Source organism: Coregonus lavaretus (genome assembly GCF_964263955.1).
Source record: "Coregonus lavaretus genome assembly, contig: HAP1_SCAFFOLD_275, whole genome shotgun sequence".
Lineage (NCBI taxonomy): Eukaryota > Metazoa > Chordata > Actinopteri > Salmoniformes > Salmonidae > Coregonus > Coregonus lavaretus.
The window spans coordinates 15,695-87,783 of NW_028166965.1; the positions used below are offsets into that span (position 1 = coordinate 15,695).

The 72,089-nt window shown below is 42.6% G+C and overlaps 4 protein-coding genes across 4 annotated transcripts in view; 1 reads left to right on the plus strand and 3 right to left on the minus strand.

Moving 5' to 3' along the window:
- The first annotated feature begins 995 nt into the window (after positions 1–995).
- On the plus strand, positions 996–16,808 carry LOC311106350 (proline-serine-threonine phosphatase-interacting protein 1-like). Its single transcript, XM_084188433.1, has 14 exons — positions 996–1,083; positions 2,005–2,105; positions 2,684–2,758; positions 3,331–3,365; positions 3,445–3,551; positions 3,647–3,709; positions 6,690–6,788; positions 11,364–11,409; positions 11,630–11,709; positions 13,105–13,203; positions 13,430–13,526; positions 13,750–13,846; positions 14,161–14,392; positions 14,813–16,808. Exons 1-14 carry the CDS (start codon positions 1,051–1,053, stop codon positions 14,942–14,944), a joined length of 1,296 nt encoding a protein of 431 aa, XP_084044559.1. The 5' UTR covers positions 996–1,050; the 3' UTR covers positions 14,945–16,808.
- Positions 16,714–23,240, minus strand: LOC311106356 (tetraspanin-3-like). Its single transcript, XM_084188434.1, has 7 exons — positions 23,042–23,240; positions 21,201–21,392; positions 21,032–21,106; positions 20,350–20,451; positions 20,091–20,243; positions 18,932–19,015; positions 16,714–18,047 (listed from the first exon to the last, which is right to left on the minus strand). The coding sequence occupies exons 1-7, from the start codon at positions 23,102–23,104 to the stop codon at positions 17,955–17,957; spliced, it is 762 nt and encodes a 253-aa protein (XP_084044560.1). The 5' UTR covers positions 23,105–23,240; the 3' UTR covers positions 16,714–17,954.
- An 18,676-nt stretch (positions 23,241–41,916) lies between these two features.
- LOC311106342 (signal peptidase complex catalytic subunit SEC11A) lies at positions 41,917–46,808 on the minus strand. Its single transcript, XM_084188432.1, has 6 exons — positions 46,614–46,808; positions 45,907–46,016; positions 45,560–45,709; positions 45,132–45,251; positions 42,612–42,669; positions 41,917–42,361 (listed from the first exon to the last, which is right to left on the minus strand). Exons 1-6 carry the CDS (start codon positions 46,662–46,664, stop codon positions 42,311–42,313), a joined length of 540 nt encoding a protein of 179 aa, XP_084044558.1. The 5' UTR covers positions 46,665–46,808; the 3' UTR covers positions 41,917–42,310.
- A 14,633-nt stretch (positions 46,809–61,441) lies between these two features.
- The window catches only part of LOC311106322 (alpha-protein kinase 3-like), a gene marked incomplete at both ends in the record, with an annotated part of 18,643 nt that continues 7,995 nt past the window's right edge, over positions 61,442–72,089 (minus strand). Inside the window, 10 exons of the mRNA XM_084188429.1 lie at positions 61,442–61,559; positions 62,023–62,211; positions 62,390–62,438; positions 62,767–62,984; positions 63,082–63,170; positions 63,369–63,646; positions 65,346–65,381; positions 65,498–65,625; positions 65,860–66,007; positions 69,586–71,947. Of these exons, the coding sequence (XP_084044555.1) occupies positions 61,442–61,559; positions 62,023–62,211; positions 62,390–62,438; positions 62,767–62,984; positions 63,082–63,170; positions 63,369–63,646; positions 65,346–65,381; positions 65,498–65,625; positions 65,860–66,007; positions 69,586–71,947 (3,615 nt within the window). The remainder of the gene's footprint in view (positions 61,560–62,022; positions 62,212–62,389; positions 62,439–62,766; positions 62,985–63,081; positions 63,171–63,368; positions 63,647–65,345; positions 65,382–65,497; positions 65,626–65,859; positions 66,008–69,585; positions 71,948–72,089) is intronic.

Sequence of the window (72,089 nt, forward strand, 5' to 3'; positions counted from 1 at the left end):
TCGACATAAAACGGAGATTTAGGTTTTGGGTCGATTTTCGGTCTATTGGGATTTGGTGGACCCATACAGTATCTTATTGTCAGTTAAGCACATACATTGGGAGTGCAGAAGAGGTCTGTGTCTCCCTCTTGTGGTCATATTGTGAAACAGGAATTAATTGTAGCCCCAATCTGAATGAGGCATGTTTATTTGCAAGTATTTAGCAAATTGTTAAGAAAAAATATACATCAGATGATCAGAAAATAAATATCAACGCTCTCAATTCTTAGGTCGAACCTCGACATAATTGTGCCTCTTGGTTTACCTCCCGTCCCGTTGATGGCATTTTACCTTCATGGACATTTTCAAGAACTTGAATATTTAACCACAACATTAGGCCTAATGTTTATAGTTGTGCTGCTACATCGTTTCAACTTTCAAGGAGGCTGCGCGGGACTCATTGTAACATTCGAAAGTGATGGTTTATGTATTTCCCTGAGTAAACCACTAGAGGTCGGTATGTGTTAGCTGTTAAAGTTAATTTAGTTTAAATGAAAAACTATATTTATACAGAGATCATTTATCATCAAACTGATCTGTCCATAAAGGCGTTTAATAAAACATATAATCAATTCCCCCTATGGCTATTTTTCATGAACAAAGGCACAATCTGTGCCCAATATACATTTACATTTTAGTCATAGTCTATGAATCCGTTTTAGATCTGAAATTCTATATGATCTATTTTTCAAATGATTATTAAAACTGTAGTTATATACATATCTCAGCAAGAGGTGGTGTCTGTGGAAAGTGACATCATAGGGGACTTCTTCCTCATTCAAGTACAATTCAAAGTTGAACAGTGATATTGCTGTTATAACAGCTGAGGCATTCTGGAGTTGTCCTGCATATATATATATATATATATATATATATATATATATATATATAGATCTTTTTTTTATCTCAATAAGGAATCTGTTAAACTTAAGTGGTTTATGTTTTTTGTAAAAGTTGATAAAGAGGATATTAACATTGAACTTTGAGGAAGTACATGTATAACACAACAGAATGACTCCCTTGCTGTTTAAAGATGCCTTTTGGGTAAGTTACCATCTGCTACCATTGTCTGTTGATATGCTGCTTTGGTGTGTGTCTTGATCGAAATATATACAGTACATAACTACATAGGCTACTGATAACTCATTTAAAATCTCACTGTCCAGAAATATTTGTATTTTGTTGATTCTCAACCATTTACAGACAAGAAAGTGTAGTGAGCCTTTTAAAGCAAACATGTATTAGGTTTCTAAAATATGACAATTGTCTGACAGAATATGATGTCCACAGTAATAACATGCAAATGAAATTAGGAACTGAACTGAGTGCTGTGGGAAAGCTGGAAGGTCTGGGTTCAACTCTTACTGATAACCCCCTGGATATGCACTGTAGGTGATTGAACCATTTCACCACAATTTCCACATTTTTATCTGGTATTTTCTGTTGTATGTGAGGTATCATAGTATATTGGCACAGGTGTCCCCTGAGGCGTTGGTTGCTATGGCTCCCTTCCTGCTCATGGTGGTTACGGATTTAGCCCTCTCATTGTCCAGATAGATTTGCATCCAAGGCAACAGTTTATAATCTACCTGTCATCTTCACACATGAAAGAGAACACATTAAATGGATTTCTGTTATGCTGTGTGCAACTAAAAGTTGTTCAAAGTGAATATTCTATGGTCCTCTGGACAGTCCCCTGACTCTATTGTCTGTTATTGTTTGTATGTCCTGTAACAAGTTTTTATGATACTTTGTGAATTTCAGCAGGTTCATATACCATGTTGTAAAGACACTAGGTCCCATTTTATGGGAACCAATCCCTAAAATTCTGTGAAATTTAACTGTTCAGTATATGTCACTAAACACAGAGAAAAACCACTGGGCAGTTTGAGTCAAACGTTTATGTTGTAACTATTGTTGTGTAACTGTGGGTTACAACATATATCTCTCTTTCTCTCTCTATAGGGAGTAGATTTCACTAATCATCTGGGCTATGAGGTTCTGATACAGAGACTATGTGATGGCAGGCGGATGTGCAAAGATGTGGAGGAACTGCTGAAGATGAGGTAGGGTTTCTCTGACGTCATTAAAACTTCATACAAAACACATGCAGGGTTGGTCAGCAGTGATTGCATACTGAATCGGAATGTTCATATAACTCAAAGACTGGTCTACACTCTACAAGACACAGAGCTTTTAAGTCTGCCTGTCTGCCTGTCTGCCTGTCTGCCTGTCTGCCTGTCTGCCTGTCTGCCTGCCTGCCTGTCTGCCTGTCTGCCTGCCTGTCTGCCTGTCTGTCTGTCTGTCTGTCTGTCTGTCTGTCTGTCTGTCTGTCTGCCTGCCTGTCTGCCTGTCTGTCTGTCTGTCTGTCTGTCTGTCTGTCTGCCTGTCTGTCTGTCTGTCTGTCTGTCTGTCTGTCTGTCTGTCTGCCTGCCTGTCTGCCTGTCTGTCTGTCTGTCTGTCTGTCTGTCTGTCTGTCTGTCTGTCTGTCTGTCTGTCTGCCTGCCTGTCTGCCTGTCTGTCTGTCTGTCTGTCTGTCTGTCTGTCTGTCTGTCTGTCTGTCTGTCTGTCTGTCTGTCTGTCTGTCTGTCTGTCTGCCTGCCTGTCTGCCTGTCTGTCTGTCTGTCTGTCTGTCTGTCTACAGGGCCATGGCAGAGGAGAGATATGGGAAGGACCTGGTGACAATATCCCGTAAAGCTGGGGGGCAGACAGAGATCAGGTAAATGGCTGGTTACATACATATATAGAGCAACTCCATTAATACCTACTATGCATAAGTTAGCCAAAATGCAGTCATAACAGATCAAAATAACATTGGGGGGACGTTGGCCCAAATCAAATGTCAAATGTAATGTTCTTTTTTTTTCTTTACAAACATTACCATAACCTGGCATGGCGTGCTTGCCACTTGCTTATACCACAGCCACTTCACAGGCAATAGAATGGGTAGCCAATACAATAATATAGGGGTATTGTTAGAAGACAGAATGCTCAATCTTAACTCAATAGAGTCCAATGATAGCATAATAATGATAGAGTCAGGTTCAGTAGTGGCACACAATGCCATTGAGTCACGCATGCTAGCCCTCGGTGGAATCTGTGCCATCAGAGAGAGAGAGAGAGAGAGAGAGAGAGAGAGAGAGGAGAGAGAGAGAGAGAGAGAGAGAGAGAGAGAGAGAGAGAGAGAGAGAGAGAGAGAGAGAGAGAGAGAGCGAGAGAGAGAGACAGAGAGAGAGAGAGAGAGAGAGCAACTACCTGTTATTGATAAATGCATCATTCTTATTTTTTCAGCACTCTGAAAGCCTCCTTTGATCAACTTAAAACACGTAAGTTTGTCCTGTCTACTGCATCTCTCCAGAACAAAGCCCAATGACAATATACTAAAATAACTGTTTCCTTTGACAGAAATTGAAAACATCGGGAATCTGCATATCCAGCTATCCGGAATGTTACGGGAAGAGGTCAAGAAGATGGAAATATTCAGAGAGAGGCAGAAAGATCAGAGGAAAAAGGTTTGAAATGTGTCATTGAGTGCTTATTTCATTTAGAAAATACATTTAAAAAACCTCTATTTCTGAGTTGCTAGCTGTTGTTTGTCCTCGTTCAGTTTGAGGGGATTATGGAGAAAGTTCAGAAGATGAAGGTGTCCTTATACAAGAAGACCATGGAGGTAGGCATTCTATTTACTAAGTCCAGGGGTACATACACAGAGGGTAATATAACAGTCTGAAAGTTGAAAGTTGTAAGGGACTTTAGCCAAATGCTTAGAATAATGGTATCTAGAACTTAAGGGTGCTTCGGATGTCCCCGTAGGAGACAGGTGGCAGGTAGCCTAGCGGTTAAGAGTGTTGGGCCAGTAACCGAAAGGTCACTGGTTTGAACCTCAGAGCAGACGAGGTGAAAAATCTGTCTACGTGCCCTTGAGGCAAGGCACTTAACCAAAATTGCTCCTGTAAGTCGCTCTGAATAAGAGCGACTGTGAAATGAGAACCCTTTTGGGTTCAATGTAGAACCCTTTCCACAGAGTGTTCTCCATTGAACCCAAAAGGATTCTATCTGAAAACCAAGGTAAAAGGTTATCCTATGGGGACAGCCGAATAACCCTTTTTTCTAAGAGTGCAGTGTAAGAGTTCATACCCAGAAAAGAGGAAGGCTGGCATTACACACAGTAGACCTAGCTACCTCGAAGAGAGGGGTGAGCTACCCAAGAGAGAACACACATCACAGTGCAATTCTGCAAGAGGAAGAGGGTAGGAAACAGAATATAGACCCACACACCCACACACCAACCACAGACTTTGGCCCTGTTATGGTGGGGAACTGGTAGGATAGCACAGGCCTCAGAAATGAACATTTTGGTCTGCATCTATACTGATCTCACCTCTCATAGTCCCATGATCTATGCTCAATTATAAACCGGGTGATCCAAGCCCTGAAGGCTGGTATATCAAACCGTATACCACGGGTATGACAAAAACATATATTTTTACTGTTCTAATTATGTTGGTAAGCAGTTTATTATATATCAATAAGGCACCTCTGGGATTTGTGGTATATGTTAAGGGGCTATATTCAAGGCACTTCGCATTACTTTGTGCATAAGAACAGACCTTGGCTGTGGTATATTGGCCACATACCACATCCACTCGGGCCTTTTTGCTTAAATATACATAAACTTGGGCCTATTTCTGTGAGTATCATTACAGTATCATACTGAACATCCTGTGTAACACCATGTATATAACCCTATTCTCTATGAGAGCATTTACATACCGAATAGATGCGCTACATTAGTAGGCTACTCTGTAGTGAGACAAGTGGCAAGAGCCAATGGCAGAGTGAGAGAAATGGAGCGAAAGCGGTGAAGACTGATCATCCTGTACAAGAAAATACATCAACCAATCTGAAGCCAGCAATACAGTACCAGTCAAAGGTTTGGACACACCTACTCATTCCAGGGTTTTTCTTTATTTTTACTATTTTCTACATTGTAGAATAATAGTGAAGACATCAAAACTATGAAATAACACATATGGAATCATGTAGTAACCAAAAAAGTGTTAAACAATCTTCAAATAGCCACCCTTTGCCTTGATGACAGCTTTTCACACTCTTGGTATTCTCTCAACCAGTTTCACCTGGAATGCTTTTCCAACAGTCTTGAAGGAGTTCCCACATATGCTGAGCACATTTTGGCTGCTTTTCCTTCACTCTGCCGTCCAACTCATCCCAAACCACCTCAATTGAGGTCGGGGGATTGTGGAGGCCAGGTCATCTGATGCAGCACTCCATCACTCTCCTTCTTGGTAAAATAGCCCTTACACAGCCTGGAGGTGTGTTGTGTCATTGTCCTGTTGAAAAACAAATGATAGTCCCACTAAGCCCAAACCAGATGGGATGGCGTATCACTGCAGAATGCTCTGGTAGCCATGCTGGTTAAGTGTGCCTTGAATTCTAAATAAATCACAGACAGTGTCACCAGCAAAGCACCCCAACACCATAACACCTCCTCCTCCATGCTTTACGGTGAGAAATACACATGCGGAGATCATCCATTCACCAACACCGCATCTCACAAAGAAACGGCGGTTGGAACCAAAAATCTCAAATTTGGACTCCAGACCAAAGGACAAATTTCCACTGGTCTAATGTCCATTGCTATTATTTCTTGGCCCAAGCAGGTCTCTTCTTATTATTGGTGTCCTTTAGCAGTGGTTTCTTTGCAGCAATTCGACCATGAAAGCCTGATTCACACAGTCCCCTCTGAACAGTTGATGTTGAGATGTGTCTGTGACTTGAACTCTGTGAAGCATTTATTTGGGCTGCAATTTCTGAGGCTGGTAACTCTATTGAAGTTATCCTCTGCAGCAGAGGTAACTCTGGGTATTCCATTCCTGTGGTGGTCCTCATATGTTTCATCATAGCGCTTGATGGTTTTTGCAACTGCACTTGAAGAATCTTTCAATGTTCTTGAAAGTTTCTGGATTGACTGATCTTCATGTCTTAAAGTAATGATGGACTGTCATTTCTCTTTACTTATTTGAGCTGTTCTTGCCATAATATGGACTTGGTCTTTTACCAAATAGGGCTATCTTCTGTATACCCGCCCTACCTTGTCACAACACAACTGATTGGCTCAAACGCATTAAGAAGGAAAGAAACTCCACAAATTAACTTTTAAGAAGGCACACTTGTTAATTGAAATGCATTCCAGGTGACTACCTCACGAAGATGGTTGAGAGAATGCCAAGAGTGTGCAAAGCTGTCATCAAGGCAAAGGGTGGCTACTTTGAAGAATCTAAAATCTTAAATATGTTTTGATTTGTTTAACACTTTTTTGGTTACTACATGATTCCATATGTGTTATTTTGTCTTCACTATTATTCTACAATGTAGAAAATAGCAAAAATAACAACAAAACTTGAATGAGTAGATGTGTCCAAACTTTTAACTGGTAGTGTACATATGGACCTAAATGTTGAAGGATTGAACCATTCACCATGATGACATTGCATACAGTTGCATACAGTTTTACAGAGATACACCATTGCTAGAGGTTGTATTGATTGTTACATAAAACATATGACACAATAGACCACTGTGGCTGCTTCAATGATGATTCCCTGCATGTCTCTTCTGTCCATCTCCAGTCTAAGAAGTCCTATGAGCAGAAATGTAAAGAAGCAGACGAGGCAGAGCAGGTTGCTGACAGGAGCACCACAGCCACAGCCCCCAAGCAGTCTGAGAAGGTAACACCACCTCCCCAAACCCTGGAACTATACCCACACACACAGCCCCCAACCAGTCTGAGAAGGTAACACCACCTCCCCAAACCCTGGAACTATACCCACACACACAGCCCCCAACCAGTCTGAGAAGGTAACACCACCTCCCCAAACCCTGGAACTATACCCACACACACAGCCCCCAACCAGTCTGAGAAGGTAACACCACCTCCCCAAACCCTGGAACTATACCCACACACACAGCCCCCAACCAGTCTGAGAAGGTAACACCACCTCCCCAAACCCTGGAACTATACCCACACACACAGCCCCCAACCAGTCTGAGAAGGTAACACCACCTCCCCAAACCCTGGAACTATACCCACACACACAGCCCCCAACCAGTCTGAGAAGGTAACACCACCTCCCCAAACCCTGGAACTATACCCACACACACAGCCCCCAACCAGTCTGAGAAGGTAACACCACCTCCCCAAACCCTGGAACTATACCCACACACACAGCCCCCAACCAGTCTGAGAAGGTAACACCACCTCCCCAAACCCTGGAACTATACCCACACACACAGCCCCCAACCAGTCTGAGAAGGTAACACCACCTCCCCAAACCCTGGAACTATACCCACACACACAGCCCCCAACCAGTCTGAGAAGGTAACACCACCTCCCCAAACCCTGGAACTATACCCACACACACAGCCCCCAACCAGTCTGAGAAGGTAACACCACCTCCCCAAACCCTGGAACTATACCCACACACACAGCCCCCAACCAGTCTGAGAAGGTAACACCACCTCCCCAAACCCTGGAACTATACCCACACACACAGCCCCCAACCAGTCTGAGAAGGTAACACCACCTCCCCAAACCCTGGAACTATACCCACACACACAGCCCCCAACCAGTCTGAGAAGGTAACACCACCTCCCCAAACCCTGGAACTATACCCACACACACAGCCCCCAACCAGTCTGAGAAGGTAACACCACCTCCCCAAACCCTGGAACTATACCCACACACACAGCCCCCAACCAGTCTGAGAAGGTAACACCACCTCCCCAAACCCTGGAACTATACCCACACACACAGCCCCCAACCAGTCTGAGAAGGTAACACCACCTCCCCAAACCCTGGAACTATACCCACACACACAGCCCCCAACCAGTCTGAGAAGGTAACACCACCTCCCCAAACCCTGGAACTATACCCACACACACAGCCCCCAACCAGTCTGAGAAGGTAACACCACCTCCCCAAACCCTGGAACTATACCCACACACACAGCCCCCAACCAGTCTGAGAAGGTAACACCACCTCCCCAAACCCTGGAACTATACCCACACACACAGCCCCCAACCAGTCTGAGAAGGTAACACCACCTCCCCAAACCCTGGAACTATACCCACACACACAGCCCCCAACCAGTCTGAGAAGGTAACACCACCTCCCCAAACCCTGGAACTATACCCACACACACAGCCCCCAACCAGTCTGAGAAGGTAACACCACCTCCCCAAACCCTGGAACTATACCCACACACACAGCCCCCAACCAGTCTGAGAAGGTAACACCACCTCCCCAAACCCTGGAACTATACCCTCACACACAGCCCCCAACCAGTCTGAGAAGGTAACACCACCTCCCCAAACCCTGGAACTATACCCACACACACAGCCCCCAACCAGTCTGAGAAGGTAACACCACCTCCCCAAACCCTGGAACTATACCCACACACACAGCCCCCAACCAGTCTGAGAAGGTAACACCACCTCCCCAAACCCTGGAACTATACCCACACACACAGCCCCCAACCAGTCTGAGAAGGTAACACCACCTCCCCAAACCCTGGAACTATACCCACACACACAGCCCCCAACCAGTCTGAGAAGGTAACACCACCTCCCCAAACCCTGGAACTATACCCACACACACAGCCCCCAACCAGTCTGAGAAGGTAACACCACCTCCCCAAACCCTGGAACTATACCCACACACACAGCCCCCAACCAGTCTGAGAAGGTAACACCACCTCCCCAAACCCTGGAACTATACCCACACACACAGCCCCCAACCAGTCTGAGAAGGTAACACCACCTCCCCAAACCCTGGAACTATACCCACACACACAGCCCCCAACCAGTCTGAGAAGGTAACACCACCTCCCCAAACCCTGGAACTATACCCACACACACAGCCCCCAACCAGTCTGAGAAGGTAACACCACCTCCCCAAACCCTGGAACTATACCCACACACACAGCCCCCAACCAGTCTGAGAAGGTAACACCACCTCCCCAAACCCTGGAACTATACCCACACACACAGCCCCCAACCAGTCTGAGAAGGTAACACCACCTCCCCAAAAGGGACTGTATCACCATGCCATCCCTGGAACTACACACACACAGCCACAACACCAAACCAGTCAGAGAAGGTGACACCACTGCGAACCCTGCAATTATACACATGTAATACACCTAGTTATTCAGCGCATTTGGAAAGTATTCACACCCCTTCCCTTTTTCCACATTTTGTTACGTTACAGCCTTAATCTAAAATTGATTAAATTTGTTAAAATCCTCATCAGTCTCTACACATTACCCCATAATGACAAAGCGAAAACAGGTTTTTAGATAAAATAAAATAAAAAACAGAAATACCTTATTTACATAAGTATTCAGACCCTTTAATATGAGACTCGAAATTGATCTCAGGCGCATCCTGTTTCTATTGATTATCCTTGAGATGTTTCTACAACTTGATTGGAGTCCACCTGTGGTCAATTTAATTGATTGGACATGATTTGGAAAGGCACACACCTGTCTATATAAGGTCCCACAGTTGACAGTGCATGTCAGAGCAGAAACCAAGCCATGAGGTCAAAGGAATTGTCCGTAGCACTCTGAGACAGGATTGTGTCGAGGCACAGATCTGGGGAAGGGTACCAAAAAATGTCTGCAGCATTGAAGATCCCCAAGAACATAGTGGCCTCCATCATTCTTACATTTGTTTGGAACCACCAAGACTCTTCTTAGAGCTGGCCGCTCGGCCAAACTGAGCAATCGAGGGAGAAGGGCCTTGGTCAGGGAGATGACCAATAACCCAATGGTCACTCTGACAGAGCTCTAGAGTTCCTCTGTGGAGATGGGAGAACCTTTCAGAAGGACAACCATCTCTGCAGCACTCCACCAATCAGGCCTTTATGGTAGAGTGGCCAGACGGAGCCACTCCTCAGTAAAAGGCACATGACTGCCCGTTTGGAGTTTGCCGAAAGGCACGTAAAGACTCTCAGACTATGAGAAACAAGATTATCTGGTCTGATGAAACCAAGATTGAACTCTTTGGCCTGAATACCAAGTGTCACGTCTGGAGGAAACCTGGCACCATCCCTACGGTGAAGCATGGTGGTGGCACCATCATGCTGTGGGGATGTTTTTCAGCGGCAGGGACTAGGAGACTAGTCAGGATCGAGGGAAAGATTAACGGAACAAAGTACAGAGAGATCCTTGATGAAAACCTGCTCCAGAGCGCTCAGGACCTCAGACTGACACTAAGCACACAGCCAAGACAATGCATTAGTGGCTTCGGGACAAGTCTCTGAATGTCCTTGAGTGGCCCAGCCAGAGCCCGGACTTGAACCCGATCGAACATCTCTGGAGAGACCTGAAAATAACTTTGCAGCGACGCTCCCCATCCAACCTGACAGAGCTTGAGAGGATCTGCAGAGGAGAATGGGAGAAACTCCCCAAATACAGGTGTGCCACGCTTGTAGCGTCATACCCAAGAAGACTCGAGGCTGTAATCGCTGCCAAAGGTGCTATAACAAAATACTGAGTAAAGGGTCTGAATACTAATGTAAATGTAATATTTCAGTTTTGTTTTATTTGATACATTTGCAAGAATGTCTAACAACCTGTTTTTGTTTTGTCATTATGGGGTATTGTGTGTAGGTTGATGAAAAAATTATAATAATACGGCTGTAACGTAACAAAATGTGGACAAAGCCTGAATACTTTCCGAATGCACTGTTGTTCTACTGCAACTCAATTTGTCAGTATCAGAGAAGGCTATGAAACTGTTCCCTTTATTACTGTTTTCCTACTACAAGTAAACCAGCGGTATAGTGGAGGAAAACACAAGGAAACGCAGTCTACCCACTTTTTTATTTTGCCCAACAGTTCATCCACCTTTTGCAGAAATATGCATTGAAAAAATAGGAAGTGTTACTTTTTTCACCACGACCGGCGATCAGTTTACCCACCTCTTTTTTTTTTTTACTACATCACTGAAGTAAACTAGACTGGTTCTGTGAGTCTATGAGTTGGTTATAATGCAAGGCATTTACAATGTAATGCCCACTGAAATGATTGCAATTGCTGGAATTGACTTGTCTATTTCTTAGAAATGTTTGTTCCGTGTGCGTTCTGAAAATGGAGATCTGTAGAGGAACAGAGAGTCAGGAGCGTAAACGGAGCACATCCTGATATTTTCTTCTAAAGGAGAACTGTCTGTTTTATTGTTTTGTTTAGCAGTCACGTTTTGATTCAGAGCTTTAATCCTCTACTGCTCGTCTTCCTCAGGTACAACACAAGGCCAAGCAATGCAGGCAAGCCGCCACTGAAGCAGGTCTGAACCATACCATACAATATACTGTACTTTTCTTTGTTTGTGATGATATCAATGGATGAATGAATCAATGAATCTGTAAATCCATTATGGATTTATTATCATTGATCTGATTATTGAAAAAACATCAATTTATTATTGTAATCCAAGTAAAGAAGACTGCTTAGGATGCAATAAATGTAAAGTATTCCCTAACCTCTATTGTCCTCCACCTGTACAGAGAAACAATACATGTTGAACATAGAGCAGCTGGAGAGAGTTCGTCAGGACTGGGAGGGAACACACAAGAGCACATGTGAGGTTAGAGCTCTCTGTTACACAGCCACAACTTTTCACATTTCACCAACCCACTACTGTTAATAACCCAACTACGGCCTCACACCACAGCACACCACGCCCCCTTCTGCTGTATGTCTGAGTAGGCCTATATATTATACACACCACAGCCCCCCCCCCCCCCCCCCCCCCGTGGCTTCTGTACATACATCCACACCACACTCTTAGAAAGAAAGGTGCTATCTAGAACCTAAAAGGGTTCTTCGGCTCTCCCCATAGGAGAACCCTTTGAAGAACCCTTTTTTTGGAACCAAAAAGGGTTCTCCTATGGGGACAGCCGAAGAACCCTTTTGTAACCCTTTTTTCTAAGATTGTAGGTCAGAGTATGAAATTCACAATCAAGCGTAGTGCCTCTCAAAGCACAATATTGAACGTTACCGAGTGAGTACGTAAGCCTGATATGCCTTATGAATCAGCTATTACAGTAGCTTGTAAAGTTATTTAGAGCCTGGTTATGCCTGGTTAGCCACCTTAATGTGTGCAGTCACTTTTGAGCGAGATTGTATACTGAACAAAAATATAAACGCAACATGCAACAATTTCAGTGATTTTACGGAGTTACAGCTCATATTAGGAAATCAGTCAATTGAAATAAATAAATTAGGCCCAGATATCTTTTTTTAAAAAGGGCATCACAATGGGCCTGAGGATCTCGTCACGGTATATTTGTGCATTCAAATTGCCATCAATAAAATGCAATTGTGTTCGTTGTCCCTAGCTTATGCCTGCTCATACCATAACCCCACCGACACCATGAGGTACTCTACTCTTTTCACAACGTTGACATCAGAAAACTGCTCGCCCACACGACGCCATACACGTGGTCTGTTGTTTATGAGGCCGGTCGGACGTACTGCCAAATTCTCTAAAACAACGTTAGAGTTGGCTTATGGTTCTCTGGCAAGCATGCCAATTGCACGCTCCCTCAAAACTTGAGACAACTGTGGCATTGTGTTGTGTGACAAAACGACACGTTTTAGAGTGGCCTTTTATTGTCCCCAGCACAAGGTGCACCTGTGTCATGATCATGCTGTTTAATCATCTTCTTGATATGCCACACCTGGCAGGTGGATGGATTATCTTGGCAAAGGAGAAATGCTCACTAACAGGGATGTAAACAAATTTGTGCTCACAATTAGAGTGAAATACGCTTTTTGTGTGTATGGAAAATTTCTGGGATCTTTTATTGTAGCTCATGAAACATGGGACCAACACTTTACGTTGCGTTTATATTTTTGTTCAGTGTGTAACTCCGTAACATCAATGAAATTGTTGTATGTTGCGTTTATATTTTTGTTCAGTATATATAGGGATAGATGATGAAGGGTTTGTACTGAATGTGTGTCTCTGCTGTTCCAGGTGTTTCAGCAGCAGGAGGGGGACCGCATCACTATCCTGAGGTGTGCCCTCTGGGACCACTGTAATCACTTCTCTATGCAATGTGTCAAAGACGACGAGGTGAGCTCAACAATGACCACACTTCAGACAATAACCAAATGGTTTATGGATGGGTCCATGAACTACTGTCTACATGAAACTCTATTAGTACCACTTCTACACTGCCTAACATGCAATTTATCTGGTGATCAACCAAAATGGATCTTATTTGTCGACCCATTATCATTTTAAATCATTGAAGCCTCTTCGAAGACTGAGCATGAATATGAGAAACATTTTTTTGTAGTTTTACGAGGAGGTGAGGAATATTCTGGAGACGTGTGACATCACAGCAGATAACAACTGTTTCATAGAGTTGAAGACAACAGGTTCAAGTCCACCAGGTAAGAGCTCACTGAATACAGGAACAGAGCGTGAAGGGCCAGGGGTGCTGTCAACATTGGCACCAATGGCAAACACTTCTTAGAGTAACTGTAACGGGTTTGTACTCTATGTGTGTCTCTGCTGTTCTAGTGTAACAGTTCCTCTGAATAACATATTTTACGCTATACACCCTCTCTATTGGCTATCCTTAATTTCTGTGGACTTCCTTCCTCATCTCTCTAGACCCCGTTGTGTTTGAGAACTACTATGAGAGGGAGCCATCGCCAATGGGTGACAACAACGGCGGCGCTCACTGCGGAGGGGGAGGGGTCAGGAAAAGGTCAGTTAGCAGAACCTGGGACTCGTAGGGGCAGTTTCCTGAAGACAGATTAAGCCTAGTCCTGGACTACAAATCAAGCTCAATGGAGAATCTCCATTGACAGTGCTTTTTAATTGAGGACTAGGCTTCATTGTGTCCAGGAAACCACCACATAGTGTTTCTGCTAAACAAGCTCTAACACTTTGTAACACTGGAATAACAGTTGAATGCATAGGAATTCTAATATGCACATTGTATCACTATATTCACATAGCTATATGTCATCAACACATTCATATATATTTGAGAATGTGACATGAAATGTATTTTTGCAGGTTCTCCAATCTTCTGCCACGAAACTCTGGTTCAAAGATGAGTATCAGTGAGGCTTCAACTTCCCAGCCAGCAGTGCCACCTAGTGATCAAACAGTACCTGAGAGTTCAGATGGAGTGTATGCGTCCATACCTGGCTTCCAGTCTGCAGCTGCAGCGGCCCTGCCTGCAGTGACAACCGATGAGAATGATGATGATGATACCTTCATGGTGTTCTATGACTACTCTGCACAGGTGAAACCTGCACACATGGTTACAGATGTCAAGTTACAGGTGAAACCTGCACACATGGTTACAGGTGTGAAGTTACAGGTGTGAAGTTACAGGTGAAACCTGCACACACGGTTACAGGTGTCAAGTTACAAGTGTGAAGTTACAGGTGAAACCTGCACACACGGTTACAGGTGTCAAGTTACAGGTGAAACCTGCACAAACGGTTACAGGTGTCAAGTTACAGACGTCATTACAGAACTCTGTGATGCGTCTGACATTATGAAATATCACTATATAACTAGTTCAAATATTGATGGCTCATGTTTACATAAGCTTTTCCACTGATCTGTATTATACTGTATGTATGTACTGTATATGAGCCATACAGTAATTAAAAGCCTCATACTTATATTACTAACACTGTGTTCCCTGTGCTCCCAGGACCCAGATGAGCTGTCAGTGTCTAAAGGGGATGTGGTGGTGGTGATAGAACAGAGTGAAGACGGCTGGTGGACAGTGGAGAGAAACGGACAGGTTGGGCTGGTACCTGGCTCCTACCTGGCCAAAGTATAGACATAGTCACACACACATTCATGCATGGACACACACACGCGCACACACACACATACTCATGCACAATCACACATACATACCGTAGTTCTTCAAAACCTTAGTATGCGGAGTACCCTTTCTGCTTCTTACTCAGATGTTCTGATCCTTTGTTCAAGACTTTTCAGAAATAGATTATCCGGCAGTAGAGATGACTCCCTGAACTGACTTGGAACATGAGTCATGACTGTGTGTTCCCCATGAACTATTTTTATATGCTGCACCAGAGATTGTCAGTCTTTTTCACCCAACAGGCCTACTACATACAGTGCATTCGGAAAGTATTCAGACCCCTTGACTTTTTCCACATTTTGTTATGTAACAGCCTTATTCTAAAATGGATTAAATAAATAAAAATACTGAGCAATCTACACACAATACCCCATAATGACAAAGCAAAAACAGGTTTTTAGAAATGTTTTCTAATTTATTAAAAATAAAAAACAGAAATACCTTATTCACATAAGTATTCAGACCCTTTGCTATGTGACTCGAAATTGATCTCAGGTGCATCCTGTTTCCATTGATTATCCTTGAGATTTTTCTTTCCTCAATAATTTGCTAAAATAAAAAATAAACGGTTTTTGCTTTGTCATTATGGGTTATTGTGTGTAGATTGATGACGAAAAAAACAATTTAATCAATTTTAGAATAAGGCTGTAATGTAACAAAATGTGGAAAAAGTAAAGGGGTCTGAATACTTTCCGAAGGCACTGTTCATACAGTGCTATGAAAAAGTATTTGCACCCTTTCAAATGTTCTCTACATTTGCATATTTGTGATACTGAATGTAATCAGATCTTCAACCAAAACCTAATATTAGATAAAGGGAACCTGAGTGAACAAATAACACAACAATTACATACTTATACATACATACAATAACTGGTTGTGCCACCTTTAGCTGCAATGACTCCAGCCAAACGCTTCCTGTAGTTGTTGATCAGTCTCTCACGTCGCTGTGGACGAATTTTGGCCCACTCTTCCATGCAGAACTGCTTTAACTCAGCGACATTTGTGGGTTTTCAAACATGAACAGCTCGTTTCAAGACGTGCCACAACATCTCAATTGGGATTAGGTCTGGACTTTGACTAGGCCATTCCAAAACTTCACATTTGTTGCTTTTTAGCCCTTTTCATGTAGACTTGATTGTGTGTTTTGGATCATTGTCTTGCTGCATGTCCCAGCTGCACTTCAGCTCACGGACGTTGAGATGTTGTAATGTTGTGGCAGGACTTGAAACAAGCAGTTCATGCTTGAAAACCCACAAATGTCACTGAGTTAAAACAGTTCTACATGCAAGAGTAGGACAAAATTCCTCCACAGTGATGTGAGTCTGATCAACAACTACAGGAAGCATTTGGTTGCAGTCATTCCAGCTAAAGGTGGCACAAACATTTGAGTGTAAGGGGGCAATTACTTTTTCACACAGGGGAATTGTGTGTTACATAACTTTGTTAATGAAATAGGTAAAATAAGTCTGTTTTTTTTTGTTATTTGTAAACTCAGGTTCCCTTGATCTAATATTAGGTTTTGGTTGAAGATCTGATAATTCAGTAAACAAAATATGCAAAAATAAAGAAAATCAGAAAGGGGACAAATATTTTTTCACGGCACCATAGTGAATCTCAGATACCATACATAAAACTACAGTCAAACTATAAATGTATCAATTGTAAATATGTGTGTGGGGATAAAATAACTGCACTAGTTTAGACCAACATGAGAAGTGATCTACAAGAGAAAGTAGTAGTGCATCTGAATCAATACCAACAGCTGTATACTGTATTTGATGTAATATTTGATTCATAAAATATTTAATGTTTACTTTGTAGTTTCCTTAGTATGGATACATGAAATAGTGGCACTTCAGTTCATCAGTGAACAATAAAACATGTTTTAGTTGAAATGTAGAGGTTTATTTCAAGTTCTTTCCTCTCCCCAATCTATTTACATGATTTTGTTTCACATTATTTTCTGCAATGCTACAAGTCTAAATATCAACTTCTATGTTTGAAAAATAATACACAATGCCACAAAAATACTAAACAAAACAGTGACTCCCTCTCAGTCCCAATTCTTTGGTGGTTTACATCAAATGCCCAGATAAGGTTGGATCTCAATTGTAACTTTTTTTTATTCCTCATGTTCTCCCTCCTCATCTTCTCAAAGCACAATTTTGCACAGATCTGAGGTTTCTCCACTTGGATCTTCTCCTCCAATGTATTTTAAAAGGAGGCAAGGAGAAAGGAATCAAGAAAATACAATTGAGATTCACCCCTTCCCTTTCCTACTTGGTATTAGAATGTGTTTCGGAAAACACCTACGTATGTACCAACTTGTAACACAAAGCTCTATCTACACATGGGTCTTAGGTAACACTGATAAAGTACTTCTACACTACCTATGAATGGAGAGACTGGAGATGGGTTAACTGACTCACAATTTAGTGGTACACTACCGGATCCCTCATAGATAAAGGTACTTCTAATATTCACATGATTCAATATTCCTTAAATACCTCCAGAGCTTTAGTCATAGTGCAAACTGTCACATGAGAAAGGAGTACATTCCACATATTGCGCTGAACAGTAGTTCTCCTCTTCTATAAAGAGCCCCTAATCATCCCTTATGTGCCCCAAAAGGGAAAATAAAAACAGGCAAGGCTGTATTTCTTAAGCAAAAGGAAAACAACATTAATATCAATTCGCCATTTAACAACTTTGGCCTTAGGCGTTCCATAGTGTCTAAAAAAAACATTTAAAATAAAAATAAGTTACAAAGCATGTTCAATAAATCATTATTTTCACGGATTTCCCCCCCATCACCAGTGTATACCTAATAGTTATCCTGTGCAAGGTGTGCTTGAGCTTACTACAGCTGAAAACCACAAACTGTGGACTTGTCAGGTGAGGCTTCTTTTCTTTATTCTTATTGGTGGAGCCCTTGGTGCGGGCGGGGCCTGTGTCCTCCTCATGCGTAGGTTGCTCCGGTGACCAGTAGCTCATAGGCCGGGTCGTGACCCCTCCTGCACAGCACTACACAGGCACACAGCATCCCCAGCATCTACGGGCAGATGGAGGAATACAACAGTACGCATAGTTAGCATTTTCATCATCCCGGCAACCCAGAATCAAATTTCACGTGCACTGGCCCAGCTACTCAAAGTCTTGTCGCGAGAGACTAGAATTTCCAGGAGTCCTGCTCCCAGAGCAACATTAGTGCAGGGTTTCTGTCCCAGCCTTGTGCCATGCCATCACACGTGATTCAATTAACTGAAGAGAAGTTGGTGTGTGCAGTGAAGTTCTTCGAATGAAGTAGAACAAGAAGGAGAACCAGAAGAATCATACCTACAAATAAGGTAGAAAAAAATCCAGGTTGAGGCACTCTAGTCTTCATTAACCCGGTACAATGAGCATTAACACCTGCACAATGTGGCGCATGCCTTCATCAGGGTGGGTTTTTAATGCTCTTTATGCATGGAGAATAAAGGCTTTCTATATTAAAACCCACTAGAGTGCTTCAACCTCGAGTTTTCTACCACTTTACACCTTTTTGGTGGATCTGATTCTTCCTGATCTCCCCCATCCCAAAGGCAGCAGTGGCTGTTTTGGATACCTGCAGCATTCACTGTTATGACTCATGCGAATGCATTTGAACATCCATTTCATAATTACTATGCATCCAGTGACGCCGTAAATAGAGCAAGTTATCCTCATAAGGAGAAGGGCAGTGACTGGTCAGCAGAACCCATGTTGTAAGGTAGCGTTGAAAAATTGAAAAAGCGATTTGACACAATCAGGTCAACTTCTCAGCAGCAGCTCAAGGCCTACTAGACTAGAGACTCTCCACTGCAGGATGACATTACTGCAGCTCTAGTTAACATGCTCCTGGTACACATGGTTCAGATGTTATCAAATATCACATTTCTATCCCATATAGTTGTTTACCTGTATAGCTGCGAAGGTCAGAGCAGCCCAAATGACATACATCATTATTTCTTTCAGCTTTTTCACAACAAGAGCTTCACAGCCCTAGAGGAAAAAAGAAAAATATTAAAAACATGCATGTGTGTGTGTGTGTGTGTGTCAGTATTTTCTTTAGGAAAGAAATGTGCCGGTCGAATGTCCAACCAAATCAAATAGAAATCAATTTGAATGCCGTCATGTGTTAGGTAATGGTTTTCTAGGAGTGCCCAATGACAATTAAATTGACACCACATGCAAGTGACTACAATAAATATGCAAGGAGAAATGAGAGCCTACCAAGTGAACGGTGGCTCCTTGCAAAATGCATGTCTCCATCTCCTCTGTTTCAGTGTTAATTATTATTATTTGTATTTATTTATTTTTAAACATCCTTGGTACAGTAGCTAGTTAGCTAACTAGCTAGCTTGATTTGCACGGTTTCCAGCATTTTTAAGCTACTTGACTAGGCATTAGATTAGGAGGGAAGCAAAATTACTTAATCTAAATATTCTTCCTTTGTGGACTTGTATGACATGTCTGTAAATTCTCTTTTAAATACAGTGAAGACTTTTCAGACTCACTGGTGCAGGAAACCTTGTGGGCCGGTACCAGTTGATACAATGCTGTAAATTTGCTAGTGAGAGCACAAGCTCAAGACAGACAGGCATAGTACATTTTTACATTTTAGTCATTTAGCAGACGCTCTTATCCAGAGCGACTTACAGGAGCAATTAGGGTTAAGTGCCTTGCTTAAGAGCACATCGACAGATTTTTCACCTAGTCAGCTCGGGGATTAGAACCAGTGACCTTTCGGTTACTGGCACACCGCTCTTACCCACTAAGCAACCTGCCGCCCGTAGAGAGATGATGCGATTGAAAGACAACCTGAACCAACCTCCCTGCATAGCCAATGGGATTTATAATATATGCCATTTAGCAGACACTTTTATACAAAGCGACTTACAGTCATGCGGGCATACAGTTTACGTTGGTGTGGTCCTGGGAATCAAACCCACTACCCTGGTGTTACAAGCGCAATTCTCTACCAACTGAGCTACAAAGGTCCCTTTATAGACTATATTTATTTTCGTTTGTATATTAACCTGCACATGGAAACGCTTGTGTGTGCGTGTTCTCTTACCTCTGGGTAGAGATCGCCAGGCCGGCTCATGGTTCCAGTACAGTTGCTGATGTTGGGTTTACAGCAGCTGACTGGAACACTGTTGTTTCTGGACTCCTTGAACCAGCGAGTATTCCTCCAGTCAGAGTAGTTGTGGATGCCACAGCAGTGGAGCTATGACGGGGGAGAGGGCGGGAGGAGAGAGAGAGTGAGACGGCTGTGGGCACCTGCAAACTCACCTATAGTCATCTTTTTTTAAATCCAGTAGTGTTGTTCTCACCTGTCTCTGCACATAGTCGATGGCACGGCTGGGGGCGTCTGTGTTGGTGCCATTATATTCATCATACACCTTCTGAATGGAGTGGTTCACCTGATCTTCCACCTGAGTACAAGCAACAACGTCAATTTAATCTGTGCAAGAATTATAAAATTCATATTAAATGCTAACAAACTGCATTCCCCTTCATCCTTCCCTATTGTAACTGTGTGATTAGACACTAGACAGTAGGCCAATACTTGGGTCAATACTCGGGTAACAAACTGCATTCCCCTTCATCCTTCCCTATTGTAACTGTGTGATTAGACACTAGACAGTAGGCCAATACTTGGGTCAATACTCGGGTCTCCCGAGTGGCGCAGTGGTCTAAGGCTCTGCATCGCAGTGCTAGCTGTGCCACTAGAGATCCTGGTTCGAATCCAGGCTCTGTCGTAGCCGGCGCGACCGGGAGACCCATGGGGCGGCGCGCAATTGGCCCAGCGTCGTCCAGGGTAGGGGAGGGAATGGCCGGCAGGGATGTAGCTCAGTTGATAGAGCATGGCGTTTGTAACGCCAGGGTTGTGGGTTCGATTCCCACAGGGGGTAGGAAAAAATAAATAAAATAAATGTATGCATTCACTAACTGTAAGTCGCTCTGGATAAGAGCGTCTGCTAAATGACTAAAATGTAAAATGTAAATACTAACCCTTGCTCTGTAGATATAGCCAAGAACCACCACAACAACTTCTGTGACAAACACCAGCAGGAGAATGACAGCAAACTGTGGTGCAAAGAGAAGAGATATGATCAACTCAATATCTAGTCCAAAGACTAGAAATTACTTTTGTATCCATGTGTTTTAAAAAAATACTTACAGCTGTTAGTCCACAGGAGCTTTCTCGTATTGTGGCACAGCATCCAATCAGCCCAATGATAAACAGCAGAGTCCCGACTGCTATTATAATGGACGCTGGGATCAAGGTGTACACATCCTCAAAGAAGTGGTCATAGTCATCATATGTGATGAACACATAGGCTCCAATGTAACACAGAATTCCAGCTGCAGCCTAGAGAGGGGGCAATGAGAGAGAGAGACAAAGAGCAAGAGACAGTGCGTGTCAGGCAATGTAACCTCCAAAGTTTTTTTGTTTATCAGAAAGAGAAACCAATGTTGTTTTGTTTATCAGAAAGAAAACCCAATATTGAGTCCAGACTGAGACATCGCTTTATGTGTGTTTGTTGTTAAAACAATGTTGGTATGTCGTCACTGGCTAGCTGCTGGCGTGTAGCAAGGGAATCCTCAGTTTCACTTTAAAATCTTACACAAAATATACCCTTAAAATAAATCCAATATTTCATAAAATCTCTAGAATGTGTCAATAACAACAACAAAAAATATGTATTCTTACAACTCTTTCATAGGTTTATACAATTCTAACCCCTGACCTTATTCTATTTATTATATTTGAGGTACTTTAACATTTAAAACTAGTGATTTCTTTTACTTTAATGTTATTTTATGTTTCTTTAGAGAAAATATGTGTAGTGATGTCCTATGTTTTTTTGTTATTGTATTGCAATTTGAAATGTAATAAAACAAATAAATAAAAAAGGAATACTCAGTCATGTAAGCTAAGTGAACATTGCTGCACACTGCATTACCAAGCACGATCAGATTTGTCTGGCTGCTACCCAGACTCCTTGCTCCAGCCAAACTCTACGTTAGTTTCTTCTCGGTAATGAAAGTATGTAGCGAACGACAGAGAAGCGTCGTAATTTAGTGTGAGTCGTCAGGCTACTATCAGATGAGATTGAGTGAGAGGTTAGGCCTAAACAATATGCAATACTAACTTGTGAAAACCCTGATACTGCAATGAAATGTCAGGTGACATCGGCGCATGGCGGCTAGGCGTCAGCTAACAGGCTAGCTAGGCCTCACACAGTGATACGTTTTCTGCTAAGCTGACTGGCACAACCTACAATCGTGCATATAGTCTTACCCACCGTTATGCAGTATTTTATTCTATCTAATTTATTGTTATCTCGCTGGTTTTCATGCAACAAATTGCAGCACTAAACGTCGGACGGTTAGTTAGCTAAAAGCTAGAGCTAACAACAATGGCAAATGCCTGTCCAGCATTAGCCAGCAGATCCGACACGCCTGTTTACAGCTGCACTAGTGTCTGACAGCATCCTGTGTATATTAAGACACCGCGGAGCCGGCGCGAGATATGGCTCGGAAAATGTACCTCCATCCAGGGATGAGAAATGCGTTGTACTCCGAATTGTCACATTATCCCAAATGTTAACGAGTACTAGTTTTAAGTAAACTGCCGTTTTCTTCCTCATGTTAGCGAGCAGTAGCAACAGCAGCCATTTCCGGAAAGTGTGTTAATATACACAGGAATGCTGTTCGACCCTTGTGCAGCTGTAAGCTAGCGGGTCGGATCTGCTGGCTACCTGTCCATGTTCTACCCGTTTTCTTTCAATAACAGCAAAGCATACATTTGAGAAATAATGTATAATTTAATAAAGAACAAACTAGACAAGATGGTGGGAAGCACCACATATTCACTTTGTAGAGAATTAACGTGAGCTAGCTAATGTTAGCACACGGCTCCCTTTGCTGCAGCTAACGTTAGCAATATATGTTGCGTACTGTAATTAGTCCCAACCTTGACTACCTAGCGTCGAATACATGTTCGTGATATTTTACCCAGAATATTAGATTCAGAAACACCAGGACGGTCTTTGATGAAGTAATCCCACACTGGCCCATGGTTGCGCAGGAATCCAAATATGTTACTGTAATTTCAGATGGATCATGGATGTTGTTATAATAAAATGGCTGTCCTGCCCGTTCTTATTATACCTCAGTGCAGTTGTCGGTTCTGCCCCACTGCCCGGATTCAACTATCAAATCGCCAAAAGTGCGGATATGTCACGTGTCTAGATGAGATCATCAAAACACCCAGACGGTAAACTTCTTCTTCTGTGGCGGTTGGCATCCAACGTTATGGCACATTACTGCCACCTACTATACTGGAGTGTGGGCCAGAGATGGAGGAATCCTACCTAAATCCTACCTGCCAGCCCTGTTTCTCCTAAAAAATATACACTATTAGACGGTATCTAATGATGTTCTACTCAGTACGGTCTTTAAACTAAATTCCTGTATCCCCTTCTCCCTCATACTGGATCTCAGTCTCTCTCTTTCCCTTTCATACTGCCCACACTGTATCAGCACATGCGCCACTGTCTGTTTCCTGGCAATAATCACACCTTCCTATTGGATGCTGTCTTATGCGATCGGCTGTGTCCCACCCTTAGCCTTGTAAAGATGGCCTCCTCTCTTCTCTCTTCCTACCGTCTTCCCCTCCCCAACTTTCCTCTGTACTTGGAATAGATGCCTGCCCTTAGTGTCTCTGTTCCACTGCTCCTGCTATCTCTGCACCACCACTGTCCATATCAGGCCTTTTGCCTTACTCATTGAAACTTCAACTTCCACCTCCCCACTACTAAGGGCCTGTTTAGCCAGTACATCAGCTGCCTCGTTCCCCTCCCTCCCAACATGGGCTGGGGCCCAAGTGTATCTTGTCTGTATACCCATCTGTCAAACCCTGCCATGGTTTTGTAGTACCTCATACAGCAGGTATTGTCTGTTACATGAGCTAAAGGACTGCTGACTCATCAACATTGCACATGAGTCAGAGCAAAGAACTACTCTGTCTGGCTTGACTTCCTCCACCCACTGCAAGGCCAACAGTACAGCCATCAGCTCCTCTGTGTATACAGCCAGGTGGTCTGTTATACGTTTCCTGACATTCCTGCACTGCAAATGCTGACCTAGTATGTCCTGTCCTTGGGTCTTTTGAACCATCTGTGTAAATGGGCAAAAACATCTGATATACAGTATCCAGATGTCTTTTAAACAAATCAGATGACTCAACACCCTCCCTATCTTAGTGTAATCTTCACAGGAATAGCTACCGTGGTGCTAAACTCCCTTCCATACAGTTCCATCTCCCTCGCCTGGATATTACCCACCCACCCAAAGCTTGTGTTCTGTCCTCGCTCATGTTCCCAGCATGCCTATAGCACCCCTTTCGCAGGATGAGACACCCCATGTCCCTGTAGGTTGAGCCAATAGTTAATTGCCAGCTGCTGTCTCCTAATCTGCAATGGCATCTCCCTCATCTCCACCTGTAGTGTGGACACTGGGGAGGTCCGAAACACCCCACTACATATTCTGAGTCCTAGTGCCTGTATGACATCTAGTCTTCCAGTGAGGTCCGGGCTGCCGAACCATACGCTCATAGTCTATTACAGATCGGATCAATGCAACATACATAGTCCTCAGTGAGGAATACCCAGCCCCCCATTCCATCCCTGTCAGACAGTGCATCACATTTAGCACCTTCTTACACTTTCCCACCACTCTCTCAATGTGTTCTGCAAGTTCAGCCTAGTGTCAAAGTACACCCCGAAGAACCTGAAGACCCCCAAACTCTCCAGTTCTCTCCCGTACAACCTCAGGCGTACCTCATCTCCCACCTTCCTCCTGGTAAAGAACACTGTCTGAGTTTTCTCTACAGAGAACCTGAATCCCCACATTAATGCTCACCGTTCTACCTCCTCAATTGCTTCCTGTACTTTCCTGACTATGTATGGTACATACTGTATCTTCCCCTCTTCCATAAGGCCCCATCATCTGCAAATAAAGACCTCCCAATATCCAGCAGTACCTGCAGACAGTAAACTGTTGGATACTGTAACATTGTGAAGTGATACAATGTATAAGTTGTTTTGTTAAAACAGATTGCAGACTAGTTTAAATTAAATCCAACATGCCTAGTAGCTTTGAATTATCAAAAACATATCAATCAAACACAAAATATGACACACACACTGTACATAGTACACACATACAAGGCCTATATACTAATAGCTACCATAAAGGAGGGTTTCAAAACTGATAGGCAGTGAGTGAGCAGTAAAAGATTAGAAAACTCAAGACAGGAAAATGATCATTCATACCAGAAGGTGGCAGTATACCCCCTCAATTGTTATCTTTGCCTTGCATCCATTTATGTACAATATGAGACAAAATATTGATGCATGCACACACACACAACTCCTGTGAGAGGATTGTGTGTTTATCAAAGCACGCAGATCCCAATGTGTTCCCAATGTCTTTCTTTCTTATATTAAAACGGTTAAACCCACATACCGGTATGGTCTCGTGAATTTGCATTAATGTATAATATGCCATTTAGCAGACGCTTTTATCCAAAGCGACTTACAGTCATGTGTGCATACATTTGTACGAATGGGTGGTCCCGGGGATCGAACCCACTACCCTGGCGTTACAAGCGCCATGCTCTACCAATTGAGCTACAGAGGACCAATGAGCTAGAGAGGACCAATGAGCTACAGAGGACCAATGAGCTAGAGAGGACCAATGAGCTAGAGAGGACCAATGTGGTAGTAGAGAACTGTTGCTAGAACTAAAACTTGTCTAACTTGTCTTCAACTTTAGAAGGGAAGATGAATGACCTCTACCTGACAGCCAACATCAATGGTTTGAAATAAGACAGAATGAATACCTTAGGGTCTACATTATCTCTGAGGTTGTGGGCTATAGCCCTTGCCTAAAGCCTTTCCTTTATTGAGCTATTAAATGCCACCTAGATCCATCTATCAGTCAGCCATATGTATTATAAGCTGGGAGCCAAATGAATTTTTGCATCATGATAACAAGTCTCTATGGCTAACTTTCACCAAGAGTGTATTAAGAGCAAATGTATTTAAAAAAAAATCTGTTTAGGCCGGGAAATCATGACCTAACTAACAAGACAAACTGTTGGTGTTTTATTCAAATTGTCCAGGCATATGCCATAATCATTGTTTTACAAACATGCATTTGAACCAGGTACAATTGTTGTTATATTGGAGTCACTCTACTCATCATACTGATGTCACTATCAGAAGCATAATGATTAATTCTCTCTCACCACCAGCATTTCAATGGCTTCACCTGTTCCTTCAGTATAATTTTATTGTGGTGGTAATTTAAACCACACACTATCAAGCTTATGTTGTTTGTGGTGCTGGGAGTTACTGCCTCAAAATACATTTAAACCACTTCATATCTCCACTCAAATTTAGAAAAACAATACATCTGCCAACCCAACATTGCAAAATGATGACATCCTCCAAAAGCAAATTAAATTGGCTTTATACAGGCTATCTTTGAGGCATCTATATGAATGTGATATCTGTGTTACTATCAAGTGATATAAGGACATAGTTTACTTTCTTAATAAAAAAGCTGTCCACCCAATCAACATTATTGCATTCATGAGAGCAAATGACTGCTTCCTCGGCTGTCTGTCTGCCTGGTTAATATGCTATCAGCCTCCAGCTAGACATGTCAGCAGATGTGTATGCATATGATCTGTCAGAGGAGACAGATCACTGTGTATCTTCTACCACGCAAGGAAGGCAAAGCTGGGATTTGTGTAATGGAGTGAGTGGGAAGCAAGGAAAGGCCATTGAGATGATAAATTCAATCTCTCTTCCCCAAGGAGAGAAGGAGCATATGTCAGTGGAGATCTAGTGATGGGGGCTGGCGGACTAGCACGTCATACTCTAACTAGGGATGCCGCCTACTACTTACTCAATGACCACACTGAAAACATTAGGGTCATGCACTTCTTAGGGATCAGACACACCAGTAGCGGTTGCTGGACGAGAGTACTTAACACCTCTGAACGTAATTTGCGAACGCAGTGCGCACCGATTTCGCATGTAGAGCCGCTTGAAAAATGTCGGCAGTCAGACGTCTACAGCGGGTGGTCAAAACACAGCGCGCGGAACGATTGGCAGACGAACCCTAGAGACATTCGGTGCGATGTGTGCGAGCCATTAGTCACGGAAAGACAAGTACATTTCAATTCAATCAACTGTTCATTACGAAATACAATGAACACTATGATGTGCTACACCGTAACCTATAAATGGCTGGGTGTTACCTCATCTGACCATTCAAACTATGTTTATTGTTTTTGTTTATTTATTTACTGTAAATTAATCTACAAATTACATCATGATGACCCTTCGAGATTTAGCAAATCATTCTGAGGAGATAGCCTAATTAAATGTAAAAGCATTTCCCCAGAGGTGTCATGCATGTACATAGGCTAGTTGAGGGGCCACTGATTATAGCCAAATTCAATATCGCTGAATGAATTCTGTGTAGGATAATTTATTCCCCCTCCTACTCCATACTGACAGTGTATCTGGGAGCTATGCACGGCTAATAATAATAATAATAATAATAACCCTATGCAACACGTTACCATGCAAAATATGGTAATATTCATGTGTACCCTACATGTATATAATATATTATGTATACTTGTGTGTCATATATTTAAGCAATATGTCCCGAGGAGGTGTGGTATATGGCCAATATACCATGGCTAAGGGCTGTTCTTATGTACAGATGCAACACAGAGTGCCTGGATACAGCCATTAGCTGTAGTATATTTGCCATATACCACAAATCCGCGAGGTGCCTTATTGCTATTATAAACTGGTTGCCAAAGTAATTAGAAATGTTTTGTCATACCCGTGGTATATGGTCTGATATACCATGGTGTCAGCCAATCAGCATTCAAGTTCGAACCACCCAGTATATATACAGTAATTACAACTGGGTAACTTTAATCAACTGTAATTTGAAGAGGAACAATCATAAATCAACCACATGAGACAACAATGTGAGAAGAGGTGTTAGTGTATTAGAACTACACAGCTGTAAGTAATCAAGACCGAGAGTAACAAAATAGATTCATACATTGTGAAGAGAACACAAGGACAATATCTACTATACTTAATTTAAAAACATCCTAATCTAATCAATCATCTAACCTCTATTTTACAGAGACCTCTTTTGACTGGATTGTAGGAATGCTTTTCAGACATTGGGTGCTGAGAAGAGGTGTTAGTGTATTAGAACTACACAGCTGTAAGTAATCAAGACCGAGAGTAACAAAATACATTCATACATTGTGAAGAGAACACAAGGACAATATCTACTATACTTCATTTAAAAACATCCTAATCTAATCAATCACCTAACCTCTATTTTACAGAGACCTCTTTTGACTGGATTGTAGGAATGCTTTTCAGACATTGGGTGCTGAGAAGAGGTGTTAGTGTATTAGAACTACACAGCTGTAAGTAATCAAGACCGAGAGTAACAAAATACATTCATACATTGTGAAGAGAACACAAGGACAATATCTACTATACTTAATTTAAAAACATCCTAATCTAATCAATCATCTAACCTCTATTTTACAGAGACCTCTTTTGACTGGATTGTAGGAATGCTTTTCAGACATTGGGTGCTGAGAATATGGCATTTATTTGTTAGGCACCTTTCTGGACATGTGAGGTCACCTAACGTAATGATAAAATAATGAAGTCAAACATCAGACAGTACAGAACAGGGTTGGGGTCAATTCCGTTTCTTTTCCAGTCAATTCAGGAATTACGCTGAAATTCCCATTCAAATGCTTTTCAATTAGAAAAATATGGAATTGGAATTTCGTTTACTTTCTGAATTGACTGGAATTTAAATAGAATTGACCCCAACCCTAGTACAGAGCTGTGGAGAGATAACCACCGAATACAGAGGCAAAACAATAGAACATCAGACATGAAGGAGGAGTCAGACAGGTGAGGACACGAAGACATCAGAGAGAACGCCATTGGGTTATTTAAAAGGAATCCTAAACAGGTGTGTTCTCAGCTTTGTTTTTGAGCGTGAACAGAAAGTCCGAAGTGGGTCTGAACTGAAGTGACGGCTGTGTGGTGGGAGTGAGCAGACCCTGGGTGCAGACCTTACTGAATGCTCAAGCACCCATAGTGTGAGATGGGGAAATGTGGCTATTGGCTACCATTTGTTCCTAACATCTACATGTATTAGATGTTGTGTACGGTAAATGTCCATAAAACTACTTAAACCCCACACTGTCAGTTTCCAGGAACCTGGATAGACTCCTTTTAAATCCCAAATATACAGTATATACATTGAGTCAGCCTTCATATGCACAGTTTAAGCCCTGTTTGTTTGTGAGTCATGTATGTGTTACCAAAGTTGAATGTATTACACGTCAACAGGCCACACACTAGTAAATGTTTCATTATTGACGTATAGAGTTTCAGTCAAGTAAGCTACACAGAACAAATAACAGCTTGGAAAAATTAGATACCCTGCCTACAGGAACTGTCATGACTGGCAGAACATATTGGTAAAAGTCATTGAAATATAGTTGGCTAATGTTATTAGTTCAGTTTATAATACAGTGGATTGTCTCAGGGCAATAAAGGTGAAATACATTACATTGCCATTATTGATTGAGAAGGCCAGAGATCATCCCTTCATGCAAAAAAGCCAGAGAATAAAAAATGGGTTGAATAATAACAGATTGAATACTGCCAGACTGGACGATACTGAGAGAAATGGTGAATGTGAGTACCATATAGATTTTTTTCAGTTAAAAGAAAATATTTAAACATTAAATCATGAATATACAGTATTTATGTAAGGCGCCCACATGTAGTGTTTATGTAAGTAAGTGTTGCTTGCTTCAACTTGATTTTTAGTACACACTTGTTATATTTGCTCGCATTAAAAGCAAGTTATTTTCTCTCACTCACGCTGTGAGTGCAATCTGTTGATTTCTCAGTCCTGCTATAGCCTGAGGAAAAGTGAAGCTTCTCTTCCCTGGCTGACTAAAGTAATGTGGTATAGGCCCCTATGGAATATCTGTCAATATCAGTGTTAAAGGGGGCAGAAACGGACAGAATTAATATCTATCCACTTGTACTGTTTTGTGCATTTTTAATAAACCCTGTTTCCACAACATAATGTGATTTCACTTCATATTCTATTCTCAAGGACATAATCAAAACATGTATTTATTAGTCAGAGCAATATGGTGATAATGTAATTGAATCTATTCTCAAGTACAGAATCCTTGTATTAAAAAAGAAAAAGTTATTTATTAGTCAGATCAATCTGGAGTGTTCTCTCTGTCTCTTCAATGAAAGCTTCAGGAGACAAACATGAGAATGAAGTCTATTAGTAGGCTACTCTTCCAGTCCACAGGCAGCAATGAGAGGATTTTAAGTGAAGAATGGGTCTTGTTCATACCTCTCTGTGTTATTAGATAACTTAATTGGTCTTCTGAAGTGTCTGTTGATATCATGCCTGTAATTTCACATTGTAGAGTGATTATTACGATGGTATGCTGCATTCCCCTTAGTTTTTGGTCTATGTGTGTAGGCTATGAAGGAACGATCCATTATTTTTGTCAGTAAAACTATAGGATTCCTTTCTTACAATTCCCTGGAGTATACAGGACATATACTCTGCAACCCTGATAAATTGTTCATACCTCAAGTATGAAAACCTTAACTTTTCCTTTTTGGAACCTTTTAACAATTTAATGTACGGTAAATGTCAAATAATTTGCAAATAATTGGTTTTATTGAATATAAATAATTTAATATCAACAATACAATGCAGCACATCTTCAAAAACGATAAATACACATGTACATTTGATTCACCCCTCATTTTGGATCCAGTGACATTGCAAATGGCATTTTGGTAAACTGTAAACTGAACAGACATGTTACAATCATTTTATAGCATAGAAGATTTGATTCCATATTGACCAAAACCTTTATAGACATAGACTGGATGACTTCTGCTTGGTTATAAGTAACATTATGATAGACTTCTGCATCACTTTCTGTTGTTTTGAATGTAGCTCTCTAATATCTTCATCAACAATCCAGTCTCCTATGGGATATTAAGAGAATGCCATTAAATAATGCCTTAGACATGTATTTTCTACGTCACAGTTAAATATCTTGTCAGACCAGTTGAGGCTCACCTGGTTAAGATAATGCCATTAAACAATGCATTTTTGACACAAGATAATCTCATTTTAAAATGTACAGATAAATCCACTATGGTCATATACAGGTCGGTGTTGTTGATAGCTCACCTGGTTTTTAGAGCCGTTCTCTGTGTCCTCTCTGAGTTGGGCTTGCAACGCAACCCTCAGCACATCTTGGAAGAGGTTTCCCATCCCGTTCTGTTCCGGACTCAAGGCGACCTCGAACGCATCCACAGCCTGCCCATCCGGAGACTGGAGCAGAGGGCTATCCATGACACTCTTCTTGCCCATAAAATGACCTTGGAGGTAAGATAAAATAATAGTTTGGTAAGTGTAATTTGATTCTCAAGTGAAATTAAATATTTCCTAACATGTTGAAAGTCTATATTTTGAAAGAGTAAATATAGCTTTCTTTGATAAGAGTTAGACTTAATCCATTGTTGTAAATAGGAATACAAATATATGTAATTGCCAGATTTTACTTTCACAATTGTATGCTGTGTTGTGGATGAGATTGAGAATAGCCTTCGCATGCCTTACCTGTCGCCCAAAGATTCCCTCTTTGATTAACTTTAATTTTCGCAACTTTATTTCCAAGTTCGGTTAAATCAAAACTTACTGAAGTGGTTACAGAAATGTAAGAAAAAAGCACAAGGTAGGTAAAAAAAACAAATTGGCAAACGTTGTTCATATAAAATCCGGACATCTCTACGGAGGAAATAGGCTTTCGAACTCTCCCCTGGACGCAAAATTTCCAAGTGGCAATAGAAGCGCAGTTATTCGTGACAGACTTCCAGACCCAATCCGATGCTGCATTTATACCATGCTGATCTGGGTGGGCCCTCTTGCGTGACACCGACACGAAGTCAGGGCATTTTATGCAGAGCAATTCACAAGCATGGTTGGTGACCAAACCCAAGCTGTCAGTCATTCTCACAGTTTAAATTGGCCACAACATAATGATTCATTCGTGCGTAATCTTTAAATCTATAAATAATATTTGCTGCATAAATTACGCGCGCTTTTACGCATGGCGATTAGATCGAACAATAGGTGGCTTAAGCATAGCCTATCAGTGTCAACAGTAATGTGGAAACACGTCAATATGTCAATTATTTCATAATTAATTAGTCCATAGTAAACTCAATTAAGGTCACTGCAGAGGGAATATTCCAATATGTTTAGTTTCAGAAGACTAGAATCTATAGATGAATAGGCCTATTATGGAGAACTCTGCAATGCAACTACTGAAGTGGTTGATCATATTACAGACGGCTATATGAGTCCTCTAATACAGGACTAGTAAAGGCCCAGTACACTACTTTTGTGAGAACATATCTTTTCTTCAAAAAAAAATAAAAATAAAAAAATCTGTTTTTGTTGTTGTCCGATTCTTCTGTTGGTGCTGCTGCAGCATCCTCAGCACCTCTACTAGTTAATGTATTATCAATAGAGAAATCAGTATTAGCCCCTTGAGATAAATGTATATTTTAGGATAAATTATTGGAGGTGTAAATTAGGTCCATTATCAGCTCTGCCCACAACAGATTCCTTCAGCTTTCCTGACGCCATGCATGGCAGGAAATTCAGGCCAACACATTGCATGCATCACAAATGGCACCCTATTCCCTACATCGTGCACTATTTTTGACCAGAGCACTATGGGCTATGTAGGAAATAGGGTTCCGTTTGTGATGCAAACATTATTTCCTGCCAAGACACCCCCAGGGCCTTAGTTCCACATGAGTAACCTGACATTTGGCTGTCAGTTGTGGCACACAGGCAGTCGTGGTCACTGGACTGTCGTTCTCAGTCCCACAGACCTCAGCCTCCGGTCTTAGGACAGGAGGGCTAGGATCCCAAATGGCACCCTATTCCCTATGTAGTGCACTACTTTTGACCAGGGCCCGTAGTGCTCTGATCAAAAGTAGTGCACTATGAAATCGGATACCCTTTGGGACGCAGAAGAGGACTTGCTGATTATCACCCCAGAATTAGAGCTGTTGAGACAGTGTCCTTTTTGTCACTTCAGGGTGCTAACTGGCTAACTGGGAAGTTAAGTTAGAGAACTAGGCCTACTGCTTGGTATTGTCCCCTGTCTAACCTTTGACATCCAAGACTCCAGTCACACCGTTCATTCATTTAGCCTGGGTGCTGTGAGTTTGCGTGACAGAAATTAGGATATTATGAATGGACTATCGAGACAACTAAGTGCATCGGTGAAGGAATTTGATGCAAGAGAGACAAAGTACGTTCAGACATTTGGGGCGGTTTCTCAGGGCACAGATTAAACCTAGTCCTGGAATAAAAGCATGGTCAATGTACAATCGCCATGAAATCAAATCAAATTGTATTTGTCACATGCGCCGAAATGCTTACTTACGAGCCATTTTCAATAACACAAGAGGAATTAAAATTGCTTGAAAGTTGCTTTTTAGTCCAGGACTAAACTTAATCTGTGACCGGGAAACTGCCTTCTTAATAAATTAATTACCTTGACAAGGACAATACTTGAAAGGTATATTGAGGTCTCTGATCGAGCTGGACTCGACTCGCATGGAAGCCATGAACTTGAAGGGCTCACGGATCATAGGTTATTTAATCTTAAAGTGCCTGAAGGATGTGTGAAGTACCTACAGACTGAGTCAATGCAGGTAATTCCCTAGAGACCTGGAAAGTGCTGGTGTCCCCCAAACATACCTGATTAACCCTTTGATGGGGATTAGCCTATGTTGGAGGGATTTCCAGTATTCTATATAAAGACATATAGGATTCACCATTAGATACATTAGAAACTGTATAAGCAAACCAGGGCCACATCTAGAATTGCAAGATGATTTAAAGAGACTGTGACCACCCACTGTTATTAGAATTTTAACCCATACCATCAGGGAAACTGTACAGGGTGCATTAAATGAAGACTGTCAGAGCAAAATCTGCCTTCAGATCTGTTAATAAATCATGTATAAAATATGGTTGCATTTATTGTATTATTGTATAACAATTCTAACGGTGTGGGAGGAATACTGTTTGGCTGCGTCTCAATAATATTTGGATGCTGTACAAGGTTTATTGAATAAGGCCCTGTGTCAGGGCTTTAACACTTGATTTGAAGAGGCAAATATTTATCCTTCATAAATCTTCATAGTAACTTTGTCTATCCTTAGATCTTCCTCCTCACCATGAGAGCATATACAGTACTGTACAGCGCCTTCAGAAAGTATTCACACCCCTTGACTTTTTCCATACTTTGTTGTGTTACAGCCTGAATTTAAAATGGATTAAATTGAGATTTTGTGTGATTGGCCTACACACAATACCCCATCATGTCAAAGTGGAATTATGTTTTTAGACATTTTTACAAATTAATTAAAAATTAAATACTGAAATGTCTTGAGTCAATAAGAATTCAACCCCTTTGTTATGGCAAGCCTAAATAAGTTCAGGAGTAAAACTTTGCTTAACAAGTCACATAATAAGTTGCATGGACTCACTCTGTGTGCAATAATAGTGTTAAACATGATTTTTGAATGACTACCTCATCTGTGTACCCCACATATATAATTATCTGTAAGGTCCCTCAGTCGAGCAGTGAATTTCAAACACAGATTCAACCACAAAGACCAGGGAGGTTTTCCAATGCCTCGCAAAGAGGGGCACCTATTGGTAGATGGGTAAAAATAACAAAAGCAGACATTGAATATCCCTTTGAGCATGGTGAAGTTATTAATTACACTTTGGATAGTGTATCAATACACCCAGTCACTACAAAGATACAGGCGTACTTCCTAACTCAGTTGCTGGAGAGGAGGGAAATCCCTCAGGGATTTCACCATGAGGCCAGTGGTGACTTTAAAACAGTTACAGAGTTTAATGTCTAATAGGAGAAAAATTAGGATGGATCAACAACATTGTAATTACTCCACAATACTAACCTAAATGACAGAGTGAAAGAACGCAGCCTGTACAGAATAAAAAAATATCCCAAAACATTCATCCTAAAGTAAAACAGCAAAAGATGTGGCAAAGAAATTAATTTGATGTCCTGAATACAAAGTGTTATGTTTTAAGGGCAAATTCAACACAACACTTCATAGAGTACCACTCTTCATATTTTCAAGCATGCTGGTGGCTGCATCATGTTATGGGTATGCTTGCCATCGGCAAGGACTAGGGACTTTTTTTAGGATAAAATTAAATGGAATAGAGCTAAGCACAGTCAAAATCCTAGAGGAAAACCTGGTTCAGTCTGCTTTCCAACAGACACTGGGAAACAAATTCACCTTTCAGCAGGACAATAACCTAAAACACAAGGCCATTGGAGTTGCTTACCAAGACGCCATTGAATGTTCCTGAGTGGCCTAATTACAGTTTTTACTTAAATCAGTTTGAAAATCTACAACCAACTTGACAGAGCTTGAAGAATTTTTTAAAGAATAAAGTGCAAATATTGTACAATCCAGGTGTGCAAAGCTCTTAGAGACTTACCCAGAAAGACTCACAGCTGTAATCGCTGCCAAAGGTGACTCTAACATATACAGTGCATTCGGAAAATATTGAGACCCCTTGACTTTTTCCAAATTTTGTTACATTAAAGCCTTATTCTAAAATGGATTGAATTACATTTTTTCCTGATCAATCTACACATAATACCCCATAATGATGAAGCGAAAACAGAATTTTAGAAATGTTAGCTAATTTATTAACAATAAAAAACAGAAATACCATATTTACATAAGTGTTCAGACCCTTTGCTATGAGACTCAAAATTGAGCTCAGGTGCATCCTGTTTCCATTGATCATCCTTGAGAACTTGATTGGAGTCCACCTGTGGTGAATTCAATTGATTGGACATGATTTGGAAAGGCACACACCTGTCTATATAAGGTTCCACAGTTGACAGTGCATGTCAGAGCAAAAGCCATGAGGTCAAAGGAATTGTCCGTAGAGCTCTGAGACAGGATTGTGTCGAGGCACAGATCTGGGGAAGGGTACCAAAACATTTCTGAAGCATTGAAGGTCCCCAAGAACACAGTGGTCTCCATCATTCTGGCTGTGTGTTTCGGGTTCCCCCAGCCACGACCCATCTTCAATGCTCTTACTGAGGGAAGGAGGTTGTTGGCCAAGATCTCGCGATACATGGCCCCATCTATCCTCCCCTCAATACGGTGCAGTCGTCCTGTCCCCTTTGCAGAAAAGCATCCCCAAAGAATGATGTTTCCACCTCCATGCTTCATGGTTGGGATGGTGTTCTTGGGGTTGTACTCATCCTTCTTCTTCCTCCAAACACGGCGAGTGGAGTTTAGACCAAAAAGCTCTATTTTTGTCTCATCAGACCACATGACCTTCTCCCATTCCTCCTCTGGATCATCCAGATGGTCACTGGCAAACTTCAGACGGGCCTGGACATGCGCTGGCTTGAGCAGGGGGACCTTGCGTGTGCTGCAGGATTTTAATCCATGACGGCGTAGTGTGTTACTAATGGTTTTCTTTGAGACTGTGGTCCCAGCTCTCTTCAGGTCATTGACCAGGTCCTGCCGTGTAGTTCTGGGCTGATCCCTCACCTTCCTCATGATCATTGATGCCCCACGAGGTGAGATCTTGCATGGAGCCCCAGACCGAGGGTGATTGACCGTCATCTTGAACTTCTTCCATTTTCTAATAATTGCGCCAACAGTTGTTGCCTTCTCACCAAGCTGCTTGCCTATTGTCCTGTAGCCCATCCCAGCCTTGTGCAGGTCTACAATTGTATCCCTGATGTCCTTACACAGCTCTCTGGTCTTGGCCATTGTGGAGAGGTTGGAGTCTGTTTGATTGAGTGTGTGGACAGGTGTCTTTTATACAGGTAACGAGTTCAAACAGGTGCAGTTAATACAGGTAATGAGTGGAGAACAGGAGGGCTTCTTAAAGAAAAACTAACAGGTCTGTGAGAGCCGGAATTCTTACTGGTTGGTAGGTGATCAAATACTTATGTCATGCAATAAAATGCAAATGAATTACTTAAAAATCATACAATGTGATTTTCTAGATTCCGTCTCTCACAGTTGAAGTGTACCTATGATAAAAATTACAGACCTCTACATGCTTTGTAAGTAGGAAAACCTGCAAAATCGGCAGTGTATCAAATACTTGTTCTCCCCACTGTATATACACACTACCGGTCAAAAGTTTTAGAACACCTACTCATTCAACGGTTTTCCTAGATTTTTTACTATGTTCTACATTGTAGAATAATAGTGAAGACATCAAAACTATGAAATAACACATTAAATCATGTAGTAACCACTCTTGGCATTCTCTCAACCAGCTTCACCTGGAATGCTTTTCCAATAGTCTTGAAGGAGTTCCCACATATGCTGAGCACTTGTTGGCTGCTTTTCCTTCACTCTGCGGTCCGATTCATCCCAAACCATCTCAATTTGGTTGAGGTCGGGGGATTGTGGAGGCCAGGTCATCGGATGCAGCACTCCATCACTCTCTTTCTTGGTAAAATAGCCATTACACAGCCTGGAGGTGTGTTGGGTCATTGTCTTGTTGAAAAACAAATGATAGTCCCACTAAGTTCAAACCAGATGGGATGGCATATCACTGCAGAATGCTGTGGTAGCCATGCTGGTTAAGTGTGCCTTGAATTCTAAATAAATCACAGACAGTGTCACCAGCAAAGCACCCCAACACCATAACACCTCCTCCTCCATGCTTTACGGTGGGAAATATACATGCAGAGATCATCCGTTCACCCCCACCGCATCTCACAAAGACAAGGCGGTTGGAACCAAAAATCTCCAATTTGGACTCCAGCCCAAAGGACACATTTCCACCGGTCTAATGTCCATTGCTCTTAATTCTTGGCCCAACAAGTCTCTTCTTCTGATTGGTGTCCTTTAGTAGTGGTTTCTTTGAAGCAATTTGACCATGAAGGCCTGATTCACACAGTCTCCTCTGAATAGTTGACGTTGAGATGTGTCTGTTACTTGAACTCTGTGAAGCATTTATTTGGGCTGCAATTTCTGAGGCTGGTAACTCTAATTAACTTATCCTCTGCAGCAGAGGTAACTCTGGGTCTTCCATTCCTGTGGCGGTCCTCATGAGTGCCAGTTTCATCATAGCGCTTGATGGTTTTTGCGACTGCACTTGAAGAAACTTTTAAAGTTCTTGAAATTTTCCGTATTGACTGACCTTCATGTCTTAAAGTAATGATGGACTGTCGTTTCTCTTTGCTTATTTTAGCTGTTCTTGCCATAATATGGACTTGGTCTTTTACCAAATAGGGCTATCTTCTGTATACCCCACTTCCTTGTCACAACACTACTGATTGGCTCAAAAGCATTAAGAAGGAAAGAAATACCACAAATTAACTTTTAACAAGGCACACCTGTTAATTGAAATGCATTCCAGGTGACTACCTCATGAAGCTGGTTGAGAGAATGCCAAAATTGTGCAAAGCTGTCATCAAAGCAAAGGTATTTGAAGAATCTCAAATAGAAAATATATTTTGATTTGTTTAACCCTTTTTTATTCCATATGCGTTATTTCACATTTTTGATGTCTTCACTATTACTCTACAATGTAGAAAATAGTAAAAATAAAGAAAAACCCTTGAATGAGTAGGTGTTCTAAAACTTTTGACCGGTAGTGTATATACAGTGGGGAAAAAAAGTATTTAGTCAGCCACCAATTGTGCAAGTTCTCCCACTTAAAAAGATGAGAGAGGCCTGTAATTTTCATCATAGGTACACGTCAACTATGACAGACAAAATTAGAAAAAAAAATCCAGAAAATCACATTGTAGGATTTTTAATGAATTTATTTGCAAATGATGGTGGAAAATAAGTATTTGGTCAATAACAAAAGTTTCTCAATACTTTGTTATATACCCTTTGTTGGCAATGACACAGGTCAAACGTTTTCTGTAAGTCTTCACAAGGTTTTCACACACTGTTGCTGGTTTTTTGGCCCATTCCTCCATGCAGATCTCCTCTAGAGCAGTGATGTTTTGGGGCTGTCGCTGGGCAACACGGACTTTCAACTCCCTCCAAAGATTTTCTATGGGGTTGAGATCTGGAGACTGGCTAGGCCACTCCAGGACCTTGAAATGCTTCTTACGAAGCCACTCCTTCGTTGCCCGGGCGGTGTGTTTGGAATCATTGTCATGCTGAAAGACCCAGCCACCTTTCATCTTCAATGCCCTTGCTGATGGAAGGAGGTTTTCACTCAAAATCTCACGATACATGGCCCCATTCATTCTTTCCTTTACATGGATCAGTCGTCCTGGTCCCTTTGCAGAAAAACAGCCCCAAAGCATGATGTTTCCACCCCCATGCTTCACAGTAGGTATGGTGTTCTTTGGATGCAACTCAGCATTCTTTGAGTTTTATTTTGGTTTCATCTGACCATATGACATTCTCCCAATCCTCTTCTGGATCATCCAAATGCACTCTAGCAAACTTCAGACGGGCCTGGACATGTACTGGCTTAAGCAGGGGGACACGTCTGGCACTGCAGGATTTGAGTCCCTGGCGGCGTAGTGTGTTACTGATGGTAGGCTTTGTTACTTTGGTCCCAGCTCTCTGTAGGTCATTCACTAGGTCCCCACGTGTGGTTCTGGGATTTTTGCTCACCGTTCTTGTGATCATTTTGACCCCACGGGGTAAGATGTTGCGTGGAGCCCCAGATCGAGGGAGATTATCAGTGGTCTTGTATGTCTTCCATTTCCTAATAATTGCTCCCACAGTTGATTTCTTAAAACCAAGCTGCTTACCTATTGCAGATTCAGTCTTCCCAGCCTGGTGCAGGTCTACAATTTTGTTTCTGGTGTCCTTTGACAGCTCTTTGGTCTTGGCCACAGTGGAGTTTGGAGTGTGACTGTTTGAGGTTGTGGACAGGTGTCTTTTATACTGATAACAAGTTCAAACAGGTGCCATTAATACAGGTAACGAGTGGAGGACAGATGAGCCTCTTAAAGAAGAAGTTACAGGTCTGTGAGAGCCAGAAATCTTGCTTGTTTGTAGGTGACCAAATACTTATTTTCCACCATAATTTGCAAATAAATTCATTAAAAATCCTACAATGTGATTTTCTGGATTTTTTTTTCTCAATTTGTCTGTCATAGTTGACGTGTACCTATGATGAAAATTACAGGCCTCTCTCATCTTTTTAAGTGGGAGAACTTGCACAATTGGTGGCTGACTAAATACTTTTTTTCCCCACTGTATAGTGAACCAAAATATAAATGCAACATGTAACAATTTCTAAGATTTTACAGTTACAGATCATATAAAGAAATCAGTCAATTGAAATAAATGAATTAGGCCCTAATCTATGGATTTCACAACTGGGAATACAGATATGGGTCTGTTGGTCACAGTTACCTTTAGAAAAAGGTAGGGACGTGGATCAGAAAACCAGTCAGTATCTGGTGGGATCACCATTTGCCTCATGCAGCGCGGCACATCTCCTTCGCATAGAGTTGATCAGGCTGTTGATTGTGGCCTGTGGAATGTTGTTCCACTCCTCTTCAATGGCTGTGCAAAGTTGCTGGATATTGGCGGGAATTGGAACACGCTGTCGTACACATCGATCCAGAGCATCCCAAACATGCTCAATGGGTGACATGTCTGGTGAGTATGCAGGCCATGGAAGAACTGGGAAATGATCAGCTTCCATGAATTGTGTACAGATCCTTGCTACATGGGGCCATGTATTATCATGCTGAAACATAAGGTGATGGCGGTGGATGAATTGCACGACAATGGGCCTCAGGATCTCATCACGGTATCTCTGTGCATTAAAATTGCCATCGATAAAATGCAATTGTGTTCATGTCCGTAGCTTATGCCTGCCCATACCAAAACCCCATTGCCACCATGGGGCACTCTGTTCACAACATTGACATCAGCTAACTGCTCGCCCACATGACGCCATACACGTGGTCTGCAGTTGTGAGGCCGGTTGGATGTACTGCCATATTCTCTAAAACAACGTTGGAGGCGGCTTATGGTAGAGAAATTAACATTACATTCTCTGGCAACAGCTCTGGTGGACATTCCTGCAGTCAGCATGCCAATTGCATGCTCTCTCAACACTTGAGACATCTGGCATTGTGTTGTGTGACACCTGCACATTTTAGAGTGGCCTTTTATTGTCCCCAGCAGAAGATGCACCTGTGTAATGATCATGCTGTTTAATCAGCTTCTTAATATGGATTATCTTGGCAAAGGAGAAAAGCTCACTAACAGGGATGTAAACAAATTTGTGCACAAAATGAGATAAATCATATTTTTGTGCGTATTAAACATTTCTTGGTAGATTTATTTTAGCTCATGAAACATTGGACCAACATTTTACATGTTGCGTTTATATTTTTGTTCAGTATATAAAACACGTACTTACCATGACTGAGATATGTGGTTTTCCCACCTAGCCATCTTAAGATGAATGCACTAACTGTAAATCAGTCTGGATAAGAGCGTATGCTAAATGACATATGTAAATGTTATATTTAGCCTGCATGTAAAATAATGGCATTTTGAAAATGCACAAATGTGTTTTAGTGAAGTTATGCTTGAATATAAGAAAACACTAGATGCATAAGTTACCAGAAAGCAGGAGAGGGTAACAGATGTCATATTTAATGTCACAAATATATCAGTTGTCATACAATACTTTAAGCAAAGCAAAACCTAATTAAGAGTGAAAACAAAATATGTAATTAACCATCTAAAATGTTGGATTCATGTTCTTAAAAAAAGAAAAAAAAGATTACAGCTCTTTATTCTACTTAACTTATATCTAATTTCCCTCACAAAAATAATGAATGCTTGTTTTTTTAATAATGTAAAGAACACTATCCACATTTCTACACACAATCCAAAACATATGGTACAGAAAATCAACGTAATTAGACATAATCAACATAATTATGTCTTGAAAGGCATGGTGGGGTGGGGATTTCCAATTCTTTCCAATTCTTCATCTGTGGCAGATAGTTAGGTAGTCTCTTCCTCACTCCCGATGGACCAGGACAAACAGACCCAGCAGGAAGAGAACAGCATACTGGGAAGGCAAAGAAGAACAGAATAATAGTATCTCTGATCCGGGGATCTAAAAACAACAGCTTTCCGTTTGCCAGTTCCCCTCCCACTGTTTAGATCCCAAAATATGACCCAGCAACTGGACTGGTTACTGCTCAGGCTCTCTAACCTTCAGGCTACCTGCATACCGCCCCTAATAAGGCTGAATTTAGTCAACAATTCATAAAACATAGTGATTTTGCTTCTAGTGATGACGATGTAAAATATCTTACCTTGAATTTGGGGTAGTCGTTCATCAGAATGGTAACGATTCCGATGTATGGCACAAACCTGGAGACAAAATTAACATTCAACATCAGATTACATGTTTATGACAATGTCATGATGCTGTTATTATGTACAGTTCAAGTAAATTGTTACCTAACATTACATCTTCAATAGTTAAATACAGTGGTGGAAAAAGTACTCAACTGTCATACTTGAGTAAAAGTAAAGATACCTTAATAGAAAATGACTTAAGTAAAAGTCACCCAGTAAAATACTACTTGAGTAAAAGTCTAAAAGTATTTGGTTTTAAATATATTTAAGTATCAAAAGTAAATGGAATTGCTAAAATATACTTAAGTATCAAAAGTCAAAGTATAAATCATTTCAAATTCCTTATATTAAGCAATCCAGACGGCACAATTTTCTATATATTATTTATTTACGGATAGCCAGGGGCACACTCCAACACTCAGACATAATTTACAAACGAAGCATTTGTGATTAGAGTGTGCCAGATCAGAGGCAGTAGGGATGACTTGCGTGAATTTGACAATTTTCCTGTCCAAATGTAACGAGTACTTTTGGGTGTCAGGGAAAATGTATGGAGTAAAAAGTACATTATTTTCTTTAGGAATGTAGTAAGTAAAAGTTAGCAAAAATATAAATAGTAAAGTACAGATACAACAACAACAAAAATGACTTAAGTAGTACTTTCAAGTATGTTTACTTAAGTACTTTACACAACTGGTTAAATACTTGAGCAGGGGTTAAAGCAAAAAAACGAATCCCATGACTGAAACTTGTCTGGGGCCAAGTTAACCTGCCCTTTCATGTAAGAAAGTCACGACCATCATGCTTTTAAGGAAAGAGGATCATTTTGTACATGTATTAGGCCTAAACTGCGAGTTTGACAAATTCCAGTCCCCTTCCTTAGGGGGTCCGGGGTCCTCCCTGGGATAATTTGTAAGTAGAAGACTGAGAAGCTCAGTTCTTGTGACTTTTTAAAGGGACATTCTACTTCAAAATGAATGAAAATAAAATTATGCTGAAACCATTTCAAATTAAATTTCCACCTCCAGAAATTTGCACAATAAAATATTGGTAAAATCATATTGGACCATGTATATAGCCTATGCATGGTCTATATTATCAGATGTGCTATAACCATTATCTCCTGTAGCCCAACTAATGCAGGATAGGGGTTATAAAATGTACATAGGCTGAAGCATTGAGTTTGTCCATCTGCATTTACCTCATTGGACACAACATCCTGATTGTTATTATTATTAATGATTATACTTTCATTATAAATATATATATATAAATTAATTATTATTCACTCAAAAAATTTGATATTTTTAGTTTCTATTACAAAGTATGTCATTGTCCCTTTTAGAGCTCTGTTGCATAGTGATTCAGAGTCTTTTCGGTGAGCCAGAACGTTTGGCTCCTTTCACCTAAAAGAGCTGCTCATTTGGCTCCCAAACGGCTCTTCATCATTAGTGCTTAGAAATTGACATAAAACCATGAAAAAATGGTCAAGCCTTAATTTAAAGCCTAAAATGTTGCCTACCATTATGTCAGATAGTGAAATTTGAGTTCAAATACATTTTTACCTGACCAAATTATTAGATGGCCTGCAAAAAAAAAGCCTAAATGTAACGCACTGAATAACTGAGCGTAGAGCAGAATGAGGCTCTCTCCTCACTGTATTGTTCCTGCACTGAGGAATTACCATCTTCAGAGAATATTTTTATCATTTATCTGCAGATAGTTGATGTCTGCTTAAAAAGCAACAGCATGCACATCAGGGAGCCAAATAAATGAAAAAAAACAGCCAAAAATAACAAAAAACAGCCACTCAAAAAAAGCTGTTCATTCGCAAACTACCCATCACTACTTTGCGCAGACACGCCTAAACCATGCTTTAAACTACTGTTGTAAATGCATTTGTAAAATGATGCCACTAATTGAAGGAGTAGAGAAATAAAGGTGGTAGCAATGGAAAATTGGGAAGCTCCTCTTTAAAAAAAAAACCTGCTTTCAAAATACATTTGACAAAACTGCTCTCGCAACTTGACTGCACCTCTAGTGTAGGGATGTGACAAATTGAACATTTTTCTTAAAGTTTAAACTCCCATTTTCCTCTGAACATCCGAGTGTCAGCAACAGTATGTCAGTTCAGTACACACAGCGTAACAGATAAAATAACATATTTGAGAATACATTTATTTGGGAAAATACAACTTCGTATTACATCTCCAAATCAGCCCTCCCATCTCCCAAGATTTTTATTGCGGATCTACACTGATCTCAAATCCGTCGCAGTGACGGAGAACTTTAACCCCTGCTTGAGCCCTTCCACTACTACAGGCTAGATGAGTGCAGACTCAAGTTCAGTTTCATTTTGCACTAAATAATATCTCAAGGGAAATGGTATCATATAGGTCCAGTGAAGTATTAGACTGAAGTCATACAGCAGACTAAGCCTAGTATCATTTTGGTGGAATGAGATAAATGCTCACCCTCTGGCTCTTCCCACCACATCTTTCTTCTCCAGCCAGTGCTGTCCCGGCTTGTACAGCCCTCTGTCATCTACAGAGTTGTTGTCACCTTTGGTCAGGAACTTGATTTCACCATTTTCCCTGGAGATAAACAACATTTAGTAAATAAACAAGAACATTTAGATTTAGTTTGGAAGTCATACATGGATTTCTTGGCCCCAGAGCAGCTTATGAAATTGCTCTGACAATATCACATTTATTCAGATGTATTAAAAAACATACACGAGGTAAGAAATAATATTGAATATTTAAAGCCTAGTTTGAGTGTTATGTAGCAATACAAACTTTTTTTGGGGAAGTAGGCCTTCTCAAACTTGTAACCAACATTGAGAACCATCCCGAGAGAGAACTAGCGCGTTTCAATAACTACAGAAACATCATAGACCAACTTTTCATGAATCTTTAGTACTCTGTGTACTATGGGGATCTCTCTGCCCTCTATCCTGAAGACCACGATCTCTCCGACTCTGATGGGGTCCTCGACCCGGTTTGTCAGGAACAGAAGGTCTCCTCGATGGAAAGCAGGCTCCATACTCCCACTGAAACCAAGGACATGTTACAGTCAAGGATAGACAGGTTACTGAAAATTAGCAGATGCGCTTCAGACAATCAGTAGGTTTGTGGGTGCTACACATTGGTGGTGAAAGTGGTGAATTTCCCCTTACTATGTAAAGCGCTTTGAGTGTCTGGAAAAGCACTCCATCTATATAAGCTATAGACAACACCAATGCTTTACCTGAGGACAACAACAATAGGGCTCTCGCTGCCTGTCACAACCATCAGTCCTTTCCAGATCATCAGGGCTGAGGACACTATCATACCAAAATTCAGCACCTGGTAGTAGAGCTGAAAACAAATAAGACAGGTTGTCAGGTTGAGACAAAGATGAGCTAGTGTTTGATTATAATAACTAGATCTACCAACAGCTGGTCCTGGGGACTCACAGGGTGTGCAGGCTTTTGTCCTAGCCTATGTTTGTCCCAGCCCAGTACTAATATACATGTTTCAGCTAATAAAGGGCTTGATGATCAGTAGAATCTAGTAGAAGCTAGTAACTTAGGCTGGAATAAAAGTCTGCACACTTTGTGGGTCCTCAGTACCAGGTTTGAAGAACACTGACGTAACACCATATTTAGACAGAGAGGAAACTGTACTGGCTAAAGCTACATTGATTTAGCAAGGTTGCTAGCTAGCTAGTTATTTTGACAACCCAGTTTATCATCCATGTTCAATAGGCGATGTAACGTATTTAGCTAGCAGGGTAATTCTATTTGTACATAAGACCACACGGACAGCTGGGTAGCTAGCTAGCACTTTACATTTTAAGCAACGTGTTACTAACCAGCCGACTAATGTTGCTAGCATAACTAGATAGCTAGCTAACGAGCCTTGGAAGAATCCGTCACATTCACACAACATCAAAAACAATGTTATCGTACATACCTGGCGCTTATTCATCCGCCGCACATCGTCAAGGAAATCTAAAGACAACATCGTCCCGGTATTGAGTTTATAAAATCACCTAAATTAAATCAATACCAATGATCGATACATAAAAAGCGAACATATGGATGCACGTCCGAGAAACTTGCATCCAAATCTTCCGGGTACACTCAGCCGGAAGTCCCGCCCACATTCAAAATATTTTGTTGAGGTGTCGCTTCTCAATTCGGGGGCTGGCAGACAGAAGGTTTGGATATACAAATGTTAAGAGCTTTTATTCAGTTATGCAATGAATGTATGACAACTCTAAAAGCATAAAAAACAATGAGGTCTGAAATATAACAAAACAAGAAGGAACTATTTACAGGCTGGCACACGTTATTATAACATTCACCAGAGCGACAATCACCAGGAACAAACCTTGTTAGGAACCAGGAAGCCTGTTCACCTTACAGAAATATATAATACTGTAATGCCAGTTTTAAAGTCATATGTGCTTACATTTTACATATGTGTGGTACCAGGAATCAAATCCAGTACCCTGGTGTTACAAGTGCCATCCTCTACCAACTGTGATACAAAACCATATGACTGTACTATCTTTGATATGTGTACTGTAGCGAATTCGGGGGGTAGCAACCAATGGTGTATATAAACACTGGATTGCGGATTGCTATGTATTGGCCAATGAGAGGCTTTGAAGCCACCAGTTGGACATATTGTAAGAGACAATTAAATCCACCAGCACAGAGAGAAAACTCTTTGCTAGTGACCTAAAGAGAGAAACCCCTTCTCTAGTGACCTACAGAGAGAAAACCCTTCTCCAGTGACCTACAGAGAGAAAACGCTTTTCCAGTGACCTGCTGACACTGACAGGTCCCATCATCCCTCACTGACTGAGCAGGGTTTCTGTCACAGGGCAAAGGGAGTGAGGCAGGGCAGTAGAGGAAGGCCAAGGGTAGGAGGAACAGCCAGAAACATTGCACCGCTCATAGCTATACTGAACAAAAATATAAACGCAACATGTGAAATTTCAACGATTTTACTGAGTTACAGTTCATATAAGGAAATCAGTCAATTGAAATAAATTCATTAGGCAAAAATCTATGGATTTCACATGACTGGGCATAGGCCCACCCACTGAGAAGCCAGGCCCAGACAATCAGAATGAGTTTTTCCCCATAAGAGGGCTTTATTACAGACATAAATATTCCTCAGTTTCATCAGCTGTCTGCGTGGTTGGTCTCAGACGATCCCGCAGGTGAAGAAGCCAGATGTGGAGGTCCTGGGCTGGCATGGTTACACGTGGTCTGTCAAATTCTCTAAAACAACGTTGGCGGCAGCATATGAGAAATTAACATTCAATTCTCTGGCAAAAGCTCTGGTGGACATTCCTGCAGTCAGCATACCAATTGCATGCTCCCTCAAAATTGAGACATCTGTGGCATTGTGTTGTGTGACAAAACTGCACATTTTGGCCTTTTATTGTCCCCAGCACAAGGTGCACCTGTGTAATGATCATGCTGTTTAATCAGCTTCTTGATATGCCACACCTGTCAGGTGGATGGATGATCTTGGCTAAGGAGAAATGCTCACTAACAGGGATGTAAACTAATTTGTGCAAAACATTTTGGGGATATTTTATTTCATCTCATAAAACATGGGACCAACACTTTACATTTTGCCATCACTCTCTCTGCCACCAGGATGGGGGCATCTCTCCCCACAGGGGAACAGAACAGGGCACTCAGCTTCTCTACAGAGAGAACACACAGGGGGTTAATGACGGGGGAACAGAACAGGGCACACGGCTTCTCTACAGAGAGAACACACAGGGGGTTAATGACGGGGGAACAGAACAGGGCACACGGCTTCTCTACAGAGAGAACACACAGGGGGTTAATGACGGGGGAACAGAACAGGACACACGGCTTCTCTACAGAGAGAACACACAGGGGGTTAATGACGGGGGAACAGAACAGGGCACACGGCTTCTCTACAGAGAGAACACACAGGGGGTTAATGACGGGGGAACAGAACAGGGCACACGGCTTCTCTACAGAGAGAACACACAGGGGGTTAATGATGGGGGAACAGAACAGGGCACACGGCTTCTCTACAGAGAACACACAAGGGGATGATAGCCTAGTGCAGTGGTCACCAACCGGTCGATCGCGATCGAAAGGTCGATCTCCAAGGGATTCCTAGTCGATCACCAAACATTTCTGTAAAAAACCCAACGATAAAGCCTTGCATTCCAATGTTTTTTATTTGTTTGGCGCTGTTGGCGGTAGGTGCACTTGATTCAGCAGCACTAGCTCCGGGAAGGCAAAGTGTTCCCATTTTGAACCATTTCATGTGTCTGAAGGTAGAACCTTCAGGTAGAGCAGATCAACTGCTGGCCAATCAGATAGCTCAGATCACCGTATCTGCAGTTTCCTCGCCATAGACTGTAAAAAGAAGCATCAAACACACAGGAAAGTTGATAATGTAAGATTTCAAAACTTTTAAAACCTGGAGTACATCTCCATCTAGTTGTCGCATTGTGGATAACTGTAGCATTTTAGCTAAGCCTAACCTAACCCTTTTCCTAACCTTAACCCTACGTTAATTATCCTAACCTGCTGCATTAATTATCCTAACCTGCTACGTTAATTACCCTAACCTGCTACGTTAATTCTCCTAACCTGCTGCGTTAATTCTCCTTACCTGCTGCGTTAATTCTAATAACCTGCTGCATTAATTCGAATAACCTGCTGCGTTAATTATCTTAACCTGCTGCATTAATTCTCCTAACCTGCTGCGTTAAGTCTCCTAACCTGCTGCATTAATTCTCTGAAGGGTTGCTAGTTCGAATTCCGGGTCTGACGGGAAAGAATCTGGCGGGAAGTGAGCCCGGCAACCGGAGGGATGCTGGTATTGAATTCTACATGCCATTGTCTTCTGTTGTGCCCTTGAGCAAGGCACCCCCCCCCCCCCCCCCCCCCCCCCCCCCCTCTGGTCATCATGTTGACCAGAGCCTGTACAGGTGGCTTGTGTTGTGTCAATTCCGAGAATTAACTATAGGGTTTGTTCTCTTTATTTGCAGTGAACTGTGTGGCTGTGGGAGTTACTCACGTTTCAGCTGACTTATTGTAAATCACAATGCATTGTATCACTAAACAAACCCAGGCACATTAGGCTAATTGTTACTGTCACTGAGCAAATAGTTTTTGTCATGTGTTCAGTCCAATTTCCGAGGGGAAGTACATTTTAATGAAAAGATGAGTCACATTCAATTGTCAGAACTGCCTGATTTATTTTCATGTTAATGTCAATTAATATGATTCATGTATATTTTAAGCCTCTGTCAATGTTTGACCAATACTGCAACTGTGTAGCCTATCATTAATGTAAGTTACATGACAACAAGCACAGATCTACTGTCTTGTACAACATAATAAAAACACTAATACAATTCCAGCTAGTATCGGGGGGGGGGGGGGGGGGGGTGATAAGGATTTCTTTAGGAGGTGAAACTGACCCTATTAATTATTGTTTAAGCATTGATGGTTTTAGCTTTGACATGTTTTGTTTCTCCAATGTGTTTGGCTCGCCCAGGGAGAGAGCGCCAGGCAGAGAGTGAGTCCTGGCTCAAGATCTTCACAGAACACTCACTTGTTCCCACTGTGGATGAGAAGAATAGAGGTACGTGCTGATAAGGGAAGGTGTGCTGTTGAAATGCCCACACTGTGGTGGTGTCAGTGTGAACTGGTGAGTGGGTATGATGAAACACACACACATACACACAAATACACACACCACACACACACACACACACGCACACACGCACACACACCACCGGTCCTGCCTTCACAATTGCAGATAAACACCTTTAGAATACAGCATACCAAGTTCTGTTCTCCTCAGAGAGAGAGAGAGAGAGAGAGAGAGAGAGAAGCTCAGCCGAAGCTCAGTAGACCAGCCTCAATCTTTCTGATTCAATATGTCTCACCAGCTCTGAGAAATAGCTGTATGCCACAGGAGGTTGGTGGTACCTTAATTGGGGAGGACGGGCTTGTGGTAATGGCTGGAGCGGAATCAGTGGAATGGTTTCAAATACATCAAAAACATGGTTTGATGCCATTCCATTTGCGCCGTTCCAGACATTATTATGAGCCGTCATCCCCTCAACCGCCTCCACTGATGTATGCACATGTTCTATTATCAACTCTTATCAAAATAGCCCAGTAACGTTTTTTGTTAACACATCATCAACAAGGCGTTATGGTAATAATGTACATTACTTTAGGCCTATATTACATTACACATCTGAAAACACATAATTAATCAATGAGTCCTTTAATAATTAGGAATTTATTCAAAAATGTTAGTGGATACTTGAAATGTCACATATCATTTTGTGAGTCACTTGCTATTGTAATTTTCCTAAATGCTTTGCCCTTTTGGTACCTCACTGGCATTCAACTGTTTTGAACTTGGTGAACTTGTTTTTGAAGAGGATAATGTTGTTGTCATGCTTCCTCTCCGGCATATTAACTAGCAACTGAACCATTGAAAGTTTGGAGCTTTGTTGTGAAACTAGAGGCCATACTTAGCCAAGAGATCCAGAGGACAGCTCTATACACTTCTCTCTTTGTGAATGTGCAGTTTTTGTGGCAAGAGTTGTTTTCTATTGTTGTTCCATCTTCCACCATGTTGTTTCTGGGTATTTCCACACAGCAACAAGATACAACATAGCTCTTTTATCTGAAGATATCTCCCATAGCATAACACTGAAAAAATCCAAGCTGATTTGGCTCATCTGAAATCCCCCCAGTTGTTGCTACCTCATAGAAAGACTGAATCAGAATACCTAAAACTGTTATGTGCATCCACTACAGCAAAAGTGTTAAATGCTGGAATTTCAGTACAATCTCCATTATGTTCCTTTGCATAACTCACATGTACTCAAATAGGGGGTGCTTATATTTGTCCTGTCTTGAGTTAGCAACCTTTTGGTTACTGTCCCAACACTCTAACCGCTAGGTTACCTGCCGCCCTAAGGCTATGTCACTGTAGGCTATATCACATGTTCACACAAGGCCAGTCTTTTATACAGTATATACAATATACATGAACATGCATATATGATTCTTATGACAATGCCTTTTTGTCATTCCGTTTCATATAATTTCCACAGATCGTCATGAATACATCGTCATGAAGACGTCATGAATACATCGATACCAACCACCAACGTATGACTACTGTAGGCTATGAGATATGACCAGAAATTGTAGTGTGGTGGATATTATTTTCTGAGGAGAATATGATGACCAAAAGAATATTCAATAGTTCAAAGTATCCCGGCCTACATTATCATCTAATTAGTCCATATTTATGTGTCTCCAGCCACATTTAGCCTTTACGCTCTCATGCGAGTGGAACAGCGTGGAAGCAGAGAGATCTATATCAGAATGTCATTGTTTCCTAAGCACAAGGCATTCTGGGTTTTGGTAGATTACCTCGGCCTTGACAGCCTCCACAGTGACGGCGGGGACAAAATGGCCGCCTGCGACTTTTGGTGGATTCGAGATAAAATATGTTCCAAATGCCATCACTGCACAGTGACATTTAGCAGCCTGTGATGCTTTTCAAATAATTATTCTTAAATTGTCGGGAAATTACAATCTTTCTCAGCCAATTATAAATTAACATCACGCACAACAATGTGAGTTTAATAACCGATGGTGTAGCCTAAGCTAATGCCTCTAAAATGTCAGAATTGCTAACTGGTTGTAGTTATACACATGCCGCGTTCAACTAGTTAGCAAGTGGGAAACTTCAGAGTTTCCTAGTTCCAACTAGTACATGAACGTGGCATATCTATGAAGGATTTATCCTCGGAGATCACACTCAGTCCTCTTTTTTCATTTGATCAAATGAGATCTCAATGACAATGGACCACCATTGTGTCTCTAATCAGCTGTTTACTTCGTAGTCCTTCTGAATGAGACTGCTACAGGAATTCATGTAAATGTAATGTATGCTTACCTTGTGTGGCCTGACATTACCTTATTATAGCTTATTATTTTGCATGACTCTTCCGGTCCATTCACCCTCATGGTTTATTCTGAAAATAACATCATAACATAATTATTCTAATTGCTGAATTAAAATTAGCTCCATATAAATTATTAACATGCTACAATTAATGTAGCCTATTATATCACATTTAACAATTGCCTGACTGGATCAAACGTAATTGACAGATTTTTCCTTTCTTTCACTCTCCATACTGCTGATTGTGTCAATTAGTATCCATTAGTCCACAGAGCCCTGGGTCGCTGTGCAGTGTGAGGTCCTGATATTAACTTGAATTTCTGTTTTATTAACTGAGGGGGCAATTAGTTACAGTTGAAGTCGGAAGTTTACATACACTGAGGTTGGAGTCATTAAAACTCGTTTTTCGACCACTCCACAAATTTCTTGTTAACAAACTATAGTTTTGGCAAGTCAGTTAGGACATCTACTTTGTGCATGACACAAGTAATTTTTCCAACAATTGTTTACAGACTGATGATTTCACTTATAATTCACTGTATCACAATTCCAGTGGGTCAGAAGTTTACATACACTAAGTTGACTGTGCCTTTAAACAGCTTGGAAAATTCCAGAAAATGAAGCTTCTGCTAGGCTAATTGACATGATTTGAGTCAATTAGTACCTGTGGATGTATTTCAAGGCCTACCTTCAAACTCAGTGCCTCTTTGCTTGACATCATGGGAAAAGCAAAAGAAATCAGCCAAGACCTCAGACATTTTTTTGTAGACCTCCACAAGTCTTGTTCATCCTTGGGAGCAATTTCCAAACACCTGAAGGCACCACGTTCATCTGTACAAACAATAGTACGCAAGTATAAACACCATGAGACCACGCAGCCGTCATACCGCTCAGGAAGGAGACGCGTTCTGTCTCCTAGAGAACGTACTTTGGTGCGAAAAGTGCAAATCAATCCCAGAACAACAGCAGAGGACCTTGTGAAGATGCTGGAGGAAACAGGTACAAAAGTATCTATATCCACAGTAAAACGAGTCCTATATCGACATAACCTGAAAGGCCGCTCAGCAAAAAGCCACTGCTCCTAAACCGCCATGGGGACAAAGATCATACTTTTTGGAGAAATGTCCTCTGATCTGATGAAACAAAAATAGAACTGTTTGGCCATAATGACCATCGTTATATTTGGAGGAAAAAGGGGCAGGCTTGCAAGCAGAAGAACACCATCCCAACCGTGTGGGTGCTTTGCTGCAGGAGGGACTGGTGCACTTCACAAAATAGATGGCATCATGAGGAAGGAAAATGATATGGATATATTGAAGCAACATCTCAAGACATCAGTCAGGAAGTCAAAGCTTGGTCGCAAATGGGTCTTCCAAATGGACAAAGACCCAAAGCATACTTCCATAGTTGAGGCAAAATGGCTTAAGGACAACAAAGTCAAGGTATTGGAGTGGCCATCACAAAGCCCTGACCTCAATCCCATAGAAAATGGAGGCCTACAAACCTGACTCAGTTACACCAGCTCTGTCAGGAGGAATGGGCCAAAATTCACCCAACTTATTGTGGGAAGCTTGTGGAAGGCTACCCGTAACGTTTGACCCAAGTTAAACAATTTAAAGGCAATGCTACCAAATACTAATTGAGTGTATGTAAACTTCTGACCCACTGGGAATGTGATGAAATAAATAAAAGCTGAAATAAATCATTCTCTCTACTATTATTCTGACATTTCACATTCTTAAAATAAAATGGTGATCCTAACTGACCTAAGACAGGACATTTTTACTAGGATTAAATGTCAGGAATTGTTTAAATGTATTTGGCTAAGGTGTATGTAAACTTCCGACTTCAACTGTATATGTACTACATGTGACATTTCTATAATTAATGACTCTCAATATCCACAGTTGCTGTGCCTTCCCCTGAATCACAATCGAAAGATTAGTTTAATTGACTAGAATCGATGCTTGTTAGCTCTCCCCATCAGACACACTCAGTGCAATATGAGGAGCTATTTTAATGTATAATGTTTTTATTCAACAATTTCCTGCTGGAATCTGCTTGGATTAAGGAATGCCTCATTTTGAGTTCCTCTGAGTGGGTCCTGATAGAGAAATGTGATTTAGTTGGCGTCAGTGTTTTAAACAAGGTTGTACGTTTGAGGGGGATATGTAATAGGGTATGTGAGCACTAAGCATACTGTGGCATGGATGAGCCTCCTGAGAGATGATTGGTTTTTAATCATCACAGAAATCACTTGACGCCTAATATCCTTAGCTGTGAAGGTTGACTTGTCCTTTCTGTTTAACTATTACTGAATATGGAAAGACTGAGTGTAAAGTCTAACTGCCGCATAATATTGTAATGTTCTTGGAAGTCAGATATTTGTGTAGACTATTTGCAGGGGTGTTTCCATCACATTGTTTGACTTTATGGACTTTGTGGGAATAGGTTAGATCAAGGAAGTTAAATAATCTTTGGTTGGATTGGGTTGGATTGGGTTGGATTGGGTTGGATTGGGTTGGATTGGGTTGGGTTGGATTGGGTTGGATTGGGTTGGATTGGGTTGGATTGGGTTGGATTGGCAACACACTGTCTGGGTTAGAAAACATGCTCTAGTTACAACCTTTTCCATCACTGACATTTAAAGACTGTTCCAGTAAATGATGGTGAGGAAACACCATAGCAGCACTCAACCCAGCATGACTTCTACTCCTGAAACACTGCTCCCTAAAAGATGATGAGGAAAAGCAGGGAAACTCTCAACAATTTTCACAAGTCGCATCCTATGCAACCAAATACACTTCACTCTCTGTTGCCCCTGAGGGAATACGTTCAATTAAACCAGGGTGTCGATCGATAGTATGTGGGCAGAATAACAAGACACGTCTGCCATCTACTGTCAGTGCACTCTCCACACCAGGCCATTTAACCCAGGCATGCAGGGGAATGAATGCATGGGCTGCCTACCAAATGGCACCCTATTCTCTGTTTAGTGCACTACTTTTGACCAGGACCCATAGAGCACTATATAGGGAATAGGGTGCCATTTGGGATGCAACCATGCACTCATTTCCCTGCCTGCCTGCGTTAAATGGCATTGTGTGGAGAGTGCAGTTAGCCCTGGATCTCCCTGAGCTGTCATCACCTCTGTCACACTTTCTAACGGCTCCTGAATGGGCCCTCTTCTCGGCCCCCACCTCCCTCGGCTCCCACCTCTGGGCTCTATAGGTCCCAGACCTGAGTCATCGTCGTATCAGTCAGACACTTCCAAGCCAAGACTGTGAAAGACATGAGCCACTAATGAGCCATGATGGAGTCAGATATCAATATATCTATTATGTTGTGGGAAGCCATATCATGAGAGGAGTCTTTTGAAAATAAGAAAAAGGTGGCCAGGTGGCCAGTTCGATGCAAAAACTTAAGTGAACTGTTAACAAAATATTTAAAAAAAATAAGAGAGCAGATCAGCCTATAGAATGGCAATATAGGCAAGATGCATTGAGGAGAAGGAGTCTTATGACCATAAGAGTTTATGACCATATGACTCATTAATATATTCTGTAGGTGATTCAATCGATAGAGTGGTGTGACTCTTTTGTGACTTTGTCATGTATTCACCTGAGTCTTCATTTTAGTGAAGGGGAACCTGTTTTAAGTTGATTCTCCTATTCTTACGACTTTCAAAGGAATATCCAGCCAATACAGAAGATTAATATCAGCTCCAGTATTCATAAAGTGTCCTAGATTAGCACTCCTATCATGAGATGCTTTATGAATAAGGGCTTTTAACACCAGCCACTAAAGCTCTCACTACTGCTCTGAAACAGCATTGCCGTGACACAAATTGATAACAACTGGTTAGGTTTCTGAGAGGACAAACATCATGTTTGTATAGTGAACATGGTGAACATACTGTCATCGATGCTTGTGTACTCTGAACATTGCAACTATCTATTGCAAATACAGAGTCTCTATTGCAATGCTGTAGGCCACTAGAGAGACCAAATGTGGTGATTTACTTATATTATGAGAAGGCAATATAAGGACATGTTTGTATAGTGAGCATTCTGTCAGTGTTTGTTTCTTGTGTGCTGTATTGCAACTGACTGTAATGCTGAGTGTATATTTCAATGATGTAGAGCAGGGGTGTCAGAGTTATTCCACGGAGGGCCGAGTGTCGGTAGGTTTAAGTTTTTTCCTTTCAATTAAGACCTAGACAACCAGGTTAGGGGAGTTCCTTACTAATTAGTAACCTTAATTCATAAATCAAGTACAAGGGTGGAGCGAAAAACCCGAACACAATGAGGTCTCAGATGTTGCTGGTTGACTTTGATAGTGCCCTCAGTCTATTCAGAAACACAAACACTCTTGTTCCTGCGGATGGCCATCTGATCAAACCTTTAATAACACTTCCTCCTTATTTATTTATGTTGTGCTGTCTAAAATCCCCTCTAGATCCTGTCACAGATTAAACCCAAACAAAGGCTGTGGCTGTGAGTAATGTGTTCTCTCCATCTTCTGCCATCAACTGATTTGTCAGTCATCACTACGTTGGGGCTGCGTTGACGCTGACAGCTCCTGACCCTCTCTCTCTCTCTCTCACTGACTGACGGAACTATGACATCACAAGTGTGCGTATACAATAGGGTGGGGGTGAGAGTAGCACACTCACCCCGAGCTTCGACACGAGAGTTTCACATTGGGGTTTCACACCTGCATGTGCTGCCATCGCTCACCTTTCTCTCTCTCTCTCTCTCTCTCTCTCTCTCTCTCTCTCTCTCTCTCTCTCTCTCTCTCTCTCTCTCTCTCTCTCTCTCTCTCTCTCTCTCTCTCTCTCTCTCTCATAAAACCACAGGGAATGATGAATAATGACATTGTTGAACTTGGGCAATTTTTTCCCAAACACTGGTGATCTATAGAAACGATACGATACCGTATCTAAAGTGCTTTTGTAATTTAAGAAATAGTAACTGCCACTCCATTTTTGTTTTACTTGAGCAAATCATCTCTGTCTGTGCTATGCTGACATCTAGTGTACAGAATGCGGACACTTGAGGTGCTGCTAATTTGAGGTGCCGAATATGTATGTATTTTCTGGCATAATTCACAGCTACATCAGCGGCTGTGCACTGACTATTTTAATCTATAAACCCATTGGTTTCTAAATGAGTTAGTAGTACAGTGTATGTCTTACGTTACATATTGTACTACTCTTTATCAGACACATATCCAATCCATGAACAATGGAATTATCTTCCCTTTTGACTGAAGTTGCATACAGTATTTCTCTCAATTGGATATTTATTCAAGTGAATGTCTTACAGCAATTGGATGTTTGCAATTAGATCTGAAATATTAGGATGGTTAAGAATGAAGTAGCTTATTATCAGGGCGTGCAGCTCTGAGATAGCCTTACTATCCATAGCTCCGGTGGTGCTGTATGTCATTGCATGGTGATCACAGAACACAATGTCAATTTGCCATCTCAGATATCAGACCTAGCTATCTGGCAGGCCGGATCTAGCTACCTGGCCGGCCGGACCTACCTGGACCTAGCTATCTGGCAGGCCGGATCTAGCTACCTGGCCGGCCGGACCTACCTGGACCTAGCTATCTGGCCGGCCGGTAGGACCTAGCTATCTGTGGTAATAAATTCATTTTTGTAAGGGGTAGCTAGCTATCTTAGCCAACTAGCTTCTCTCGGATGGATGCAGTCAAGACAGGTACTACGTAATCATATTGGAAGATAAATAACCTAGCTATAACAAGCTAGAAGTTAGTCTACTAGCACAAGTCGGCTCAGTTGGTTGCTGCCTCTCCCTCCCTCCTTGTTCCCGTTTCACTCTGCAAGGCCCCTCCTCCGCCTGCTCTCCCTTGCACTTTATCAGCTCCAATTAAAGTAGCTTACAAATAGATTTTTCTGCTGCTTCCCTCACTTGGATCCGACCACGTTTATATGGAACTGGTCGTCCTCGGGTCCATTCAGAGCAGGTCTCTGAATTAAAAATGTATTTATGCATATTTGCAACAGGATGACCAAATGACAATCCTACATTTGTGAATGTCAGATACGTACAGTTGAAGTAGGAAGTTTACATACACTTAGGTTGGAGTCATTAAAACTAGTTTTTCAACCACTCCACAAAACAAGTAATTTTTCCAACAATTGTTTACAGACAGATTATTTCACTTATAATTCACTGTATCACAATTCCAGTGGGTCAGAAGTTTACATACACTAAGTTAACTGTGCCTTTAAACAGCTTGGAAAATTCCAGAAAATGATGTCATGGCTTTAGAAGCTTCTGATAGGCTAATTGACATAATTTGAGTCAATTGGAGGTGTACATGTGGATGTATTTCAAGGCCTACCTTCAAACTCAGTGCCTCTTTGCTTGACATCATGGGAAAAGCAAAAGAAATCAGCCAAGACCTCAGAAAAAAATTGTAGACCTCCATAAGTCTGGTTCATCCTTGGGAGCAATTTCCAAACACCTGAAGGTACCACGTTCATCTGTACAAACAATAGTACGCAAGTATAAACACCATGAGACCCCGCAGCCGTCATACCGCTCAGGAAGGAGACTCGTTCTGTCTCCTAGAGATTAACGTACTTTGGTGCAAAAAGTGCAAATCAATCCCAGAACAACAGCAAAGGACCTTGTTAAGATGCTGGAGGAAACAGGTACAAAAGTATCTATATCCACAGTAAAACGAGTCCTACAGTGGGGAAAAAAAGTATTTAGTCAGCCACCAATTGTGCAAGTTCTCCCACTTAAAAAGATGAGAGAGGCTGACTAAATACTTTTTTTCCCCACTGTATATCGACATAACCTGAAAGGCTGCTCAGCAAGGAAGAAGCCACTGCTCCAAAATCACCATAAAATAGCCAGACTATGGTTTGCAACTGCACATGAGGACAAAGATCGTACTTTTTGGAGAAATGTCCTCTGGTCTGATGAAACAAAACAAAAATAGAACTGTTTGGCCATAATGACCATCGTTATATTTGGAGGAAAAAGGGGCTAACTTGCAAGCCGAAGAACACCATCCCAACCGTGAAATACGGGGGTGGCAGTATCATGCTGTGGGGGTGCTTTGCTGCAGGAGGGACTGGTGCACTTCACATAATAGATGGCATCATGAGGAAGGAAAATTATGTGGATATATTGAAGCAACATCTCAAGACATCAGTCAGGAAGTTAAAGCTTGGTTGAAAATGGGTCTTCCAAATGGACAATGACCCCAAGCATACTTCCAAAGTTGTGACAAAATGGCTTAAGGACAACAAAGTCAAGGTATGCTACCAAATACTAATTGAGTGTATGTAAACTTCTAACCCACTGGGAATGTGATGAAAGAAATAAAAGCTGAAATAAATCATTCTCTCTACTATTATTCTGACATTTCACATTCTTAAAATAAAGTGGTGATCCTAATTGACCGAAGACAGGGAATTTTTACTAGGATTAAATGTCAGGAATTGTGAAAAACTGAGTTTAAATGTATTTGGCTAAGGTGTATGTAAACTTCCGACTTCAACTGTATATGTCAGATTACAGCAAGTGATACCTCATTATCCACATTACTGATATACATTACATGTCAAATGCTTTCCAGGGTAGCACTCAAAATTCATTAAGAAAACACACCCTGGTCAATAAGAGGCTTAATTTCTATACATTTTATTTTATTTTACAGCCATTGCATCCAGTGAGCATTTTCTATGAATGTCGTACACTGCAACATGAAAACGTAGGGACAGTTACAGTATAAAAAGCACCACGTTGTTATTCACAGTGTCATGGAATACAATATACTGTACATTCTTAGGGCATAGTTTTCTCACCACTGAAGATAACCTTTTACTCCTCAACAACATCCCTTTACATTTATTTGCCCTAAATATGAATGTTGTTGGGACCTGAATCGAGCTGGCGTGCTAACCTTGCGATCTAATATGTGAATTACTACTCCGAATTATTACTAATATGCTATAGGAATCCAGGTAGCCTACCGTGTATAATGTTAAAGCTTTAGCTTAAAATTTAATGGAATCTACTAAATAAATTAAGAATGTATTCATTAGTGAAATTAATGTGTAATTTAATAATTTGAAGGACATACTAGTGTAGTCATTCATTTCATTGTCTCCGATTCTGGCAACAGAGGCGTCATTCCCATTAAAACTGAAGGGGCATTTCATTGTTTATTTGAACACAGAATGAATTCAAAGATGTGGATGAAGCCTCTGTCATGTCTGGCAGCATTTACGTTCTTCCTTCTCCTGGTTTCTTTATTCTCCTGGCCTTCTCTTTCTCCTTCTGATCTCATCTTTCTTTTGGGACGCAGGGCTCTGTGTCTGTCTGTCTCTGTCTTTCTGTCTTTCTGTCTGTCTGTCTGTCTGTCCTGTCTGTCTGTCTGTCTGTCTGTCTGTCTGTCTGTCTGTCTGTCTGTCTGTCTGTCTGTCTGTCTGTCTGTCTGTCTGTCTGTCTGTCTGTCTGTCTGTCTGTCTGTCTGTCTGTCTGTCTGTCTGTCTGTCTGTCTGTCTGTCTGTCTGTCTGTCTGTCTGTCTGTCTGTCTGTCTGTCTGTCTGTCTGTGTGTCACAGCTTGGAGGAGGGGTCACCAGCCTTTCATCCCAGACCGGCTCCCAGCTCCCCCAAAGCTCTATAGGTGGGAGGACAAGTCTGGCAGTAAATCCATATCTGGTTCAGCATTTATTATCTTTATTGAGAAAAGCAGTTGCTTGCTCTCTACGGCCGATGAAGCCATTCTAACTTCAGACAACATTGGGGACATCATTGGCCATGTGCTTGGCGGTGGCTTTGCTGTCCTCTGGCTGTGCTGGCTTTCTGGTCAGCCTGGGGCTTCCTGTGGCCTTCCTGGAGGGCTGGGGACTGAATAGAATATGTACTGTATTAATCAATTTGGTTAGCACAGAAATTCAACTTCTACCTTTTTACCAACAGCCCCCAGACACATGTTGAGAGGCACAGGATCAGCCACAGTGCCCCTGGATGGAGAGGATTTGGGGGTTAAAGGAAAACTCCATCCAAAAACTATATTTTGGTATTTGTTTCATTATCCCATAGTTGATATAGTCCCAAAATGTTTTGCATGTCAGCAATCAAGTTTTCAAAATACAGAAATCTGGCCTGAATGATGCATTTTGCATCCTATGATGCTGTGTTTTAAATGCATAATACGGTCCAGATTTCAGTATTTTGAAAGTTACACATCTTGAAAACTTGATTGCTGACATGAAAAACAATTTGGGACTATATCAACAATAGACTAATGAAACAAATACCAAAAGTTCGTTTTTGGGTGGAGATTTCCTTTAAGTGCAGTGGTTCATACCTGGAGGAGCCGCCCATCTTGCGGTGGAGCAGGGGGCTCCTGGAACCCTTGGGTTTGGCTGGAGTCTGCAGGGAGTCCTGTGTCTTCAGTGACCTCAGGCTGAGGAGGCCGCAGTAGTAGTTACACTGGTGCTGAGAGACAAACTGCTCAAACACATTGGGGTTCTCTGTGATCCTGAGACTTTGGTACCTGGAATAATTACAATAGATTCAATGTTACAGATGAGTAAAGGAACAGTTTGTTGACAGAGCTTTGTGCCACAGTTTGTTATTACAGTATTGTAATTGTAAATGGTCTATGTAATCATGAATATCTCTAGAACACAATGTTCAGAAAATACAACAGAAAAAATTATAGGCCTACCAACCCTTTCGATTTGATGGAAATTCCAACATTTGTGATCTTGAAGTCAACACCTGCAACACAATCACATAAAATTAAAGTTAATTTCACCTGTTCTGTTATTCAGCCCAAACAATGTCCTGGTAGAGTTAGTCATCCGAGACTATGGACACTGTACCTTCCATCCGAGACTATGGACACTGTACCTTCCATCCGAGACTATGGACACTGTACCTTCCATCCGAGACTATGGACACTGTACCTTCCATTCGAGACTATGGACACTGTACCTTCCATCCGAGACTATGGACACTGTACCTTCCATCCGAGACTATGGACACTGTACCTTCCATCCGAGACTATGGACACTGTACCTTCCATCCGAGACTATGGACACTGTACCTTCCATCCGAGTGAGCAGCAGGTTTCCATTGGTCCACTGGAGGATCCAGTGCTGCAGAGCACAACACTTCAGTGCAGCCTCTGAGCCAGTTCTCATGACCAGCCGGCCTGTAGCGTCCATCAGACAGTACCTCAGATAAACCCCCTTCAGGTCAGACTCCACCGTAGCGTGGGGAATGGTGTTGGCAGGCCGGTACATAAGGTAGACTGGGATCACTCTGTGTAACCAAGAAAATACACACACTGTGGTATGACAGAGGAGTAAACAAAGTAGTGAAATAATACGTTTCAAATCATTTTGATGATCTCACTCACTCCAGCGCTACTCCAAAGGTTCCTATCACCCTACATTCCGCAGCAAAGATCTTGCAGTATTCACGAGCGAGGTTCTGAATTCTACATTCCTTTTGGAAAGAAGATTACATTTATGATCAGACAGAAAAACTTGAATTGGGTTAGGGGTCAGAGCTTTGACTAAATGTTTTTGCGATTCCTTTCATAACATCAATAATATGGCCCAATCTTTTTATATTTTTTTACTACCGAGAAACATTGATTCCCTTTAAACATTTAGTTTATGTAAAATAATGAAAACCTTTCACCTGTTGGGTGATTGCCAGGTTCCTCTCGATCAGGTTACTCTCCTCCTTGGCTCCGTAGTAGGCGATGGGGCTCTTCACCTTGATGTAACAGGTGGTCCCAGACTCAAACACCGGCTCCAGCCCATAGATGACCTTCACCCTGCAGGCCTTGTGGGAGCAGCCCTCTCCTATATGGGCCTCCTCCATCATGATACGCCCAAAGAGCTTGCTTCCCCAGACGCCAGAGTCAGCCAGGCCCTTGGTGAACAGCAGTGGGACCATCTCTATCTCCTCTCCCACTGTAGAGAGGAAAGATCATCAAATATAATGCACTGGAAGTGGTATTATGAGGTAGCCTCGTGAGCCGCCTGATCCCACAAGCTTACACGAATGGTTTGCTGAACGGAGCTAACCATTCATGTACAGTGCCTTGCAAAAGTATTCATCCCCCTTGGTGTTTTTCCTATTTTGTTGCATTACAACCTGTAATTTAAATTTATTTTTATTTGGATTTCATGTAATGGACATACACATAATAGTCCAAATTGGTGAAGTGAAATTAAAAAAATAACTTGTTTCAAACAATTCAAAAAAATAAATAACAGAAAAGTGGTGCGTGCATATGTATTCACCCCCTTTGCTATGAAGCCCCTAAATAAGATCCGGTGCAACCAATTACCTTCAGAAGTCACATAATTAGTTAAATAAAGTCCACCTGTGTGCAATCTAAGTGTCATATGATCTGTCACATGATCTCAGTATATATACACCTGTTCTGAAAGGCCCCAGAGTCTGCAACACCACTAAGCAAGGGGCACCACCAAGCAAGCGGTACCATGAAGACCAAGGAGCTCTTCAAACAGGTCAGGGACAAAGTTGTGGAGAAGTACAGATCAGGGTTGGGTTATCCGAAACTTTGAACATCCCATGGAGCACCATTAAATCCATTATTAAAAAAAGGAAAGAATATGGCACCACAACAAACCTGCCAAGAGAGGGCCGCCCACCAAAACCCACGGACCAGGCAAGGAGGGCATTAATCAGAGAGGCAACAAAGAGACCAAAGATAACCCTGAAAGAGCTGCAAAGCTCCACAGCGGAGATTGGAGTATCTGTCCATAGGACCACTTTAAGCCGTACACTCCATAGAGCTGGGCTTTACGGAAGAGTGGCCAGAAAAAAGCCATTGCTTAAAGTAAAAAAGAAGCAAACACATTTGGTGTTTGCCAAAAGGCATGTGGGAGACTCCCCAAACATATGGAAGAAGGTAGTCTGGTCAGATGAGACTAAAACTGAGCTTTTTGGTCATCAAGGAAAACGCTATGTCTGGTGCAAACCCAACACCTCTCATCACCCCGAGAACACTATCCCCACAGTGAAGCATGGTGGTTTATACTGCTAAAGCAACACTGGAGTGGTTAATGGGGAAACATTTAAATGTCTTGGAATGGCCTAGTCAAAGCCCAGACCTCAATCCAATTGAGAATCTGTGGTATGACTTAAAGATTGCTATACACCAGCGGAACCCATCCAACTTGAAGGAGCTGGAGCAGTTTTGCATTGAAGAATGGGTAAAAATCCCAGTGGCTAGATGTGCCAAGCTTATAGAGACATACCCCAAGAGACTTGCAGCTGTAATTGCTGCAAAAGGTGGCTCTACAAAGTATTGACTTTGGGGGTGGGGGGGTGAATAGTTATGCACGCTCAAGTTTTCTGTTTTTTTGTCTTATTTCTTGTTTGTTTCACAAGAAAAAATATGTTGCATCTTCAAAGAGGTAGGCATGTTGTGTAAATCAAATGATACAAACCCCCCAAAAATCCATTTTAATTCCAGGTTGTAAGGCAACAAAATAGGAAAAATGCCAAGGGGGGTGAATACTTTCGCAAGCCACTGTAAGCTTGGGGATCAGGTGCCTCGCAAGGCTAATAATGGGGTGTGACCGGACAGTATTGAACACCAAGTAAATCCTAACAAATAATAGACAAATGTAATCTTACCTTCTTGATCCTCACGCAGAAACATGCCAGAGAGTACTGCAAAAAAGAGACAGAGTAGACAGAATGAGAGATCAGAGACAGAAAGATATAGGAGATAACGTGTTGAAACAAGTCAAACTTCAGAAATTGAACTGAGACACTAGTGTACATACTGTCAACACTGAGTAGGAAGTCTGTTGTGTCTGTCCCGTATTCATTAGTGATGGTGCAGCCATAAACTCCACAGTCTCTGCTGGACGTCTGGACAATAGCCAACGCTACCTGAGTCTCATCTCCTGCACTGGGAAACACACAGGAGTCAGGGATGGACAGAACAGCAAAATAAACAGTTTCAGAAAGCTCTAACTATAGAATTGCTCAGCCACATGGTGTCTCTATAACACCTTTACATTGTGGCCATCAGGAAAACTGGCTTTGATAGTGATTATTTTATTGTTGATCCCTTTTATGAACTCTATTTTCCAAATTTTGGCTACAGTATTTCACGTCAAGGCAGCCTGCATGGAGGACTTACCTTCTTTTAACCTCAGCGATCTCCACCTCATCCCTGAACCACTTGATGGTGGAGTCACTAAGAACGTTGAAGAACTGGCACCACAGCTTCAGATGTCCTGCCGCATCTGAGAAGGGTTCTCCTCTAATCTTCCTGATGACCTGAGGAGCTGGAGAGGGGGGGGGGGGGGGGGGGGGGTAAAGAGAGGAGGGGAGAGAGAGAGTGTGACACTCTGGCTCCGGGACTTTTGTATTTGAGCCAGGGTGTATTTTGTTATGTTTGGTTGGGTGTTTCTAAGTGTTGTATTTCTAGGTTTGGTCAATGACTCCCAATCGGAGGTAACGAGTGTCAGCTGTCGGCTCGTTATCTCTGATTGGGAGCCATATTTATTTCTGTATGTTTTCCTGTGGGGTTTGTGGGTTTTTGTTCCAGGTTCAGTCATAGTCACTGTAGGACTTCACTATCGTCATTTGTTTGTTGTTTTCGTGGTTGCTTTTATTTTAATAAAGTCATCATGTTCACTCCACGCGCTGCGTATTGGTCCGCTTCCTCAGACGGTCGTGACAGAAAAACCCACCATACCAAGACCAAGCAGCGTGTCAAGCGGCAACAGGACCAACCTACACAGGATTTATGGACGCCTCCAAAGGATTCATGGACATGGGAGGAGATACGGGCTGGAAAGGGTCCTTGGGCACAACCGGGAGAATATCGCCGCCCTCGTGAAGAGCTGGAGGCAGCTAAAGCCGAGAGGAGGTGGTATGAGGAGGCAGCACGGAGTCGAGGCTGGAAGCCCGTGGGTACTACCCAAGAATTTCTTGGGGGGGGGCTAAAAGGGAGTGTGGCGAAGTCAGGTAGGAGACCTGCGCCTACTCCCTGGACTGACCGTGGAGAGCGAGAGTACGGGCAGACACCGTATTACGCAGTAGAGCGCATGGTGTCTCCTGTACGCAGGCATAGCCCGGTTCGGTACATTCCAGCTCCACGTATCGGCCGGGCTAGATTGAGCATTGAGCCGGATGTCATGAAGCCGGCCCAACGCATCAGGCCACCAGTGCGTCTCCTCGGGCCGGCTTACATGGCACCAGCCTTACGCATGGTGTCCCCGGTTCGCCTACATAGCCCGGTGCGGGTTATTCCTCCTTCCCGTACTGGTCGGGCGACGGGGAGTATACAACCAGGTAAGGTTGGGCAGGCTCAGTGCTCAAGGGAGCCAGTACGCCTGCACGGTCCGGTATTTCCGGCGCCACCTCCCCGCTCCAGTCCAGTACCACCAGTGCCTACACCACGCACCAAGCCTCCTGTGTGTCCCCAGAGTCCTGTGCGTCCTGTTGCTGCTCCCCGCACTAGCCCTGAGATGCGTGCCCTCAGCCCGGGACCACCAGTTCCGGCACCACGCACTAGGCCTTATGTGCGTCCCCAGGGTCCAGCATGCCCGGTTGCTACTCCCCGCACTAGCCCTGAGATGCGTGTCCTCAGCCCGGGACCACCAGTTCCGGCACCACGCACTAGGCCTTATGTGCGTCTCGGCCGGCCAGAGTCTGCCGTCTGCCCAACGGCGCCTGAACTGCCCGTCTGCCCAACGGCGCCTGAACTGCCCGTCTGCCCAACGGCGCCTGAACTGCCCGTCTGCCCAACGGCGCTTGAACTGCCCGTCTGCCCAACGGCGCCTGAACTGCCTGTCTGCCCAACGCCGTCTGAACTGTCCGTCTGCCAAGCGCTGCATAAGCCGCCCGTCTGCCATGAGCCTTCAGAGCCGTCCGCCAGACCGGAGCCGCTAGAGCCTTCCGCCAGACAGGATCAGCCAGAGCCTTCCGCCAGACAGGATCAGCCAGAGCCTTCCGCCAGACAGGATCAGCCAGAGCCTTCCGCCAGACAGGATCAGCCAGAGCCTTCCGCCAGACCGGATCAGCCAGAGCCTTCCGCCAGACCGGATCAGCCAGAGCCTTCCGCCAGACAGGATCAGCCAGAGCCTTCGGCCAGACAGGATCAGCCAGATCCGTCAGCCTGCCATGAGCAGCCAGATTCGTCAGCCAGCCATGAGCAGCCAGATCCGTCGGCCAGCCATGAGCAGCCAGATCCGTCGGCCAGCCATGAGCAGCCAGAGCCTTCCGCCAGACAGGATCAGCCAGAGCCTTCCGCCAGACCGGATCAGCCAGAGCCTTCCGCCAGACAGGATCAGCCAGAGCCTTCGGCCAGACAGGATCAGCCAGATCCGTCAGCCTGCCATGAGCAGCCAGATTCGTCAGCCAGCCATGAGCAGCCAGATCCGTCGGCCAGCCATGAGCAGCCAGATCCGTCGGCCAGCCATGAGCAGCCAGATCCGTCGGCCAGCCATGAGCAGCCAGATCCGTCAGCCAGCCATGAGCAGCCAGATCCGTCAGCCAGCCATGAGCAGCCAGATCCGTCGGCCAGCCATGAGCAGCCAGATCCGTCGGCCAGCCATGAGCAGCCAGATCCGTCGGCCAGCCATGAGCAGCCAGATCCGTCAGCCAGCCATGAGCAGCCAGATCCGTCAGCCAGCCATGAGCAGCCAGATCCTTCAGCCAGCCATGAGCCGTTCAGCCAGGATCCGCCAGAGCCGTCCAGCCAGGATCCGCCAGAGCCAGCCAGCCAGGATCCGCCATTGAGTCAGGTGCTGCCCCTTATCCTGGTGCTGCCCCTTAGTCCGGTACTGCCCCTTAGTCTGGTGCTGCCCCTTAGTCTGGTGCTGCCCCTTAGTCCGGTGCTGCCCCTTAGTCCGGTGCTGCCCCTTAGTCCGGTGCTGCCTCTTAGTCCGGTGCTGCCCCTTAAACCGGTGGGGGTCATGTGGAGGAGGCTAGGGAAGCGGGTGGTGACTAAGGTGGGGTGGGGACCACGACCAGGGCCAGAACCGCCACCGTGGACAGACGCCCACCCAGACCCTCCCCTAGACTGTATGCTGGTGCGCCCGGAGTTCGCACCTTTAGGGGGGGGTACTGTGACACTCTGGCTCCGGGACTTTTGTATTTGAGCCAGGGTGTATTTTGTTATGTTTGGTTGGGTGTTTCTAAGTGTTGTATTTCTAGGTTTGGTCAATGACTCCCAATCGGAGGTAACGAGTGTCAGCTGTCGGCTCGTTATCTCTGATTGGGAGCCATATTTATTTCTGTATGTTTTCCTGTGGGGTTTGTGGGTTTTTGTTCCAGGTTCAGTCATAGTCACTGTAGGACTTCACTATCGTCATTTGTTTGTTGTTTTCGTGGTTGCTTTTATTTTAATAAAGTCATCATGTTCACTCCACGCGCTGCGTATTGGTCCGCTTCCTCAGACGGTCGTGACAGAGAGAGTAGTGCCAGTAAGAAAGGGACCCCCGACAGACAGGCACAACTAGGTAAAGATAAACACTTACTTATGTTTCAGCTTCCTAACTTTAAGTAATATGGATACTATTTCAGTTAAGCCTCCATTTAAACCCCCCTGGCAAGTAGCTGGCCCCATAGAAATACAATGAATAGAACGGGCGTCCCCAGTCAAATTGCCAGGTTTAGAGGTTGCAAGCCAGTTCTATTCATTCTATTTCTATGACTAACGCCCCATCTCGTGACAGTGTCAAAGCAAACAAGAGTAGGAAGCACGGAGGCTCTCGATAACACTCCCTACTGGAGCTTAGCCAAAGGAAACTACACTGACTCCAATGGTTAATTTAATTGAATAAGACTAGCTACTCTCTAAAAGCATGGCACATTTTTTTTTACACTAAGCTGATATATCTTGAAAGGAGTTTACCTTTGAATGGGTTATGCTTGTCCTTCTCAGCTGGTTTCTCCTCAGTCTTGGCAGTGTCGGTTGTTTCCAGGGCAGGTTCCTGGCTCTGTTTGGGGGACTCTGAGGTTGGAGCCAGCTTCCTCCTACTGAGCAGTGGGGAGCGTCTCTCTGTTGGAGGGGTGTGCTGGCCGTTGGGGGGCTGCAGCAGGGGCGACCTGCGGGACAGACCAGGGGACATGGGAGAGGAGGACTCTGGGGAGAGCCTGGAGCTCATCCTGGGGACCTCCTCTCTCTGGGGGCTCCAGGTGTCAATTGGTGAAGCAGCAACTTCCGGGTCCTCTCCTTTGGGTTTCAGGATTAAGATTTTGCGTCGAGCGCCGGAGGCCAGCTCCTTTGGGGTGGCTGAGGGGATGGGGGACACACTGTCTGATCTCTTCAGCAGCCCAGTACTGCTTTCAGTGACTGGGAAAGATGTTGAAGAGTCTGGCTTTGAATTTTCCTCAACTTTCACCTCCTTGGATGGAGAGCCTTTGCTATCCAACAGAATGGTGGGAACAGGTACTGACCCTTGTGTCTCACTACTTGGGGAACCCTTGGTATCAAACCTTCGTACAGTCTGAGGACCAGGCTGAGGAACATCAGGTTTGCATGCTTCCCTCCGACCTAAAATAATACCAGTATCTGATGAAGAGTCTCTCCGTTTTTCACTGACAGGTTGCAATTTCGGGGTTGCAATGTTGTTTGTAAATCCTGGCTTTTTAGTAGAAATACTTTGGTTCTCAGTGGCACTAGGAAGTGAGCTAGATTCCTGTGAACGCTCCGAAAGGGGAGAAGCACACATTTTGTCTCTGCCATGTTGACTGCTGAACACTGGAGGCAGTGAGTGTGAAGAATCCATCCCTTTGACTGTATTTTCTAGTGTTTGTTGTTTCTCTGCAGTGAAGGTAACCGATGAGATAGATGTAGGAGGAACTGTAATGTCAGAGGACTTCTGCTCTGGAGTAACAAGAGAAGACTCCCTTTGACCATCCTTATTCGCAGCCGGACTAATATCAGCATTATGATCCAAAAGATGCTCCTGGTCTGTACCCATGACACTTTCAATGTCTGTCACTATACATACAGGAGGATTACTGTTCTCTAAAGTGCCATCCATGTCTATGATAGAGATAGGAGGAATATCAAAAGCTTTAGGTGAGGCTTCAGTCATAGCACTAACTATGGGAGACTCACCTCGTTCTGGTTCAGAGGTAGTAAACCTATATTCTACATTTGAAGCTGAAATAGAACCGACAGACGTATCGGTTTCCTTCTTACAAGTGTCTTTCTCAGGTTCCTGCCTGTACTCTGTCTCATCCATCCTCAACTCTGGACTTTGCATTCTCACATTCTGTATGTCAGTTGATGGAGGACATTTAGGTTGTTTGTCTGTGTTTATACTTGGTATAAGGGGCATTGAAATGGTAGCTACTGAAATAGGTGCCTCTGAAATGGGTGGCACTGGATTGGGTGCCACTGAAATTGGTGGCACTGGACTTACTTCTGTAGGGGCACTTTTCTCCATTTGTGACCTTAGAAGCTCGGCATTAGATATTACTATGGCTACAGGTGTTGGGGCTTTTGTTTGTTGTTCTGAGATGTTTGTGTTTGGGACACTTGTTGTTGTGTCTGCCGTCTGGGATGTGTCTGGAATAATAGGCTGAAAGCGGGGATTAAGAGAAGGATTTGGAGAACACATTTTTTGAATATGTGGAATTTGGCATTCTGCTATCTTCAACACAGGTATACTCTTTTCATCAAATAAAGCCACTGCTATACTTTCAACGTTTTTCTTTTCAGGTGCTTTCGTAAGTCTTTCAATTTCACCTTCCTGAACTTTGCTAACTTCATAAACAGTTTCCATATCAGCTCTTCTCTCATAACTGTCTCCCTGTGCATGTAACTCAGACAGATTATTACCCTGTACTTTATCCTCAATTTGTATTTCTGTCTCCCCAACGGTTTTTATAGCTATCTCAACTTGGCCTTGCTGGCCGACTGAGGAAACACTACACCCCAAGGTTTTCTCACCAACACCCAGGCTTTCGAGGGGTGACTTTAGTGGCTCTGTAAAAGGTAATGTATGGCTCTCATTTGATCCCCTGGAAAGATCCCATGTGCCCTGTGTTATTTTGTCAGAGGCCGATTGGCACGGAGGATTGTGCAAAGTAGGAGACCACTTGTTGGCATCTGGTGTGACCTCTCTGTCCGATGACGATGGAGAGCGTTGTTGTGGCGAAGGTGATTGTCCGTCCAGCTTGCTCCGGATGGTTAGTATTACAGGTTCTTGCCTGACAGGTGTTCCATTCCTCTCTCTCGCTGTCTGTCTGTGGTTCTGTGTAACCTTGAGGCACAATACAAGCAGAGACAGATTTCCATTCTGTAAATACTTTGCCACAGTCATATCCATGACACATAAACACACATCATTGTTATATACACATCAAAAACCAGGGTGGAACTTAAAAGCGTTATCTTATGAACAA

Coding starts and splice junctions, on each gene's coding strand:
- LOC311106350 (XM_084188433.1), top strand. CDS start 1,051: ATGACTCCCTTGCTGTTTAAAGATGCCTTTTGG. Junction 2,759..3,330: donor GGGGGGCAGACAGAGATCAG/GTAAATGGCTGG, acceptor TTATTTTTTCAG/CACTCTGAAAGCCTCCTTTG. Junction 3,366..3,444: donor CTTTGATCAACTTAAAACAC/GTAAGTTTGTCC, acceptor TTCCTTTGACAG/AAATTGAAAACATCGGGAAT.
- LOC311106356 (XM_084188434.1), bottom strand. CDS start 23,104: ATGGGCCAGTGTGGGATTACTTCATCAAAGACCGTCCTGGTGTTTCTG. Junction 21,393..23,041: donor TTCTGAATCTAATATTCTGG/GTAAAATATCAC, acceptor CCCCCTCTCTAG/GCTGCAGCTGGAATTCTGTG. Junction 19,016..20,090: donor CTGGCGATCTCTACCCAGAG/GTAAGAGAACAC, acceptor TTTTTCCTCTAG/GGCTGTGAAGCTCTTGTTGT.
- LOC311106342 (XM_084188432.1), bottom strand. CDS start 46,664: ATGTTGTCTTTAGATTTCCTTGACGATGTGCGGCGGATGAATAAGCGC. Junction 46,017..46,613: donor GGCGGATGAATAAGCGCCAG/GTATGTACGATA, acceptor ATTTGTTTTCAG/CTCTACTACCAGGTGCTGAA. Junction 42,670..45,131: donor GTGGTGGGAAGAGCCAGAGG/GTGAGCATTTAT, acceptor TTTTGTCTCCAG/GTTTGTGCCATACATCGGAA.